This window comes from Lactuca virosa, chromosome 7, assembly GCF_052849685.1.
Source record: "Lactuca virosa cultivar CGN04683 chromosome 7, Lactuca_virosa_CGN04683_v6, whole genome shotgun sequence".
Classification (NCBI taxonomy): domain Eukaryota; kingdom Viridiplantae; phylum Streptophyta; class Magnoliopsida; order Asterales; family Asteraceae; genus Lactuca; species Lactuca virosa.
Genome location: NC_136432.1, coordinates 201,543,858 through 201,615,946, shown reverse-complemented (window position 1 = coordinate 201,615,946; position 72,089 = coordinate 201,543,858).

Genomic DNA, 72,089 nt, shown 5'->3' with positions numbered 1-72,089 from the left:
ACAATTTGTGTTTATGAATACTATTATTCATGTTTAATAATTTACTTTTAAAACTAGTGCCAACAACTGTTACATCAGACTATGGTTCTTGAACTACTTCAACTTCCGTGTGCCTCCCACTTGCTTTGTCATTAGAAGCTTGCTTTCTGCTAACTCATCTTTCAGAGGAATAAAGAAACTTATTCTTGTTGAGTTTGTATATAATAATCTAAATGCCCTTTTAGAATATTCTACAATTATGTAATTAGTTGGAGTTTGTATTCTAGATACAATTAATAGTGATTAAAGTATAATCCCAAAAAGGTTAAAGAATGACATTTCTACCGATTAGAAAGTAAACTATATCAAATAAAGTTTACTTCACCCTTTATCATCACCAAGGCTTTAGATGTTATTACTGGGTTGTATCTTGTGCTTAATCATATACATTCATTAGAAATGATGTCATACACCAAAGTGTATAGTTCCTTAATAATTATTTTCTCTACACTTTAGTGAAAATATCATTAGGAATCTCTTATATATAAATAAGATTCACATATTTCAAATAAACTATATTATTTGCCTTCAAAGATTCCTTTTCTTGAAGTTGCAATATGTGTATTTCATTTATATAATAATGATAACAATGTCATAAATAAGTTCGATTTAAAACAAGTTTAAGTCAAACGTGCCTTTTATATAGAACTTAATTTTATTTATTAAAATGTTGATATTTACTTTATAATTCTATTAAGAGATCTAGTCTCATAAATAGAAGTTAATCATTTCAGAATATGAATATTATCGTTATTAAAAACGATCAAGTAAATAATCAAACATTTAAATAAAATAAATGAGACATATATTTAGACATGGTAAATTTAAAACATACATTGTTCCAAAACAAATATTGTTTTTTCAATACAAGTATATTATGTTCCAATCATAAATCATAAACTAAACTTCGAGAGTGTAGTTCCAACTTGATTGTGCTCAGCTAGTTACTCTTCTGTAAATATCTGCAATCAACTTATAAATACTATATTAACATTTAAGTACCAAGTGCTTGAGTGTTATACGAAAAGTATGAGTTCTATCCAGTAGATACCTAAAGTACTAGTCTCTTCCAGACTTTCTTTCTAGATAAGAGGAGCAGTTCCTCTACCAGTGTCCAGTTTCTTCACAAAAGAAACAAGATCCATCTATGTGGGCCTTATTGGATTTCTTGGGCTTAAAGGTGTTCCAGTCCATAAAACATGGGCCTCTTAGATCACACAAGGTGACTCTTTTAGCATTGCACTATTCCAACAAAATATCACTATATTTATTGGAATATTGCTTTACCTGTTATATTATCAGATATATATATATATATATATATATATATATATATATATATATATATATATATATATGTATATATAAATTATCCAAAAATTCCTAGAAGTCATGAATAATTGTTCCTAGTATGATGTTAGAAGCATCTTGAGCATCACTGTGATGCATTTACTAGGTATCATATTCAAGTCTATTGCTCAAATCAATTTGTTTAGGAATAGGACCTTTAAGCGTACATAATTTCACATCTCTCACGAGATTGTCTCTTAAGACATGAACCCATTCATTGAAGTTGTATTTATTGAATGTTATTGTTTCATTAAGCTATTTAAAAAAATGACAATTTATGGTTGTGAGAGTGGATTATATATCGATAAAATTGTAACAAAATTTATTTAGTAATTTCAATATTTAATCTTTAATAATTTATCCTCTTTTAGTTTCTAAAAACATTAATTATCAAAGTCTAGGATTCAAGTTGCAAAACAAATAAATGGTTAGATATCCTTTATCTCATCCACTTGAATTCAACCCGGTAGATATCGATTATCAATTATATATCTTACCATATAATTCCTAGATTTATGGGATCGCTAATAACAAATTTAATTAGACATGTTTGATCCCATCTATGACTCGGAACTCTCTTGCTTAGGTATCCTTTATCACAAGAGATTTCCGATAAAATCATCCAATTTGAAAAACTTGCGTAATCGGCCTATAACTTAGTTATAGAAATCGCGAAAACACCCCGACCATCAAAAGATAACACTAAGCGGTTAGGTATCATTTATCCCACTAGTGCATAAAAGAGACGTGCGAGTGTTCTTTAAAAAGGATTGCATAGATTTAAGGTTTGTAAGGGGTCTTTGATGTTTTTATAATTCTAGTTTAAAAAACATATTATATCATGGTTATTACATGCATTCAGTAAACCATGATATACTTTAAAAAATCTTAATTCATGTAAAATCACATTTTTAACAATGTTCTATATATAAAACCCGGTTTTATATAATTGACGTGATTAAAGTTTTAAATTAATAACTAGTATTAAGTTATATCGTTTGAGCGCTTTAGAACATTTGGAAACCTTTTAATAAAACTTTATTTTATAAAATAAGGTTTGGAGTTTGATAAGTTTAAAAATCTCAATTTTAAACTTATATAATTTTAATCCCGAAATTTTACCGGTTAGTAGTTTTAACGATAAAGTTTGTTTTATTTTAAAACTATTTTTAGCATCTTATGTTAAAAAGATAAATTTTATTAAAACCAAACTCCTTGTGATGTTTATTTATGTTCAAAATATTATTTATCATTTAAAAACTATTTTATCAACCATAACATAATAATAACATAAATATAAAACAACACAAACATGGATAACAATTATAACATATGTGTATAAACCAAACCATATGTTAGTAATAATTTTGTGAGCCATAAAAAAGTTATCAAGTTCATTCCTAAATGGACATAAGAGACCTTTATCTTGTAAAGTCTTCATGTGCTCTCACTTGCTTCAACACCTTGTAGCAAGTTTATAAAAATAATTTTATAAATTTTGAGAAACTTTAACAAAATCAAGTTTATAAACTTTTGATCTTCAAAATGACCACCATCTTCATTCTTGTTACATTTTTATAAAAATAAACTATTTCTAAAACTAATCTATTAGTTACAAAAATTAACAAATGAAAACTATCTATTTAATTATTACATACCATATGAATAATTAAATAGTTACAACCATTTTAAATAAATCAACACATGCAAAAACAAAAAGGTTCATGGCAATTTTATGCACATCATACACATTTATATACTCAAAATTATATAAAACAACTCTTTGTTTTTCTAAGACAACTTTTATGACCAAAAAGATGCATGTAAACTTTTGGTCAAAAATAACAATTATAAACATTTTAAAGTTGTCATAGAAAATATGTATGAATTTTTCTTGCAAAGAGAAAATCATCCATGTTTTCCAAAAACAAAGATTTCATCAACTTAACAAATAATCTAACTAATCTTGCCAAAATGTATCTGATACCAATTGTTGGATTTTTATTCAAAAATCCGGTTTCACAAATGGTAAAAACGGCAACGGAAGCTTTAAAATTATTGAATAAAACTAAAACCATTTTAAACCACCAATGATCTTTTGCAAGACGTAGAAAGATAAAAACAACCATAAAAAGAAAATTGTTACAACCTTTGAAGACTTTGATTCTCATGGGAGATTGGAAGTTGATGAAGTATGACATGAAACTTCAAGGTAGAAGTTCTCTAGAGATATCCACCAACAATAAATCAACTTGATAAGATGCTAGTCTTCTTCTTGTAATAAAAGAATCTCTTAAGCTCTTAAGACAAAGAAACTAGTTTGTCTTCAAAGAGAGTATTCAAGTATCATCTTTATGTTCTTAACACTTTAAGAGACAAAAACTAGAGAGAATATGGATATAGGAAGCATAAAATTTCGTGGCATTTAGCTAGTAAAAGAAGAAATACATGCAAGCCTTTTAATCATCTTAATCCTAGTCCTTACCCATTGAGTCTTGATGCTTTAATACACCATGTATCTAGCAACAAAAGGCTACAAGTGTAAGAACATGGCTTTATGATTAAATAAATGCAAGCATGTCTTCTTTTCCCTTTATTGTCTCATTGAATATTTTATAAAAAGAAGAAACTAGTTTTTCTATAAAAACTCTTCTAATTTTTATAACTTATAAAACATATAAATCCATATAAGACAAAAACCACTTTTGGTCCAAAAAGATGTACATGACATAACCATACCTTATGATATATTTTGATACTTAACATTGAAAATTAATATTTCCATGAAATAAATAATTTCCAATTACTTACAAGATATATATTTATTTATCTAGAATCAAATTCTTATAAATAACATATTTTCATCAAGTTGTTGTTAGTGTGACCCTATAAGATCATATGTTATTAACAATATCATTATATAATGAGTCTTGGGCATACAAGATCTTTCAAATAAAAGTATTAAATAGTTGTTGAAAGTTATATGTGAATTATATGCTTACTGACTGTAATATGTGTTAGATGAATGTTTGAAGATATATGATGTGCGAACCATATATGGTTCTAGATGTGTTAAGATGTATATTATATGATAATATTAAAAATATTATTACTAAGAAAATAAAATATCTAATACTTTGTGTTAAATATATATACACTAAATTTGGATAGTGATGCCTAAACAAAGTTGGTATTCGAAGATGATGACAAGGATTGTAGTCTAGTCTAGTTTCTAAAATAAGACGTAAAAATTATGTTTACATTGAATTAAGTTGGATAATAGTATAGTCATACTCTATATTGGGACGATATCATGAATACTCTATTGACGATGAATAGTGAACCCGTCTAGTTGCAAATTAAGGTTTGTCAAAAGACATTTAGTTTGAGGTAAGTTGAAGAGATATAGACTTACCTTGTATTTTAAGGATAATACATATGCAAGAACTTTAGGATGATTATGGGTATCACAATCTTGTTTAGTTATACCCTAAAGACTTAAAATAGATACTTAGTTCAATTAAGTTTGGATATTGGGTAACATATTATCAAGGGTGTGTGTGAGATAGGAATGGAGAGTAGAAATTTGTTCGATGAAATTGATGATTTGGTGGGGTACGTACAAGATTACTATGTTAGTATTCCCCATCCTCTATAGACAACCATAAATGGAATGTCTATATCGCGCATCCGATAGGTATCTGGATGGCCGGTATGTATCAGACCAAAGGATGACCAGTCATCTGTCGAAGTGAGATGACGGCCACTGACTAAACCCAATCTTGTGGAATAAGCCAACATAATTATAAAATGTAAGTGTTAATGAATTATACTGATCCGAGATGTTTGGATCGTATGTTCATTTGATGCACTCCATCCCCCTCATAGTTGTCTTTACTAACTAACACCTGTTGCCCGCCCCGAAGCAGTATAGTCAACTCGTTGCTTACAGTGATCCATCAGGATAGATCCCATAAGATCACTGTATTAGGATCGGTATGTGAGGATCGGTGGGATGGGTAATTCAAGAAAACATCTTATATATGTTTATGATGTGATGATTGGATGGCAGGTGGTTTTGTAGGTTTATTGATTATGAATTATTATCATAATAATATTGTGGGACTGAAAACCCTATGTATCTTACCAGGTTTCCCAATCTAACCCACTCATTTTATATGCATCACAGGTAGCGGTGTTTAGACCGCTGAAAGACTTGAATAGAATATTGACTGATTGAGGAGAAGACCTGCAATAGTGTTTAGGACCGTTAGGTCTTTACGATGTAGCGTATGTTGTGTATCGATTATGACGTCCTTAGGGTTTTATTGTTTGATACAATCATTTGTACTCAAAAGATTTTAATATACTGAGATTTTCCACAAATAAACGATAATAAAATCCGTAAAGAATTTTTTTTTCGGTTATGAAAATAGAGGATGCCATATACATAAAGAACATATACATATTCAACCTATTTATGATTTATCCACTTTTAATTAAATATTAAATTTATTTATATTCATTGGTTAAAAATAAGAGAAATGATATATGAGGCTAATCTTAATAAGATTTTTTTTTTAAGATTTAGTTATATTCATTGGTTAAAAAGTGAAGGTTTATCTAAAAATATCCATAAATTTTGTATTTCTTATCTAAAATTGTCAGAGTACCTGTTAAATTCAAGACGACGTCGTTTTAAAGATCCCATGTAGATTTGACCTATAAAAACGCATGTTTTACCTGCAACTTTTCTTATGAATTTTCGTGTGGTAAAATCTTCTAATACATTTTCACGCCACAAAGAGCTTTAAGTGTAGTTTTGACTTGCAAAAAAACAAAAACTAAAAAAAAATTAGAGAATTTTGCACACATAACATGTGGAATTTTCTTACATGCAAAAATAAAAAAGAAAAACATTTTTTAAATTATTTTGTTAAAAATATTCAAATACCATTTCCACATAAAAAGAACTTTATATATAGTAATCTTGACCGAAAAATGCAAAATAAAAAAAAGAATTTTTTTTGTAAATTTGACCTAAGAAAATTATTAATTTCTCAAGTCTGGTCTAAAAGTAAAAAAAAAAATCAGGAACTTTTTTGTGGTAATAATCTTCAAATGCTATTTCCACATATAAAAAAGCTTTATATGTAGTTTTGACCTATAAAAATGCAAAAAATATAAATTCAGAGAATTTCATAGATACGACTTACAAAATTCTCAACAAAATATAAAAATCATAGGTTATTTAGTTGAAAAACATTTTTTTTTGTGATATGAATCTTCAAAGTCTATTTTTTTCATAGCAAAGAGAGGTTTAAATAGTATAAAAATATAATTTGATTTTTTTTATTTTTCAAAGGATTTTGTAGATACAATATGCAAAATCCTCAAGCCTATATGAAACCCCTTTTGTGTTCCTTCTTAAATAGATCTGTCAATTTCACACGTGGCTCAAGATTTTTACAAAGAATGTATCAATATTGTAGATGTCACCTGTAAAATTGATAAATTGATTATTAATTATTTAATTTCTACTTTAAATATTGAGAAATGGTAAATGAAATGCTAGAAAATCAAGGTGTTTCGATTGCTTAAATACACTAAAAGTCGTGATACACTTTCAAATTGAAATATATCGATTGTACAATTACAATTTCTACCGGATAAAACTTAATATTCTTGAATAGAAATAATGTGAATGATATGATCTTGTGTACCACATTCAAGAATGACTAAAAGTGAATGTTAACAACTATTTGAAAACCGCCAAAAACTGTCATAAGACAGTTTCCTAACCATCATTAATCACCGGGCAAGAGATCTGCTACTTGGACCCCGCGAGGGGTTGGCACCCCTTAGACCTCGCTACCAGGGGCATAACCCCCAGACCCCCATGGTTCAGGGGTTTCGCTCCTAAATAAAAATGTACTTAAATCTGAATAAATTCAAACGAATATTTACTTTGCATCCGCCTTACTTGTTCAATATTTATCGAAATTATATCCGTGAACAAGTTCATCCCATTACACTTAAATAAAATTGATGATTCAAATCACGAACATAAAATTAATATGATTTGTATTCTTGTTTAAGAATGAGATATAGTCCTATACACCCATTAATCAATTTTAGTCGAAATCTGACACTTTTAAACAAATTCCATTTTCTCATAAAGAAAAGAGAAATCGTTGCAAAAAGACCAAGAAAAAAAAAAAAAAAAAAAGCATCCTATGAGTATGCCCCATGACTTCCCTTTTGTTAACAGTTGTCACGACTTTATTAATACGGCTATCATTAAAAATTTGTAATTAAATGTATTTTAGTGTAGGTGGAATTATGTGGAGTTGGTAGAAAAATCAACTAATTTACATACCCAAGAAAATCTTGGGTGAACCATTTTGATGTTTAATTGTTTGCGGGTTAGTTACCATATTAAGATAAAGATATAGACCTTACTTATACGTAATATCTAAGATTTCTCTTTGTTTTAATATATATATTTTTTGTCTTATTTACATGATTTATCTAGAAGTTTGAAACCACGTGGTCAATTATAGTTTTTGTCATTTCGTTGGTCAATTTGGGTATATTTTAACGACACGAGAATAATCTTATAATCTTATCCTTGATGTATTGAACTGGATTCATATGTAAAATTGTTGAATTCAAATCCACTTTATGATTTTCATTGCGAATTGATTTGTACACAACAATTTTTCTCCATACACAATAATTGACGCTTTAAAATGTTGTATTGTACAACTTTATAATACATAAATTGTTGTGTATGGCAAAAAACTGTTGTGTACGAATCACTTTCCTTTTCGTAGTGGTCGTTTGACTTTTGCATAAATATTAACCCTAGAAGCGAACTATTTTCTTCTAAAGTTCTTCCAGGTTATATTTAATAAAATTAATTTTTAATTTATAATAACATAATTTCATATATATATTTTTATTAAAAATCAAAATATTATATTTGGTCATTTTAATTTTTAAATATCATATTTACTTTTTATAAAATTTTAAAATATCGTATATATCATTTTTAACATCAATATATATATATATATATATATATATATATATATATATATATTAAATATCAAAATATCATATACGCTTTTCTTAAAGATCAAAATATCAATGAGAATATCTAAAATATTATTTATCTACAACATGACAATATTCAACACTACATTTTCTTCAACTAGCTAGTAGATAATAATGCTATTAAAGTAGAAATAGTCATCATTTTTGAAACCATATCAAAGGTATACTCGTAATCCATACCATTTTTGTAGTAGCATTTCCTTGTATTGTTCAACTTACCTATGAGACTTGGTTTTGATATTGTAGACCCAACAATAACTGGTAATATACTTGCCGACGATGAAAGGAAATAAGCTCCTCATGCATAGCATCCTGCCAACAGGGATTAGAAAAAGCCTATTTGTAGGACTCACATTTGATAAACATGTATATTGGTAAAAAGCAAGCAAATTATGTTGAATAAAAAAATATGGAAAGTTCGAGAGCTTGGTTCTCTTACAAGTACAACTAGACTTACGAGGTGGCGGAGGATTCGGAGTTCCAACACGTGCAGGAACGGTCTCGGGCATAGACAAAGCAAGAATTGTGACTGGAGCTATGAAAGTATCATGAAACGGGGCATCAAAAGACGTATCATCACCGTTAATAATGAAAGGATCAATAACCCAAAGATCTAACTATGTCTTGTTATGCGACTGAGCATGATAGAGAAAGACAATATATTCTCCTAAAAGTGACATGTCGAGAGACATATAATTTCCAAATTATAGGATCAAAGCATCAATATCCTTTCTGACCAATCCGATATCCCAAAATACACATAAGGCCAACTTTGGAGACAACTTATTTCGCTCACCATGAGGTCGTAGGACAAAGTAGGCGCACCCAAACCCTCAAAAAGGAATAATAAGGTAATTGTCCATATACTTTTTCACATGGAGACATCCTAGAGTTATGATAAATGGGGATTTAGTTAATGACATATGAAACGGTAAGAAGAAACTTCTCCCTAAAAACACAAAAACCACAAGGAGTCTCGAAAGACAGTAACAAGGACCATGCAGTCTCTACAAGATGATGTTTCCTTTTTACAACACCATTTTTTTAGGTTTATTGATACATGATGACGAGTGTATATGGCCATAAAATGCTAGCAAACGAGTAAATTCAATGGAGGTATATTCTCCCCCAAATCATACCGAAAACACTTTATAACAGTTAAGTGTTGTGTCTTGACAAGGGCTCTGATATTGATATATATATATATATATATATATATATATATATATATATATATATATATATATATGAAGAAATCTGACTTGTGTTTCATGAGATAAAGTGATAAACCCAAGTATAGCTTGTATAATCATCGATAAATGAGACATAATAAGTTGAGCCTCATTTAGATGAGACTGGGGATAGTCCTAATACATCAGAATGCACAAGATCGAAGAGTGAAAAAGCACGAGTGGCATTTTATTAAATGGTAGAGCATAAAATTTTACAAGTAACCACATCACTTAAAAATATTATGACTGCTCAAAGGACCTATAACATCAGTATAGGCTAAAAGCTGTAAATGTGACTCTGCTATATGTCGTTACCGAGAATGCTAAAGATAAAAACAAAAGACGAATGATTCAAACGAAAGGAAGATAAATCAACAAAGGAGGCAACAACATCAAAAACTTTGAGCTGCTCCAAAACACAAAATTCTCCTAGCCTACGTCTGATCCTAATCACCCTATGATATCATGAACCACACAAACAACAAAGTGAATAAGAAAAGAAAAGCCAATGGCCAAATTTACATAGCTGAATGATCAAAGCAAGAATCAATGCAAGTTTAGGAATATAATAGACATTAATAAGATAATACATGAGGGGTAACAACATAACCAATACCCTCTACTGTCATTGATGTAGCACTAACAGGCATAATAAAAACTAATTGTTAGGAAGTATTGTGGATAAAACACGAAATCAAAAGCACACAAGACACCGTATTTACGTGGTTCGGTGAAGGTGACCTACATCCATGGGCAGGAGAGGAGTATTCTTTTCAAAGAGTTCTCAAACAGAGGTTACAAGTATGTTTTGATATGTCATCGGTTTAACTCCGTCTATCTGAGGGCGGGGATGAAGAGCATGTGTATTATAACACAAAAGATGAGACCGTCAGTCGTTGTCCAGGAGGTTGTCCCGGAACAAGGCTCCGACAATCAAGTCAGTGAGGGTCTGAGAGAGAGGGTTAAAAGCGTAATTAGAGTGTTGAAGGGTTAGAGATCTTTGCCCATTCCCTTGGGGGAGAAGGGTGCCTTCTATACCTGTGGATAGGGGGAACAGATCCCCGACAGTATCTTCTACATTTTCAGGTTTGGCAGGGGATGATGGCTTTTGATTGGAGGATCATGTTCCTTGAGTGGTTGTTAGCTAATGGTGCAGACTTTTCCAGAAGCGGCGTCTAGAGTACTATACATGTCGCCCTGGGGAACTCTTGGTACTGTTTTGTCTTCAATGTTAGCCTTGGCGCTTGGGCGCCAAGGAACGGATTCGGGGTCTCGAAGGCGAGGGCGAAGGCCCAGCGTTAGTCACGCGTTGCTCCTTGGCCGATCCGTCTGTTGACCTAGTGATTCTGTTATCTTTAACGGATTCCCGGTGGGATATGTCAACAAAGTACAATTTAACAAAGATTCGTCATACTCACTAAGGATACAAAAGAAACAAACAAATGACTAGCAGACATCCATATTTCTAGACTAGGGATCAGACCTAAAACCCAAATGGGCCAAGACTATCAATCTGTAAGCCCATGAAAGGTGTCAACCAATCATATTCTGCAATGCAGTAGCTTCTAGAACCTTCATCCTCGATATACATCGCATGAGCATCATCAACACACATGATGGGGCATCATGATCAATAGTGGCCCGTCATGATGCAACAGTGACACTTCAAGATCACCATGGCTCATCAACCATCATGGTGACACATCATGCTATATTCCTTGAGCATGTTCAAGTTCTAAGCATCCTTAGACAATATTGTGCATCATAGTGAACATCATAACATAAGTGGCTCATCAAGGGATATCATGGATTACCAGGGACACATGTGACACACCCTTCCACCAAGATATCACATCATCCTTGAGGATGGAACATCTTGTGTAACGCCCGCGTTTCTCACTAGGCATAGTTAGGAATCTGTATTCATATCATCTCACAATTAGAATCTTTTGTGAATAAATGAAAGAGAGTTATATATATATATATATATATATATATATATATATATATATATATATATATGTGTGTGTGTGTGTGTGTGTATGTGTGTTTATGTGATTTATATAGATATTATGTGTATATAATATTTGTGTAAAAACTTACATCAAAACTTAATAAATAAGGCTAAAACAAATATTAAAAATAAAAGATTATTTACGGTAAATAATCTAAAAAATGATAGTAATCGAAAAAAGCGAACTCGTGCATATAAAGAACGCCTAAATCTGACTTCTTATGTGGAAGTTATGGTTTTTCGAAGTTTCAGCGTAATAGTGTGCGACACAAGAATGAAATAAAAATCGGTTGATTGTTAGCTGAAATAATATAAATGAGAGCTGAAGATCTCGTAAATACCTATCCGACGATATAAAGACAGTCGATAACGGATAACGTGTGAGAGGGTTATGATTTATATACGGACTTTTACAATCTAAGCCTATAAAAATATAACTTTAAAAAGAAATTGAGAATTAGCCGACAGAGTCTAAATGAAAGTTGTAGTATTCGCCGATAACTGCGCGTGGATATAAAGAACGTCAAAAACGGAGTTTGAACGAGAAAGATATGAATTTCTAAAAAATATTAAAAATTCGCTCGCGCGGACGGTAGGCGCGACGCGTAAATGGTGAGACGCGACCCACCCAAAATTGACATGTGGCAGCCTCTGAACGGAACCACGTCAACTGTACTCACACAAGGCGCGACGCGCACTAAACAACCGACACAACGTGCCCCTCTTTCTATCATATATATACTCGCGTTTGCTACTCATTTTCTTACCCACTTTCACCCAAATCCTATGGGAATCCTTTCCACCCCCTAGTCCCTTTACTCCCTAGTTCCCGACTATTTTAGCGAGACCCTGTGGCATCAGAGATCCGGATAAATAGAAGTTCCTGGGTCAGAGTTCTGCCCGCGTAATTACCGGTTCTTGTTAGAAAACTTCGTAAGTTAAGTTGCACTTATTATACTTTAAATAACTTGTATTTATAATTAAGAAGGGCACATGCAACCTAAAAGGATTTATGTCTTTCATTTTGAAGGAAACATACTTTGAATAACAAAACTAACATAAACCGTAGAAATTTCGAAATTAAGAAATAAAGGTTAAGGGTTTACATACCTTTGATTTGTTGTAGCAAAAAAATCACTTCAATCATTCTATTGAAGAGCTTGGAAAGCTAGCACCAAAAGAATGATGCTTCTAATGGCTCACACCCACACCCTAGAACTAGAAGACAATTGAGGTGAGATGAGGAGAGGTATATTTTCGTTCACCACCTTTAGGGAAGTGAGAACCACAAATTTAAAGTCCCAAGGGGTTATATTTATAGCTAGGGATCATAAGGATAAACCCTGATTTGTATAATAAAATATTCAGATTTTTTCTATTCAAAGCAGTTATCTTTATCAGCTTCAGGAGGGTTCCAGAAACCCTAACCCCCCCCCCCCCCCACACACACACACACAAACCGTTCACCCTATAGAACCCTCTAGAGTTGTCTTTCCTTGCTTAACTATGAACAATTACAATTCACCCCTTGCACCTTTAATTAATCCCAAATTAATTACAGATTAATTATGATTAATAATTAACTAATTATAATTGATGTCATATTAATTTATTAATCATATAAATTAACAAATCAATTATTTAACAATTGATCTCATATTAATTTATTAATCACATAATAAACTAACAAATCTACTATCCAATTAATATATTAATCATATAATATATTAACAAATCATTTTCTCATAATTTCCAATAAGTTTATTAATATATAACAATCTAATAAATCATCATCTCTATACAAATGTCATTCTAATCAAGTTCTAGTTACGAGGGAAACCCAAAAAGGACTTTGTTTCTAATTATAAGTATGTACCAATTTAGTTATGAGCTTAGACACCTTAATCCAACAGTCTCCCACTTGGATAAGTCTATAACTACAATTGCAAGTATAACCTTGAACCAAACATTAAAGTGTGCTTCCCAAGTCACTGCCGAACTCTGATTCAAATTAAACGTTGACTCTAAGATAAGTGATCAATTATTCATTCGTTCTTAAAGATATCATATGAACATAGTCAGGACTTAAATGATCAATCTCTTGTTTATTTAGTGTTGCAGAAATCATCCTTGGCGGCCGACTAATTAGCGAGTAATCTCTTGACGGCCTTGAACCGATTACGATTAGGGTGTTTGACGGAAATTTGTCAAAATCGGTCAAACTCGGGCTTCGCGGTCATCGGCGGGAAATATAAAAAAAATTTAAAATTGTGAATTATCAAATATTACACCAAATTTTCAAAATTTCAAAATTTTAAGTTTTCAAAATTTAAAATATTATACTAAAATTTAAAATTTTCAAGTACTTATTTTTTTAGAATATATTAGTTTTTAAAATAATTTAGAGTCCCCGATTAATCGCTTAACGCCAGTCGACCACTGAGCTACCACTGAACAATTTTCACAACCTTGTGTTCATTTATTATGTTTCCCGATTTCTCGATTTGTGATCAATTTAGTCTACAAAATTGAACACATCAATTTAGTCCAGACCAGTCGCCTCGTTTTTCATAGATAAACTCAAATCACCGAGGGTCACAAGGATACCGCTTTTCCTGTTAAGGCAAAATGAACGAATAAACTTTAACTACATAATTGTAACCTTACTCACCAAATCATACATGACACTATGTTTTATAACATCATGTTACTGATGCGTTTTCATAATCCCAATGCACAACCGACCTGTAAATTACAACTTATGTATCTCCATTCGAAGAATAAAAGATATTATTGTCTTAGAATTACTCGTGATTAAAAACCATAAAGAAATTTCTAAGCGTGGGTTTATCCAATACTCAAAATCTCTATTTTCAAAGTACTTATGAATATTGTAGCAATCCTATGTAATGCCCAATCTCTATGGAATATCTACAATCGATTCGTGACAGTCTTAATTCACTACTTACTTTCAAAAGTATGAACGACTGTTGAATTTTGAATAATATTTAAATTACTCAGGGAAGTAAAACATGCAAAGTGAAACATAATAATAAATTAATTTATTATGGTATCATACCCATTGAATATAAATAAATCCCTATTATTTAATCATCATATCAATTATGAATTTATTCACTGTAGAATGTTTTGATTAATCAACTAATCAACTGAATTAATAATATCAGTCATTCCATGTTATGAACGACATACTATGCCTTTCGATGGTCCTTCCTTTTTGAACATATCGACTGGACATAACTACAATGATGCTCATTTCACAATTCCAAATTCTTATCCTTATCTTAAGATGTATTGGAATTTCATATTCACATGCACTTACCTTCTGGGATGTCGAGCTTCTAAGGTCACAAAGACTGAGCCTCCGATATTACAGAATGTTCCACTGGAACTTGTTGCTTGAAACAACTCCATGGTTATGAAGTCTCGAATTCAAGGTACACTCATTGAACACTTCTCTTACATTAAAGTTTACAACTCACATGTAGATTTTACAAACATCTCCCATTATGGAAACATTTCCATTGTAACAGCCCAAAAAACAGGATAACATTTTTCATTTTTAAATAAGAAATACAGTCATTATATTGTTCCAAAACCCATTACATAATAACAATGTCAAATCATCAGAGTAATAATATCAATAAGTGCGGAAATGGTGAGGGGAGAATGCTGTGCCATCACGCCGGGCCCTTCCCCTTAGTACCGGAAGTACCTGAAAACATAAATACAAAATGTAAGCAACAACTTAGTGAGTTTCCCTAAAATACCATATACCAATCATAAATATGAGAGTTTTATGGGCCAACCCATAGTCTTCCAAGCAATTTCTTACCGATGGCCAAATCCCGGTCTTACAGACAGTTGCCAGGGGCCAAATCCTGGTCTTTCATACAATTATCAGGGGCCAGATCCTGGTCTTTCATATAGTTGCCAGGGGCCAAATTCTGGTCTTTCATACAATTTCCAGGGGTTGGTCTTTCATGCACATATCTCAAATATAAATAACAACCTATATCACAAATAATGGGCCGGCCTTGGTGCCTTCGACCCATTGATACAGTAACAAAATCACCTCACAGGCAGATGGAAAGCTGAACTGACACGCTTCTCTGAAACTCACACTACCGATCACCTCCACAAGGTAGAAAAGGGGGACTAAATGTTGGAATCAAAGCCTTGAGTGCAACACCACCACTTTAATGTTCTCCCTTCTACCCCAAGAGCTCCAAAAATGCACCAAAATGGCCCCAACAAGCTGAAATCTAGGTGTTACATCCATATTCCATATGACTAACAATTTTGACCAAGCGTCATCTTCATCCAAAGCGTGTCACTATGGTCCTTCCCAAATAATATCATACTTCTAACTGTTCACAAGCAACCAGTCTTTGGTAAACCCCCGAATATTCTTGACAATTGTTTAACATCTTTTAGTCACATGAAATTGTAATTTTTTTTCACACAATGCTAAAATCATTTGAAAAATGGAATAATCGAATAGTATAGCATGTGTAATCGATCCTATATACGAAGCATATGGGACTCGATTCATTATGTCCTCGATAAGGATTTGATATATGTTAAATCACTTGCTAATATATTCCATATAGAATATCCAATGTTGAAACATTTCAACATGCTATTTATATATGTCTATGACTAAGTTCTATTAAACTATACATGAATCTAAACCTTTAGACTTGAAACAAAGTATGAGTGCCCTCTCCCTTAAGTCCACTGTAGCGAAACATTTTCCGAACTTTGAAATTTTCAAAAACAGAGAAATTGTTTCCTACGAACAGTATTGCATCATGCAATACTAGCATAACATTTATGATCCCGCTAGATTTGACATGTACCCAGAAATAAATTGGACTTCTAGAAATCAATACTCTTTGACTTTCTTATAGAAGTGCGGATTTCTGTTGTGCGATGCTTCGTTAAGTCTCCAACTAGACTTCTTAAGCTTAGACACCTTAGTTGGATAATGTGTGTGTGTGTTTAAACCTTCTCAAGGCTGATAAATATATCTCTTAAAAGTTCAAACAATTTCTTGCCATTCTTCACAATTAGAAATATGAAGAGGGATGCCTTAATCATATTGTGAATTTGAGAATGGAATTAACACAACCAATATCCATATTGATCTTTATCATATCTTTAAAATCTATCAACGAAAGTATTTCCTCATAATCATTTTCATGAATTAGAGTGAAACCTTTGCTACTTAGATTTTGAAGGTGCATACGTTCCTATCCATGTGGATCTTTCATTACCAACCAAATTTAAATTCATTTTTCCTTCATGGATTGAACTTTTCTATTTTAAATTTCTTGACTTCTGGGAGCTCTAGGGCCCACCAGTGTTTCCATGTTGTTAACAGCTCACCTATATTGATCAGTGTACTTTCACTGACCAACCAACTTTGATTTTGCAGTTAAATGAAGAACACAGAACTCATAATCATTTCCAACTCAACTGGAAGTTCACATAAATATGATTATGTCAATTAAACACAACAAATTTTCAACATCAAGTCACGTGCTAGTGATAACTAAAAAGATCATTTTTAGTTGATTCTTGCAAGATCAAGATCAACATGACCCCCACTAACTTCCTGACATATGTGTTTTCTCTTAAGGAACATTCCTTGAAGACTAAAACAAATATTCAAAAGTTTATGCATATTTACGACATGAAAACACTTCAGAGAATAGGACTCAGTTTATCTTTTGTTTCTCGATCAACAAAAAGATCATAACTCAAATTCTAAATGTGCTAGAGTAAGAAAGCATTATTACTCCATATATTATGAGGTGTTATCAACTTTCTTAGTTTGAAATGATTTTAAAGATATGATTTATAGTTACTAGAACACAACTCTAAAACTTGATTGGGAACAAAGTATGACTCATCTTATGATCGAATCATTTCCGACAATGTTTGATTCCTCTTCTTAGTCATAATTGTACTTAGATGTTCTAGGAGGATTAATTGTGATAAAATTCCATAATTACTAACATGATACTAAAGCACTCTCCTTTCTTTTCATATTGGAGAATCTTTTATCTTTCTACCTAATAGATTCTTCCATTCGTTCTGCTACTCATGAACTTTGCAAAAGTATTAGAATTCTGTTAAATCTTATAAACAAACCATATTTATAGAAACGTCAGTAAATCATGAAGAATAGAGTAGTAGATCCATATCAACATGTATTAGAATTCTTTTATCTTTCTACCCTTGTGGCGGATTTGACTATTCCATATCAACATGTACTAGATCCATTAGTCCTTGACTTGCATCACATAAACATGTAAACAATGAATTAGTCATAATTTTCTAATGAACAATGTTCTCATATATTATACAATTCGAATTGTACGACTCCAAGTATCTGGCTAGTTGGCGATGAGATTTCTTTTCACTTGGTCAATTATGACAGTACAACAAACGATATCATAAGAATCAAATTCACAATTAATATTGCTATTATTAGAAACATAACCAACACTTTCATTAATTCCATTGCAAGGAATAAGATAAGGCAACTACGTAAACCAAAACTTCACTTTTATTGAAATAAAATGAATATTGGAACTTGTCCTTACAATGCATGAAATGAAAAACTATATTTATAAACTTTTCTAAAGAGTAATAGCATATTAAATTATCCTAACTCCCTAGTAGTAGCTCCAAATTCTGACCAACGAACCATGTGACCAAAGTCCATCTCTCATGATCAGATTTAGATCACTTTGCTTAAGCTTTTAGATCCTTCAATACCATCAAATGTGATTATCACATTATGTATTAAGAGTCTAAGAATAGAAACTTATGGAGTTAGATAATAGATATACCTGAAATAGAGTCATACGAATTAAATTTACCATCTTCAAGATCCTTCAGGTATGCTGGGAAGCTTCGTTTCCAATGCCCATTCAATTGGAAGTAGAAACAAATGGACTCATTGGGGTCAACATGTGTAACGATCTTAGAACGATCCTTTCTCTTTACCATATGATCAAATGGTTTGATCTTGGCTGATCCCTTTCAATTGGGAAGAGGAATCTTTTCTAGATCATCAACATTTTCTCCTTCAATATCAAAGGAATTCTTGGGATTAGACCTCTCAAGAATTTCTTCTTAAGCACTTATGCTTTAGCAACCTTTAACATTTAGGTCAGAGCAATTAGGGTCAGATCGAGATTCCTTATATGAAAGTTCTCAACGAACTGACCATATGACTGATGAAGCAAAAGAAATACCAACTCATTGGCTTGCTCCTTTGGGAATACGATACCCATCCTTTCCAACTTGTTAATGTACCAAATCATTTTCAGAATTTGAGCACACACATAATTTATATTTTCATGTTTACTTGCCAATAGGGCTTGATTAGTTTTATGTCTTTCAACTTGACGAAATGTGACGTTTGTAGAGTCACAGGAGGATGAGGTGGAAGAGTTGAAGAGAGATGATGCCCGGTTCCATTAATTCCTAAGGAAGGGGAAACAATTTCACCTTGACTTGAAATTGGAAGACCATCTCCAGAAAATTGAGGAAAAACATTTCCATAAGAATGAGAAAGACCATACCTATTTTCATAAGACATCTAAAAGTGGAAAAAGAGAGAATTCAAGTTAGTTGATTTGAATCCTTAATTATTAACCCAAAATTTAAATTAAGGCTAGGATCTATATTTTCATTTTGTAATATGAAGATGGATGACGTAGTCATATCAAGATACTATTCTATGTAGGTAGAAACATTTCACCAATTTCAATCACATGAAAATCATAGATCTTTTGAGATTCAATTAATCTTATCAATGACATGTTTAATCTCGATTGTGCTCTTACTAATTGTGACTGGGATGCCGAGGATCATAATTAAGATGTGAATAACCATGCAAAGCCACTCAAACACCCTCGATCGATTTATAATCTCCCATTGTTGTGAATGTTAACCACACACGCTCCATAAACAATTACAAACACGAGTTGTTTCATAATTTCATCTTTATAGTCACACATTAGTGTGTCGGTTAACCACGCCCGCTCCACTAACGAATCTTAAAGAAATGATGTGCGTTTTCATGAATTAGCATACAATTTCACATTTTTTTCTAAAGTAACTAGAGTAGGATTTTAAAAGGTTCTATTAGTTTATATCATTATACTTTTAATGAGATTATATCATATTGAACTCGTTCTGTAACACTTGGTTTAGGTATTGGTCAGTTTTCAACATTTTAGAGTTTTTGGCTGGGACTTGACGAGTTGGGGAGCTCTAACTCGTCGAGTAGAGATCATTTTGGACGCGGGATGAAGGATCTACTTGACGAGTTGGAAGGCCCCAACTCGACGAGTAGACACTGGGAAGGAAAACCAAAATTTTCATGGTTTGTACCCTATTTAAAGGCCTTAAGCCTCTCTTGTAGCCTCTCTTATCACCCATTTGTCCAGAGAAACTCTAAATCGTGTCTCATCTCCCATTTTGTGTGTATGTGAGCTTGGAAAGTGATTCTTGGTGCTCTTTTGGAAGGAACTTGAAGCTTGAAGAGGTTGGATTGAGTGGAAGGCAGTAGATCCGGGATTTCCTCTAGTGTGGCAACCATTTTAAGGTATAAATTCGAAACCTTGACCTTCCATTGCTTAGATTTCCTTCTATGAAAGTTTATGGCCATTATTAGCCTAGTTTGGTACCAGTCTTGGATTTGAGCATGATATGAAGATATGGATTTAGATCTGGACATCTCAAGGCCTTTGGGGACTTAAAGTTACCAGCTTTATCAAGTCTTGGCCCTCCTTCATGCTCTAAGTCTCTTTACAAGCTTTGATTAAGTGTTTTTTAGCCTTTAATGACTTGCATGGATGTAAAGTTAGCAATTTTACATGGTATCTCAACCCTAGGGGGTTGGATCTGAAGTTTGGGACCTTGGATCCCACTGGAAAGGAATGAACACAAAAAGGACTGAAGGAACTCGTGGAGTCCCTTAGTCGACTCGACGAGTTGGGTAGGGTTTACCCGTTTTAGAGATTATGGATGAATGCAATGAAGGATTAGAGTTTTGGTCTGCATGAGTTTGCGGGCTTCTGGACATTAAGGAACTCGACGAGTTACAAAGGTAACTCGGCGAGTTGACGAGTTACTCAGGTGACTCAACGAGTTGCTGGATGCACTCGACGAGTTGAGGTCAACATTGACTGTTGACTTTGACTTTGACCAGGAGTTGACTAGGGCTGCCCATTCAGTATTTAGGCATTTTTGGTATTGGGCCTTTGCGGATTAGGCCCATTGATGGATTTATGGATATTATACTGTTGGGCTTTTGTTTGGTCTTAGGCCTCAGTCTTGGATCATACTGGGCCAAGGGTAGAATGGTCATTTTACCCCATGTATGGATTAAGGATTATAGTATGGAACCTAATTTGCTAATTGGGTGTACTGATTGGTATTGATAGCTCGGGAAGTCGATAGGGCAGCAGCTAAGGATGTCATTCAGGAAGCTTCTGCATTCGAGGTGAGTCTCCTTACCATACCAATGGGTCTAAGGCACCAAGGGCGGCCCATTTTATGATATATTGTACACTAGCTAAACTTGTATTATGTGGCATGTTAGATGGTTATGTGCTAGGAAGTATGCTAGTGGTATATGTGGTATGCTTGTATGGAAGACCATGGGAGAGCCCATGGCACTTGGATGTAAGACCATGGGAGTGCCCATGGCTTTCTTATTATGTTGTAGTGTTTATTGTAGATTCACTACTGATATGTCTGGTATGCATGTATATGTGGTATGCTAGTGATTATGTGGTATGCTAGTTGACTATGAGGTATGTAGTATGCTACTTGTCTTTGTGATACTTGCATGGAAGACCATGGGGGAGCCTATGGCACTTGGATGTAAGACCATGTGGAAAGCCCATGGCTTTCCTATTAAAGAGCATGGGAGAGCCCATGACACTTGGATGTAATACCATGTGGAGAGCCCATGGCTTTCCTATTAAATACCATGGGGGAGCCCATGGCACTTAGGTGTAAGACCATGTGGGGAGCCCATGGTATCCTGGAGTAAGACCCTGGGGACGAGCCACGACATCCCTATATGTTGTATGCATGGCTTATGTGGTTTATGTAGCTTTTATAACTAATATGATTATGTGGTTATGTGTATTGTGTGGGGTATGGTTTGGGGAACTCACTAAGCTTCGTGCTTACAGTTTTGTTTATTGTTTCAGGTATCATCAGTTTGGAAAGGAAGGGCCCGACTTGATCGCAGCGCACACACCCATGTTTTCCGCAATGAATGGTTTTGGGATGAAATCTGATAAATGTTTTAATTAGCGATGTTTTGGAATGGTTGGAATAAATGATATCTATGTTTTGGCTATATTAAAAATGAAAATTTTACCCTTGATTTTTGGGTCGTTACACGTTCGGCTAACGACCCTCCACCACACAAGAGAGCGGTGGGTGAAAAGGACACCCATTTAACGGTCATTTTATAAGCTGTTTCCTTATACCCTCTTTATAACATGGTTTCGTGCATGAAGCCTACTATTGATTCAATTGACTTTTCTTGTACATATAGTAATTAAACTTTTAATAATATATATAAGGTGTATTTTAAAACTTTTCAAAATAGAAGGTTAAAATTAATCGATTATTTAATTAATCATTTAAACATTTAAATTTAGTTATTTAATCAATTAATTAATTTATCATTTAAACCAATTATGGATTTAATATTTATCTTTTAATTAAACATTTAATTAAATTAATTATTATATCCATAAGGATAATATTAATTAATGTTATAATTAATCATTATCTTGTCTAAGATTATCTCCTAATATTTAAGGTTTTTATTTAATCATCTAAGATAAGCAAAAATCGAATTTTAGCAGATATCAAAACAGATAATTACCAAATAACAACCACATAAATGAAATTAGACAGGAAACCCAAAAAATCTGGATCTACACTGAGTTCTCGTCGTGATAGGGCTTGTGTCACATCATGATCACAGTTTAACAGAAAAAAAAATTGTTCGATTCAGCTAATGTGCTTTCAATGTTAGACACATCAAGTAGCTTTGATACCACTGATAGGGTTATTAAGTTACAACAATATGCACAATATGGAAAAACACTTAACAATTAAGAAGGGCACATGAAACCTAAAAGGATCTATGTCTTTCACTTTGAAGGCAACATACTTTGAATAACAAAACTAACATAAACCCTAGAAGTTTTGAAATTAAGAAATCAATGTAAAGGGTTTGCATAATTTTGATTTGTTGTAGCAAAAAAATCACCTCAATCTTTCCTTTGAAGAGATTGGAAAGCTAGCACCAAAAGAATGATGCCTATTAGGACTCCCTAGCTGTATGGCCAAACAGTTGATCAAACGATTCATCGGGTAAGGTGATTATTCCAGATGATCGTTGATTTAGGATTCGTGAGAATCGGTTGGGTTGGGCAAATTGTCTTATGGATATTTGTTGGATTAGGTATCTAAGCCCATAACTATAATTGATATGTACTTGAATTGATAGCAGCACAGTCCTTTTGGGTTGCCCTCAAACCTAGCAACTGGACAAGGAAATTATGAAAGGAGAGATATTAATTTATTATAAGATTAATAAATTAATATGAATGGTTTATTAATATGTTAAAAGATTAATATATTAATTAGAAATCATTATGTTTAATTAATAGTTAGCCAGAAATTAATCAGAATTAATTTTGGGGTTAAAAGTATTAATTATAAAGTGCGGGGACTAGTTTGCAATTATCAAATAGTTGAGTGGAAGGCTCCAGAATCTCCTTGGAAGGAGGTGGACAAAATTCATAGGGGAAACCCTAATGATTTCGTCCAAGGGGCTTGGATAAGGCCTTTGGATTAGCTTAGGCCCTAAGCAAAGGAGTATTAGGGTTTTCCCTAAACCCTAGATCCCTCAACTATATAAGGAGCCTCCTGACTCCTAATATTGGCCACTCTTATTTTAGTGAAACCCTAGAGCCGAAATTGCATACCCTACTCTCTCTCTCTCTCTCTCTCTCTCTCTCTCTCTCTTTCTCTCTCTCCTTCTAATTTCCTTCTTGCTAGTTCTTGGGTGTGATTCCATTAGAGGCATTACATTTGTGGTGCTAGGCTTCCAAGAAGATCAAGTTCAAGAGGATTAACAATTGTTTGGTATAAAGTCAGAACCTTGACCTTCCATTGCTTAGATCTCCTTCTATGAAAGTTTATGGCCATTATTAGCCTAGTTTGGTACCATTCTTGGTTTTGAGCATGATATGAAGATATGGATTTAGATCTGTACATATCAAGGCCTTTGGGGACTTAAAGTTGCCAACTTTATCAAGTCTTGGCCCTCCTTCATGCTCTAAGTCCCTTGACAAGCTTTGATTAAGTGTTTTTAGCCTTTAATGCCTTTCATGGATGTAAAGTTAACAACTTTACGTGGTATCTCAACGCTAGGGGGTTGGATCTGAAGTTTAGGACCTTGGATCCCAATGGAAAGGAATAAACACAAAAAGGACTGAAGGAGCTCGTCGAGTCCCTTAGTCGTCTCGACGATTCGGGTAGGGTTTACCCGTTTTCGAGATTATGGATGAGTGTAATGAAGGATTAGAGTTTTGGTCTGCATGATTTTGCAGTCTTCTCCACATTAAGGAACTCGACGAGTTACATAGGTAACTCGACGATTTGAGGAGTTACTGAGGTGACTCGACGAGTTACTGGATGCACTTAACGAGTTGAGGTCAACATTGACTGTTAACTTTGACTTTGACCAGAAGTTGAATAGGGTTGACCATTCAGTATTTTAGGCCTGGTATTAGGCCCATTGATGGATTTATGGACAATATAGTGTTGGGCTTTTGTTTGGGCTTGGGCCTCAGTCTTGGGTCATACTAGACCAAGGGTAGAATGGTCATTTTACCCCATGTATGGATTAGGGATTATAGTATGGAACCCAATTTGCTAATTGGGTGTATTGATTGGTATTGATAGCTCGGGAAGTCGACAGAACAGCAACTAAGGATGTCATTCGGGAAGCTTCTGCATTCGAGGTGAGTCTCCTCACCATACCAATGGGTCTAAGGCACCAAGGGAGGCCCATTTTATGATATGTGGTACACTAGCTGAAGTTGTATTATGTGGCATGTTAGTTGGTTATGTGCTAAGAAGTATGCTGGTGGTATATGTGGTATGCTTGTATGGAAGACCATGAGAGAGCCCATGACACCTGGATTTAAGACCATGGGAGATCCCATGGCTTTCTTATTATGTTGTAGTGTTTATTGTAGATTCACTACTGATATGTATGGTATGCATGTATATGTGGTATGCTAGTGATTATGTGGTATGCTAGTTGAGTATGAGGTATGTGGTATGCTACTTGTCTTTGTGATACTTGCATGGAAGACCATGGGGGAGCCTATGGCACCTGGATGTAAGACCATGTGGAAATCCCATGGCTTTCCTATTAAAGAGCATGGGAGAGCCCATGGCACTTGGATGTAAGACCATGTGGAGAGCCCATGGCTTTCCTATTAAATACCATGGAGGAGCCCATGACACTTAGGTGTAAGACCATGTGGGGAGCCCATGGCATCCTGGAGTAAGACCCTGGGGACGAGTCCAAGACATACCTATATGTTGTATGCATGGCTTATGTGGTTTATGTAGATTTTATAGCTAATATGATTATGTGGTTATGTGGATTGTGTGGGGTATGGTCTGGGGAACTCACTAAGCTTCGTGGTTAAAGTTTTGTTTATTGTTTCAGGTATCATCAGTTTGTAATGGAAGGGCCCGAATTGATTGCAGCGCACACTCCCATGTTTTCCGCAATGAATGACTTTTGGATGAACTCTGATAAATGTTTTAATTAGCGATGTTTTGGAATGGTTGGAATAAATGACATCTATGTTTTGGCTATATTAAAAATGAAATTTTTACTCTTGATTTTTGGGTCGTTACAAGTTGGTATCAGAACCTTGGTTTGAGGGATTCAGACATACTTTCGAGTGTGTCTGAACTCAAGCTGAGGATCTGTAAAGTTTTCAAAGGAAAAATGTTTTTAAGGAAAGAATTTCTAAGACAAGAAAGGGTGTGGTGCTTGCAATCAGCCGAGCTCAAGTAAGTTTCCTAGAATATCCATATATGTTATCTTCTATGACTTGATTTATGAATCCGAAAATCGCATGCTAGTTAGGGCTAGGAGAAATGCCTTTACATGTTATATGATCTAGTAGACTTGCATGTTAGTGCAGAGTAGTCAGCGGTAGATTGGCCTGATATGTGATGCTTGTAGCCTTGGGGATACTGGACGCCATGCTAGAATGAGAATGACTATTGGTATTGATAACTGCTAAGTGTATGTTTTGAAAATTGTATACAGTTTGGATCTTATTGCCTTTGAGTAGCTGATTTGCCTTGTTTCCTGTTCTGTGTACAATTTGCATGCATAATGCAACCGACAGTGAGAGTGGATGTGAGAGCATGGGTAGTGGTACGAGGACTGAATGTCCGATGATAGTTTCACAGGTTGGAGAGTACCCTAGGGAAAGCCTAGGATGAGATTAGTGACAGGTGTTATCTGCTGGCAGATTCTATGTATTGATAGACTGGTTTGTCTAGTGTATGTTGGTTAGATTTACCGTTACCTGAATGTTGATTGCTCTGTGCTTTGTGGGATTCCTAGTGATGTGGATCAACTACTAAGTGAATATGTTAAGTCACATGCAGTACAAGTTAAATAATATAAGAGTGATGGATTTGATCCTATTGCACAGTTCTCGTCTGAGTCCAAACGTTCTAGTGTTGAATCTTTTACTCGAAAGATTATATGATCTCTATTGTATGTGACTATATTCATGAGGTAGTTGGTCGACATTGGTGGGAATCTTTTAGCGGTTGTGGGCAGGGTGAGGTTGGGAAGCTAGGAAAGCCTATGATATGCTCCAGTGAGCTAGTGGGGCGGTTCGGTGAAGTTGGGAACCTAGGGGGAGCCTAGAAGGTGCTTCGGTAGATATCGTGTTGCTGTTTAGCAGGAATTTAGTACATCAGTGGAGTAAGTGACTTAGAGGATTCAGGAGGAATGGTGAGGAAAGTATGGATATGTGTGGAAGGTAGTATTGGGCCGTACTACTGAAAGCACAAGATCCATACTCGAATAAGTGAGAGTCTTGGAGAATCTGAGAAGCTTAGGGGAAAGGAATTCTTGATTATGCTCCCATCATGAGGATATTTATCTTGTGGGTTGAGGATGGGCACGCATAAGGAAGAATCAGAGTTTGGTCCCAGCTCCGGTGGTGAGCCAGTTAGCAAAAGGACTGCCAGGATTTTGAGTTCGCCTTGGATCTCTTGTATCAGGCGGAAAGGATTGTTTGTGCAATTTATTGTGCTTTGGGACTGGAGACTATGTCTTGGGAGTAATTTATAGCCGGTTTAGAGCAGAGGTTGCTCCAGCTATTGCAGTTCAGCCGTTGACGATTGAGGTGGTAAGTGTGTCAGCGTGCGAGACCCGGAATGATATGGATCCTAGAACCGAGGGTGGAAGATTGATTAGGAGTACCTCGATGAGAGAGGTTCAGGTCAGGTGAGTTTAGTGGAGGATCTCGGGCGGAGACCCAAGAGTTCGGATCAAGTTTTGAGAGGCCAGCAGGACGAATGCAGTGTAACGCTTGCGGAAACTGCACGATGGAGTTTCGTTCCAAGGGTTTGGATTTTCATTGGGATCGGAATGAAGTGTTACATCATGTCCTCAGGGTGGTCGAGGTAACACAGGAGGAGGTGGTCAGGATTCCTTCAGATGTTTGCGGATATGCTATCTTCTGTCACTTCCGGTGGATATCGGGAATTTGCATCGCTTTGGAATTATGATAAATTAGATCTCGGGTCGGTTCTCTGCTATTGTCTAAGTTAGCAAGGATTGTCAGATGCCTTTCAGCATGCCGAGGAGTCTTTCATAAATCTCCAGATGGACGTATCTTGCGGAGTGGGCCCCGTGTGTACCGTTATTGTTCCGAGTCCTTGTCGGAAACTGTTCTGGGGGCAAGCCCGTTATATTATTCATGTGATCAGGTGGGCGACAAGGAGGTCGGCTGTCTGATGATCAGGGAGGATCGGTGAGTGCACCTGCTCTAGTTATTTTTGATGGGTTTTTGAGCATTCTAACACTTCCTAAGTGTACATGCAACCCTAATAACCTTGAATCTATGTTTTCTCTATATACATGCAAATTTCTTTTTCAAGGTTATTTCCTAACTAGCATGGCATGGGGATTACATAAAACATAAAAACTAGTAGAAATACATACCTTGTTGTTGCTTGGATTCCTTCAAGACTTTGTGAGCCTAGCACCCCAAATGTTGTGCCTCAAATGCTTCACACAACACCACAAGACTTGGAATAACTTGAGAGAATACTTCTAGCACTCAAAATCGGTTATGCCCTCTCTAGTAACACTAGTTCACGATTTTGCTAGCCATAGGGTTCCTTTTATAGTGTTGTCACAATTAGGGTTTACACATGAATGCCCTTAATTGTCATGACTCTTGATTTCTCATGACCCATGGGTTTGTAACTCCCATGGACTATCCATGGAGCTCCATATGGTTATAACCAAACCCATAAACCATGGATCATTAATCCACCATAAAAGAATTAATGATTGTCATAATCAACCCTATATATTTAATTAGTCTCACTTTGATCACCAAATTAATACTAGATTAATACTTGATCAATACTAATTAAATAATACTATTATTAATATATTAGAACTTATAATATATTAACAATCATAAGTGCCTAATTCTCTCATTTAGTCTATCCAAGTATTGCAATGCCATGCAACCCAAATGGACCATGCCGGGTCGGGTCAAGTACATACCAAATAAAGTTATGGACTTAGACACTATATCCAACAGTCTCCCACTTGGATAAGTCTAATAACTATATTTGCAAATATGACTTCAAAATCCGACTAGCAATCGTAGCTCTTTCAAAGTCTCTCGGAACTGAGATGATGATGATACGTCATTTAAGATAAGTGATCATATAATCCTCTGTTCTCATGATATCAGCCGGACAAACACATGGAACATGGTCTTACTTATTGTCCAGCATTTGTTTCTCGATCTCTGATTTGTTTCGACATAGAACTAAATTGAACACATCAATTAGGTTCTGACCGGGCCCGGTACATAGGTCAAAACCAAATCATCGAGGGGCCCAGATATCGCTTCTATTTCTAGAAGGAACAGATAAACTTCGACTGATATGCTTGTACTAACTACTTGTTGAATTATTCACAAAGGCACGTTTTATGACATCGAGTTACCAATGCGTTTTCGTGCAATCAATGAATAACCAACTCATAGTCAACAACTCATATCTCTAGGTTTGAAGATTTATATGATATTACCGTCTCACGATCACTCGAGATAAATTCCATGAAGTGATGCAAGTGAGCGTGGGTTGGATCCAATACTCAGCCCTTATGAGTACTCATGAATGTTGTAGCAACCATTGCATTGTCCAAAGCACTTTTAGACAAATCATACAAGCCAAATTCATGACAGTCTTAAATCAATACTTACTTCCAAAGTTTGACTGACTGTGGATGGTTTGAATAACATAATTATTCTGGAAGTAAAAACATGCAAAATTGAAACATAGTAAACAATCAACACAAGATAGTAACACCTTACTCATAAATAAATAACAACTTTTATTTATCATCAAATGTCAATTACATTTTACAAGTTTCAGGAATCTAATTATTGAAACTAATATCATCCTTCAGCCCAATGCGCCTCGCATGCTGTAAATGCTTAACCCTGCTCAGTCCCTTTGTGAGGGGATCTGCCGGGTTCTCATCTGATGATACCCTCTTAGCCACGAGGAGTCCTTCTTCTATTCGATGTCTGATGAAATGGTATTTTCTATCAATGTGCCTATATCTCCCGTGATCTCTCGGTTCCTTAGCCAAAGCAACCGCACTTTCATTGTCACAGAAAATTTCTATTGGCTCCTTTATAGCTGGTACAACTCCAAGGTCTCCGATGAAGTTCTTTAGCCATATCGCCTCTTTAGCTGCTTCACTTGCTGCTATGTACTCTGTTTCACAAGTAGAATCAGCTACTGTCTCCTGCTTGGAACTTTTCCAAGTAATTGCCCCTCCATTTAGGATAAAGACCCAGCCTGACTGAGAGCGGAAATTATCCCTATCAGTCTGGAAGCTAGCATCGCTATATCCTTCCACTCTCAAGTCATCACTGCCTCCGAGGGTAAGGACCCAATCCTTAATCCTCCGCAAATACTTGAGAATGTTCTTTACCGCTGTCCAGTGTGCCTTGCCAGGGTTCCCTTGATATCTACTGACCATGCTCAAAGCAAAGGCCACATCAGGGCGAGTACAAGTCATAGCATACATGATCGAGCCCACAGCGGAAGCATATGGTATATGACTCATCTCAGCTATCTCAGCCTCTGTACTCGGACTCTGAGTCTTACTCAGCTTGGCATTACCCTGGATGGGTAATTCCCCTTTCTTGGATTCTTGCATGCTGAACCTCTTCAGCACCTTATCCAAGTAAGTACTTTGACTAAGTCCAACTAGTCTCTTACTCCTATCTCTCAATATCCTTATCCCTAGGATATAGGCAGCTTCCCTAAGGTCCTTCATAGCGAAACACTTCCCAAGCCAGGACTTAACCTCCTGCAAGGTTGGGACGTCGTTTCCTATGAGAAGTATGTCATCCACATACAACACCAAGAAGCTAACTATGCTCCCACTAGCCCTGACATACACACAAGACTCATCCTCACTCCTAGAAAAGCCAAACTCTTTGACTTTCTCATCAAAGCAAAGATTCCATCTGCGAGATGCTTGTTTCAATCCATAAATGGATTTATCAAGCTTACACACTCTATTAGGGTATCTTGTATCGACAAAACCCTCTGGTTGAGCCATGTAAACATCCTCAGCCAACTTTCCATTAAGAAAAGCGGTTTTGACATCCATTTGCCATATTTCATAATCATGAAATGCAGCTATGGCTAACAATACTCTAATAGACTTAATCTTAGCTACTGGTGAGAAGGTCTCATCATAGTCAACTCCCGGAGTTTGAGTAAAGCCCTTCGCAACCAGTCGTGCTTTGTAAGTATGTACCTTCCCATCCATGTCGGTCTTCTTCTTGAAGATCCATTTGCACCCAACTGTCTTACGACCTGGTACATTGTCAACCAAGTTCCAAACTTGATTGTCATACATGGACTGAATCTCGCTGTTCATAGCCTCCTTCCATTCAGCAGACTCAGGGCCTGCCATGGCTTCCCTGTAATTATTAGGTTCATCCAAATCTATTAGTGTACTATCACTAATAAATGTATCACCTTCAGTGGTGATGTGATAACCATAATAAAAATCAGGTGTGTTCCTCACCCTAGTGGAACGTCTTGGAGGTACAGACTCACCTATCGGATCAACAGGAGTTTCCTCCTCAGGTTGGTCGATAGCATTTGAGGTTCCTTCACCACTTGACTCTTGAAGCTCTTCAAGGTCAATTTGCCTCCCACTGTCCCCTTGGCTTATGAATTCTCTCTCACGAAAGACTCCTCTTCTTGCTACAAAAACCACATTATCACTGGGTCTGTAGAAGAGGTAACCAAAGGATCTCTGTGGGTAGCCGATGAAAATACACCTCTCACTTCGAGGTTCAAGCTTATCATGAGTCTCACGCCTCACGAAAGCTTCACAACCCCAAATCTTGATGTGGTCCAAATTGGGAACTTTCCCAGTCCACATCTCGTGAGGTGTTTTGGCAACCTTTTTAGTAGGGACTAGATTAAGGATATGGGCGGCAGTCTCTAAGGCATACCCCCAGAAAGAGATTGGTAACGAAGCTCGACTCATCATGGAACGCACCATATCCAACAAGGTTCGATTGCGCCTCTCAGCTACACCATTCAACTGTGGTGTTCTGGGAGGTGTCAATTGTGAGACAATCCCACATTCCTTAAGATAGTCAAGGAACTCAATGCTAAGATACTCTCCTCCCCGATCGGATTGGGTATCCTTCAATTTTCATGTGCCAAGCGGACGTAGCTGAATCTAAGTGGGGGAGAACCGCCCAGGTATCAATGATAGAAGCAAGGGTGAAACTAGGATGCATTTCACATCCCCATCGAAAAAGAGAAGGCGGTCGTAGTGGCTGTCTGAATGTAGGATTCTGTGGGTGGGGAGTTCGGGAAACTCCCCAGCATCTGGATTGCGTCTTCTTATCGGCATTTAACAGGCTTTGAGGGAAGGAACCAAGTTGGGTTCCAGTCAGTACTTGATTTCAGTTAGAAGGTTAGACCACATGAGTGCACAACATTGAGATGTGTTCGGATTGGTAAATAAGTGATAAGATCATGGGCGCCGGTTGGATTAGTTGGAAGTGTTGTAAGTCTGCGGGTGTAGCCGTAGAATTCAAAAGGTTGTTAGATAGTGTTGGAAGTGTTGTAAGTCTGCGGGTGTAGCCGCAACATTCACAAGGTTTTCAGATAGTTTTGGAATTGTTGTAAGTCTATGGGTGTAGCCGTAGCATTCACAAGGTTGTCAGATAGTGTTGGAAGTGTTGTAAGTCTGCGGGTGTAGCCGTAGCATTCACAAGGTTGTCGGATAGTGTTGGAAGTGTTGTAAGTCTGCGGGTTGTGGGTAGGCCGCAACTTAATTAGAATCAGGATCGGAAGGATTGTTCGATCAGTTATCCTTGGCGAGCCCGGATGGTAATGGGAATTTAGGATGGAACCGGTGGAGACTGTTGAGCCAAGGGTTGGATCTTGAGTTGCAGGATCATCTGGATGAGTAGTGTATGTCACAGTAGGGCTACGGCTAGGTAGTCCTGATATTTGATCTCTTGGGAACCTGGTGGTTGGACCGGGTGCGAGACTGGTAGTCTCGAGGAGCGGCTAAGGGTATTTATTAATCGGACAAGTAAGGGATGTCAGAAGTTATGGTGCATTATGAAAATGCAGATTCATGGATCTCGAGGTAGGAGCGGAGTATCGATTCGTTTTGGGAAAGATCCCGAATCAGAGTTCGCGAGTGTGCAATATAGGATTTTGTTTCAGTAAGATGAGATTTGGAAGCATCTATATGCCTAGGAGATCAAATGCAGGATTCCAGGGTAATGAATGGGTTTGGTTCGATGGTAGCTTAAGCCATCGTGATGTGTTTCGGACTGATTCTATCTATAATAGAGCCACGACATGTTGGAATCAGGAAACGACAGATTGAAGGATATCGAGAATGAGGTAAGACTACCGTTATTCAGGTAGCGCACACGTTTGCATTGGACTCAGTGGCAACAGGTTGTCAGGTTATGATGATTGGATGTGTCAGAAAGATTGATGGAACCATGAGTGGCGGTATAGCTAGGATAATTATTTCTAGACGAGGTCTCTTTCGGAGGTTGCGTGGGGTGAGTGAAAGGTTGCTAGTCGGCTCAGCAACCGGTCAGGAATCCATTATTCCGAATATAGGCGTTCGACATACGGTTAGGGTAAGTGAATCCAGTCAGTTGGTAACGCCGAGATAATCAGGATCGGAGAGAGCCTGGTGTGGTTGGGTCCTGTTACCTTATTGAACGGTCATGGAATGATCGGGGTGACGGCTGTGTCCCTCGGGATGTCAGGTGTCGGTATTTATTGGGTTCAGAACGGTTTGCCGTTTATTGGTAAGAGTTGGATACTCAAGTTTCATCATTGAAGTGCTGTCAATGCTTCACTATAAAGGAGTGACACCCGATACATGAAGCAAGGTTGAAGGCCAAGTATAGTGAGTCAGTCATAATTTGACCTTGATAGGGCAAGGGGTGCATCATGAAAGATTGCGGAGGAAGCATTATACAGACTTTTGCATCATCAGACTTCGAGGACGAAGTCCAGTTCAAGTGGGGGAGATTTGTAATGCTTGGTTTAGGTATTGGTCAGTTTTCAACATTTTCGAGTTTTGGGTTGGGACTCGAAGAGTTGGGGAGATCCAACTCATCGGGTAGAGATCATTTTGGACGTGGGATGAAGGATCTACTCGACGAGTTGGAAGGCCCCGACTCGACAAGTATACACTGGGAAGGAAAACCCTAATTTGCAGGGTTTGTACCCTATTTAAAGGCCTTAAGCCTCACTTGTTTCCTCCCTTATCACCCCCTTTGTCCAGAGAAACCCTAAATCGTGTCTTATCTCCCATTTTGTGTGTATGTGAGCTTGGAAACTGATTATTGGTGCTCTTTTGGAAGGAACTTGAAGCTTGAAGAGGTTGGATGGAGTGGAAGGCAGTAGATCCGGGATTTCCTCCAGTGTGGCAACCATTTTAAGGTATAAATTCGAAACCTTGACCTTCCATTGCTTAGATCTCCTTCTATGAAAGTTTATGGCCATTATTAGCCTAGTTTGGTACCAGTCTTGGATTTGAGCATGATATGAAGATATGGATTTAGATCTGGACATCTCAAGGCCTTTGGGGACTTAAAGTTACCAGCTTTATCAAGTCTTGGCCCTCCTTCATACTCTAAGTCCCTTTACAAGCTTTGATTAAGTGTTTTTTAGCCTTTAATGACTTGCATGGATGTAAAGTTAGCAATTTTACATGGTATCTCAACCCTAGGGGGTTGGATCTGAAGTTTGGGACCTTGGATCCCACTTGAAAGGAATGAACACAAAAAGGACTGAAGGAACTCGTCGAGTCCCTTAGTCGACTCGACGAGTTGGGTAGGGTTTACCCGTTTTAGAGATTATGGATGAATGCAATGAAGGATTAGAGTTTTGGTCTGCATGAGTTTGCGGCCTTCTGGACATTAAGGAACTCAACGAGTTACAAAGGTAACTCGGCGAGTTGACGAGTTACTCAGGTGACTCAACGAGTTGCTGGATGCACTCGACGAGTTGAGGTCAACATTGACTGTTGACTTTGACTTTGACCAGGAGTTGACTAGGGCTGCCCATTCAGTATTTAGGCATTTTTGGTATTGGGCCTTTGCAGATTAGGCCCATTGATGGATTTATGGATATTATACTGTTGGGCTTTTGTTTGGTCTTGGGCCTCAGTCTTGGATCATACTGGGCCAAGGGTAGAATGGTCATTTTACCCCATGTATGGATTAGGGATTATAGTATGGAACCTAATTTGCTAATTGGGTGTACTGATTGGTATTGATAGCTCGGGAAGTCGATAGGGCAGCAGCTAAGGATGTCATTCAGGAAGCTTCTGCATTCGAGGTGAGTCTCCTCACCATACCAATGGGTCTAAGGCACCAAGGGCGGCCCATTTTATGATATATTGTACACTAGCTAAAGTTGTATTATATGGCATGTTAGATGGTTATGTGCCAGGAAGTATGCTAGTGGTATATGTGGTATGCTTGTATGGAAGACCATGGGAGAGCCCATGGCACTTGGATGTAAGACCATGGGAGTGCCCATGGCTTTCTTATTATGTTGTAGTGTTTATTGTAGATTCACTACTGATATGTCTGGTATGCATGTATATGTGGTATGCTAGTGATTATGTGGTATGCTAGTTGACTATGAGGTATGTGGTATGCTACTTGTCTTTGTGATACTTGCATGGAAGACCATGGGGGAGCCTATGGTACTTGGATGTAAGACCATGTGGAAAGCCCATGGCTTTCCTATTAAAGAGCATGGGAGAGCCCATGACACTTGGATGTAATACCATGTGGAGAGCCCATGGCTTTCCTATTAAATACCATGGGGGAGCCCATGACACTTAGGTGTAAGACCATGTGGGGAGCCCATGGTATCCTGGAGTAAGACCCTGGGGACGAGCCACGACATCCCTATATGTTGTATGCATGGCTTATGTGGTTTATGTAGCTTTTATAACTAATATGATTATGTGGTTATGTGTATTGTGTGGGGTATGGTTTGGGGAACTCACTAAGCTTCGTGCTTACAGTTTTGTTTATTGTTTCAGGTATCATCAGTTTGGAAAGGAAGGGCCCGACTTGATCGCAGCGCACACACCCATGTTTTCCGCAATGAATGGTTTTGGGATGAATCTGATAAATGTTTTAATTAGCGATGTTTTGGAATGGTTGGAATAAATGATATCTATGTTTTGGCTATATTAAAAATGAAAATTTTACCCTTGATTTTTGGGTCGTTACACGTTCGGCTAACGACCCTCCACCACACAGGAGAGCGGTGGGTGAAAAGGACACCCATTTAACGGTCATTTTATAAGCCGTTTCCTTATACCCTCTTTATAACATGGTTTCGTGCATGAGGCCTACTATTGATTCAATTGACTTTTCTTGTACATATAGTAATTAAACTTTTAATAATATATATAAGGTGTATTTTAAAAGTTTTCAAAATAGAAGGTTAAAATTAATCGATTATTTAATTAATCATTTAAACATTTAAATTTAGTTATTTAATCAATTAATTAATTTATCATTTAAACCAATTATGGATTTAATATTTATCTTTAATTAAACATTTAATTAAATTAAACATTATATCCATAAGGATAATATTAATTAATGTTATGATTAATCATTATCTTGTCTAAGATTATCTCATAATATTTAAGGTTTTTATTTAATCATCTAAGATAAGCAAAAATCGAATTTTAGCAGATATCAAAACAGATAATTACCAAATAACAACCACATAAATGAAATTAGACAGGAAACCCAAAAAATCTGGATCTACAATGAGTTCTCGTCGTGATAGGGTTTGTGTCACGTCATGATCACAGTTTAACAGAAAAAAAAATTGTTCGATTCAGCTAATGTGCTTTCAATGTTAGACACATCAAGTAGCTTTGATACCACTGATAGGGTTATTAAGTTACAACAATATGCACAATATGGAAAAACACTTAACAATTAAGAAGGGCACATGAAACCTAAAAGGATCTATGTCTTTCACTTTGAAGGCAACATACTTTGAATAACAAAACTAACATAAACCCTAGAAGTTTTGAAATTAAGAAATCTATGTAAAGGGTTTGCATAATTTTGATTTGTTGTAGCAAAAAAATCACCTCAATCTTTCCTTTGAAGAGATTGGAAAGCTAGCACCAAAAGAATGATGCCTATAAGGACTCCCTAGCTGTATGGCCAAACAGTTGATCAAACGATTCATCGGGTAAGGTGATTATTCCAGATGATCGTTGATTTAGGATTCGTGAGAATCGGTTGGGTTGGGAAAATTGTCTTATGGATATTTGTTGGATTAGGTATCTAAGCCCATAACTATAATTGGTATGTACTTGAATTGATAGCAGCACAGTCCTTTTGGGTTGCCCTCAAACCTAGCAACTGGACAAGGAAATTATGAAAGGAGAGCTATTAATTTATTATAAGATTAATAAATTAATATGAATGGTTTATTAATATGTTAAAAGATTAATATATTAATTAGAAATCATTATGTTTAATTAATAGTTAGCCAGAAATTAACCCGAATTAATTTTGGGGTTAAAAGTATTAATTATAAAGTGCGGGGACTAGTTTGCAATTATCAAATAGTTGAGTGGAAGGCTCCAGAATCTCCTTGGAAGGAGGTGGACGAAATTCATAGGGGAAACCCTAATGATTTCGTCCAAGGGGCTTGGATAAGGCCTTTGGATTAGCTTAGGCCCCAAGCAAAGGAGTATTAGGGTTTTCCCTAAACCCTAGATCCCTCAACTATATAAGGAGCCTCCTGACTCCTAATATTGGCCACTCTTATTTTAGTGAAACCCTAGAGCCGAAATTGCATACCCTAATCTCTCTCTCTCTCTCTCTCTCTCTCCTTCTAATTTCCTTCTTGTTAGTTCTTGGGTGTGATTCCATTAGAGGCATTACATTTGTGGTGCTAGGCTTCCAAGAAGATCAAGTTCAAGAGGATTAACAATTGTTTGCTATAACAATTGAAAGGTATGTAACTCTTAAACCCTAATTAGTTATTTTCGAAAATATCCTCCTCCTCTAGGGTTCTTGTTTTTCAATTCAAAGTTATATGTTCAATAGTTAAAACATAGATCCAAAGTAGGTTGCATGTGAACTTAGGAATTGTTTTCTAGTTTATTTGTTTTACCTAAAACCCATCAGTGGTATCAGAGCCATTGTTTGTTTTAAATTGAATTGCTATAATGGTTGAATTGCAAATTAGGGTTTATAGCTATTAAACCCCAAAGGCCAAAAATTTTCGATTTTTAGGGTTTTGGATCAAAGGGTTTTCGAAAAACCCTAGCCTCCATGAACCCTAATCGAAATTAGGGTTAGGGTTTTGAAAAACCCTAGCCTCCTCCCTTGATTTTCGAAATTTACATGGTAATTTAGGGTTTCTTGTTTTTGGATAATTGTTGCCTTATTAGATAATTGAGAATAATAAGGAAATTATCCTATCCCCATATTTTCGAAATCTAGAAGGGATATGGATTAGGACAAATTAATTGTTTAATTTAATTAGATAATCCTTACAAGATTTAATAAATTAATTAAAAGTTAATTAATAGATAAATATTAAATCTGGTTATTTGGTTTATTTCTAAATTTAAAATTAATGGCTTAATTTTCGAAATTTATATATAAACCTTAAAGTTTTAGAAAGTTTAAAACACATCTTATATATGTATTATAATTAAAAGTTAAATATTATATATGTATAAGAATATGCTCAGTCAAATCGCTAGTATGCCTCATTCACGAAGCTAGTCTATAAGGGGGTATAAGGAAACTGCCTATAAAATGGTAGTTGAATTGGTGTCCACTGTAACGCCCGTAGATCCGGGCTAGTCAATTTAGAGACGATAAGCATCAAAAACGACTTTTTGATGGAAGATTATTTAGAAGGATTAATCTTAACTAAGTTGTAGTATATGTCTCAAGGTTTCCGGATATATAAAGAATGCCGAAATCCGAGTTATAACGAAGAAGTTATGACCTGTCGAAGTTTCGCGACAAACCGGCACGGTGCCGAATGTCGTAAAAAGTGAGTTTTTGATAAACTACTTTTTAGCCTTATTAATCTAAACGAAACTCGTAGTATTCGTTAAACCGAGAAGTTCGATAAAAAGAACGCCCAAATCTGACTTCGTATGAGGAAGTTATGATTTTTCAAAGTTTCAACTTAGCAGTAGACAGCTAAAAACTCGAATTTTAGATCGAGTGATTTTTAGCCGACACGACCTAAACGAGAATCGAAGGTCTCGTCATTAGTAGCACAACGGTAAAAAGTCTGACGAAAACGGACGTTGGATGAAGAAGTTATGAATTTTTAACGGATTTCCTGTCCCGGTCTGTTAAAAATAATAATATAAAAATTCAAGTCAAAATTAGCCGACGAAGTCTAAACGAAAGTTGTAGAGCGTAATTTTACCTACGCGTGCATATAAAGAACGTCAAAAACGGAGCTCGTATGCGAAAGTTATGGATTTTAGAAGTTTTGGCGCGAAAATCGAGGAATAATGCCAAAACCGGGAATTTTCGCACACGTGGACTTCGGCCACGTGTCCTCGCTTCGCATCCGACGCGTGTCCGGAACCTGCTGAGTCACCAAAGCCACCTGGAGAGCCGTGTCATGTTCTTCGCGAGTCCGAGGTTCGGTCCAATAGGAGGCTGCCCCGTGTCCGATCTCGGTGTGTCATCAGCAACGTGTCCGAACCGAGGTGATGTCCGAAGCGGTCCAATCAGAAGCCTCCAGCGAGGCCCTCGCATGCGCAGCCATGTGCGAGCCCACGTGCGAGCCTTCCCTGCGAGCCCTCGGATCTGCGACGCGTGGCTTCTTCTCAGCCGTTGGATCAGGAGCTTCGGCCCCTATAAATAGGAGGGTGCGAGACCTCCCGGGTATACTTTGAAAATTTGTCATTTTTAGCCCTTTTTCAATATTTCTTTCATTTCAACTTCCCTCGAAGCCCCGGTATCAATTATAACCCCCGAAATACGCCACGAAGTGCCCGAGAAGCCCGGAAAATTTATCTTTTCAGTTTCGAAGCCCGACCTTTCGCAGAGCCCGGTTTCTCAATAAAACTCTCGGTTTGATTAGAAATGATCGTTTTAGGAAACGAATTGCTGCCCGATTTTCATTAAATCAGGTGAGTGTGTAGTCACTTTCATCTTACACATAGATATGAAGTATTTTATATAAAATACGTGATATGTGTATATATATGTTGTTTGTTTATTTGAGATGGATGTTGAATGAATGTTTTATACATGTTTAAAATGATTTAAAATGTATATATATTTTATCTTCAAATATGTTGGGTAAAACATGGGTAGATAAAGTATGAGGGATAGAAGTACAGTATAGATGTACGTTGGTAGCTATGAATTTAGTACAGTATAGATGTACGTTGGTAGCTATGAATTTAGTACAATATAGATGTACGTTGGTAGCTACGGATTTAGTATGTTGGCAGCTATGGACTTAGTGCCTGTTGTATAAACTTTGGCGACGATGTGACTTCGTGCCTATTAGATAAACCCTGGCGACTATGAGACGTCGTGCCTATTAGATAAACCCTGGCGACTATGAGACGTAGTGCCTATTAGATAAACCCTGGCGACGATGTGACTTCGTGCCTATTGTATAAACCCTGGCGACTATGAGACGTAGTGCCTATTGTATAAACCCTAGCGACTATGTGACGTAGTGCCTGTTGTATAAACCTTGGCGACGATGTGAATTCGTGCCTATTTGACATAAATTGCTGAGGGAAAGCAATGTTGTCACCCAGGTGTTTGTTTTATTTGACATAAATTGCTGAAGGAAAGCAATGTTGTCACCCCGATGTTTGTTTTATTTGACATAAATTGCTGAGGAAAAGCAATGTTGTCACCCTTTTGACATAAATTGCTGAGAGAAAAGCAATGTTGTCACCTCGATGTTTGTTTGACATAAATTGCTGAGGAAAGCAATGTTTTCACCATTTTGGTTGTCTTATTTGACATAAATTGCTGAAGGAAAGCAATGTTGTCACCTTATTGGTTGTTTTATGTTAGGTTGTTTTGTTTGAGATAAATTGCTGAGGGAAAGCAATGTTGTCACCCTGATGTTTGTCTTGTTTGACATAATTTGATGAGGAAAGCAAAGTTGTCACCTTATTGGTTGTCTTGTTTGACATAAATTGTTGAGGAAAACAATGTTGTCACCCCTAATGAAAATCCTTAGGCTAGGTCCCTTGTGATAGTTGTTTTAGGGACGTAAGGTGAGGATAACGAGAATGGGTAATTAGGGTTGTTTTTGGTTGATGAAATTAATAAATTAATTGTTGATTGATAAACTTAAAGATTTTATTATTTATTGTGGGTTGAAAACCCTATATGCTCACCAGGCTTCCAAGCCTGACCCACTCAGCTTTTTATATTACAGGTAGTGGACCCCGAGCATAGTCGGATGATGACAATGAGTGATTTTTGGATTATAGGCCAGTAGTTATAAATAACTGTTGTAAGGCTTATAATGTCTTGTTTATGCTTTTGATCTGTATCGGAACATGACATTCCGAGGTTTTGATATAAAAGGAAATTATATATTTTCTTAAAGAAAGGTTTTGACAAACTTTTATCATGTTGGGGACCAATTCCGCAACATCTTTTAAAAAGATTTCTCTGATTTTATTTTAAAAAGCATAAACGAAATCGGTCTTTTCTGGCCGTGAAATTGGGGATGTCACATCCACTCTCACCCACCGCTTCCTTGATTAGTGGAGGGTCGTTAGCAGAACGGGTTTGATAGGACAACTACATCTCATTAAAAGTATAATGTTATTAAAGAAAGTACTAGAACATTATTTTACAAAATCCCAACTCTAGTTACTTTAGGAAAAATGTGAAAAGTATGCTAATCCATGAAATTGCACATTCTGCTTTATTGGTCGTTAGTGGAGCGTGTGTGGTTAACCAGCACACTAATAGGTACTAATAAAGAGTAGTAATGGGTATCTCATAATTTTCATTTTGATGGAGCGTGTGTGGTTTACCGGCACATCAATAGGTAATGATAAAGACAATGAGGTTTCCAAGCACATTTGCATGGTTATTCACATCTTGTTTGTGATCCTCGGCATCCCAGTCACAAATAGAAGAGCATAATTCGAGATTAAAACATGCCATTGAATAGTTTCAATGTAGCTCAAAAGAATTAGGAATTTCACTTCGTTTATTTCGTCTAATGGTGGAATTGGTGAATCGTCATTCACCTACCTTTATGAATTTTACACTTGGATCTCGGCATCCAATTTCTAAGTTGTGAATCTTCATAGTTGGATCCTAACCTTAATATTGTATCTTTGGGTTATTATATTGAGGTATCTTGAAATCTAACTAAAAATTTCTTTCTTTTCAGATGTATACTCCTGGAAACACTTCTGCTTCATCATCCTCCAACCACAACTTCTCTTTGCTCAACATTTGCTCCAAAGTCGTTATGGATGGCTCAAACTATAACGATTGGATGCGCAACATCAAAATGGCGCTTCATTTTGAGGACAAAGAGTATGTCCTTGAAAAGGAGCTCAAATAAATTGATGAATCTAAAGCTACTCCTGAAGAATATGATGCCTACAAGAAGCATTATGAAGATGCCACCAAGGTGGCATGCATCATGGTCGCAACTATGTCCCCAGAACTGCAGAGGTACTATGAGGACTACTGGCCCTTTGGGATGAACAAGGACCTTATGGAGAAATACCATAAGCGAGCTCGTCAAGAAAAGTTTGAGGTAGTCAAGTCACTCATGGCTTGCAAGATGAAGGAATGGGAGTCGGTTGTTAGTCATGTGCAAAGAATGCAACGCTACATAGAGCGTTTGGTCAAGCTCAACATTCAATTCGATGAGGAATTGGCCATTGACATGGTCTTGAACTCGTTACCCGATTGTTATGGTCAGTTTATCCTAACTTACCATCTGAACAACACTGAGCAGACACTGGCCCAATTGCACAATTTGTTGCAGACAGCTGAAGCAGGGATGAAGGGTAAAAGTATAGCCTCCACTCCTGCAAGTGCCCCTGTCTTGGCTATTGGTCAGTGAAAGGGGAAAAAGAGGAAAGGTCCTCCTAAGCAAAACTGGAAGAACAAAGCTCAAGCTGGGTCATCTAGTAATGGCCTAAAGGCTAAGCCCAATGCTACCATTCCCCATGTTTCTGATCCAAAGGATGTTGATTGCTTTTATTGCAATGACAAAGGGAACTGGAAGAGAAGCTGCCCAAAATATCTGCAGGATATCAAAGATGGAAAAGTGAAGCCATCTTCAGTAGGTATTTACACTATTTCTTCTAATAACTCATTATCTTCTCGTTCATGGGTCCTTGATACAGGATGTGGTTTTCACATCTGTTCTGATTTGCAGGGACTAAAAGAAAGTGAGGAGGTGGAGCGAGGGAGGATAAACTTGATCATGGGAAACAGAAAGTCTCCACCAGTGACCAAGATCGGAGTTTATCAACTTTTGCTTAGTAATGATGTTAGATTAGATTTATTGAATTGTTGCTATTCGTCTGAGATGACGAGAAACATTATTTCATTTCATGCATTGTTCAGACAAGGTTTTAAGTATTCTTTTAATGATTTGAATGGTTCAATTTCTGTTTATAAGAATGGTGTTTTTGTGTTTGAAGCTTTGCCTTGTGATGGTGTGTATGAAACAGTGACTTGTGTTGATAGCTTAGGAAATAGTGTATTTAATATTGACTTGTCTAATAGTGTAGACAAGGCATGCTTGTGGCATTGTCGTCTTGGACACGTTAACAAGAAACGCATAGCCCAACTCCAAAAGGATGGAGTGTTGGAATCATTTGACCTAAAATCAGATGATATATGTGAATCTTGTCTTTTGGGAAAGATGACGAAATCACCATTCACAGGGTCTTGTGAAAGAGGTGAAGGTCTGTTGGATCTCATACATACATATGTATGTGGGCCCTTCAGATCAACTACAAGGGATGCTAATCGATTCTATGTGACTTTCACTGATGATTATAGCAGATATGGCTATATCTACTTAATCAAACATAAGTCAGAAACCTTTGAAAAGTTCAAAGAGTTTAAGCATGAAGTCGAAAATCAATTGGGCAGGAAGATAAAGGTACTTAGATCCGATAGAGGCTGGGAGTGTCTTAGTATCGAGTTCAACGACTATCTAAAAGAATGTGGGATAGTCTCACAATTAACTCCTCCTAGGACACCACAGTTAAATGGTGTAGCTGAGAGGCGTAATCGAACATTGTTAGACATGGTTCATTCTATGATGAGTCATGCTTCGCTTCCTATTCACTTCTGGGGGTATACCTTAGAGACAGCCGCCCACATCCTCAATCTTGTCCCTACAAAGAAGGTTGCCAAAACACCTCACGAAATGTGGACAGGGAAAGTTCCCTCGTTAGCACATATTAATGTCTGGGGTTGTGAAGCTTTCGTAAGATGAGAGACTCATGACAAGCTAGCAGCTAGGAGTGAGAAATGTGTTTTCATTGGTTACCCAAAACAGTCTATTGGATATTTGTTCTACAGACCTAGTGAAAACGTGGTCTTTGTAGCACGAAGAGGAGTCTTTCTAGAAAGAGAGTTCATATTCAAAGAGGACAGTGGGAGCACCATTGACCTTGAAGAAATTCAAGAGTTAGCCAATGAAGGAACCTCAGATGACACTAGCACTCAACTAGAGGAAACAATTCCTGTTGAACCAGTTGATAACTCATTACCTCTTCGAAGATCCACTAGGGTGAGTGTGCCACCTGAGTTGTATGGTTTTCATATTACTTCATATTGTGACACATTCATCAGTGATAGGACACTGGTAAATTTAGATGAACCAGTTACTTATAAGGAAGCAATGGCAGGCCCAGAGGCTTCCAAGTGGAAAGAGGCAATGGACAGCGAGATTAAGTCCATGTATGACAACCAAGTTTGGAATTTGGTTGATAGTGCACCAGGCCATAAGATAGTTGGATGCAAATGGATCTTCAAGAAGAAGACATACATGGATTGTAATGTGCACACATTCAAGGCTAGACTGGTTGCAAAAGGTTTCACTCAAACCCCAGGGGTTGACTATGATGAGACCTTCTCGCCAGTAGCCAAGATTAAATCTATTAGGATATTGCTCGCCATAGCTGCCTTTCATGACTATGAAATATGGCAGATGGATGTCAAGACTGCTTTCCTTAATGGGAAGTTGGCTGAGGATGTTTACATGAATCAGCCAGAGGGTTTTGTTGATGCAAAGTTTCCCAATGGAGTGTGCAAGCTTGAGAAATCCATTTATGGATTGAAACAAGCATCTCGCAGCTGGAATCTTTGTTTCCATGAGAAACTCAAAGAGTGTGGGTTCTCTAGAAGTGAAGATGAGTTTTGTGTGTATATCAAGGCTAGTGGGAGTATAGTAACTTTTCTGGTGTTATATGTCGATGACATATTACTCATTGGTAAGGACGTTCGAACCTTGATAGATGTTAAGTCTTGGCTTGGAAAGTGTTTTGCCACGAAAGACCTTGGAGAAGCTGCCTATATTCTTGGGATTAGAATATTGAGAGATAGAAAGAAGAGACTAATTGGACTTAGTCAGAGCACATACTTGGATAAGGTACTAAAGAGGTTTAGTATGGAAAACTCCAAGAAGGGAGAGCTACTTATCCAGAGCAATACCAAATTGAGTAAGACTCAATGCCCGAGTACAGATGAGGAAATAGATGACATGAGTCGTGTACCTTATGCTTCCGTTGTCGGATCGATCATGTACGCTATGACATGTACTCGCATTGATGTGGCATTTGCTTTGAGCATGGTCAGTCGTTATCAGGGAAACCTGGGTAGAGCTCATTGGATAGCAGTTAAGAATATACTCAAGTATTTGTGGAGGACAAAGGACTGGGTCCTTGTGCTTGGTGGCAATGATACTTTGAGAATAGATGGTTACAATGATGCCAGCTTTCAAACGGATAGAGATAACTTCCGTTCTCAATCAGGCTGGGTATTTTTACTGAATGGTGGAGCAGTTACTTGGAAACGTTCCAAGCAAGATATGGTGGCTCATTCTACTTGTGAATCAGAGTACATAGCAGCGAGTGAAGCGTCGAAAGAAGCAGCTTGGTTGAGGAACTTCATCAGAGATCTCGGAGTTGTTCCAACCATCCAGGCGCCTATGGAACTGTTCTGCGATAATGAGGGAGCGGTTGCCTTAACTAAGGAACCCAGAGATCATGGTAAAACCAGACATATCGACAGAAAGTACCATTTCATAAGACATAGAGTAGAAGAAGGCCATCTTGTTGTAAAGAGGGTATCATCTGAAGACAACCCAACAGACCCCTCATAAAGGGTCTGAGTAGGGTTAAGCATATTCAGCATGCTCGGAGCATTGGACTGAGAGATGATATTAGTTTTAGTAGTTAGATTAGTTTTGTTCTGAAACTTGTAACAAAGTAAATGTAGTTGACTTTTGGTGATTAAATAATAAAGTATTATTTATAAGTTTGGTTACTGCCTTTTGTCAATTGTTTATTATTGTGTTTCATATTTTGCATGTTTTACTTCCCGAATAATATAATTATTCATACTCCACAGTCGCTCGTACTTTTAGAAGTAAGTAGTGAATTAAGACTGTCATGAATTGGATTGCAAATTGTCTAAGGGAGTTAGACATAGCAACAGAATTGCTGCAATGTTCATGAGTACTTAGAAATAGAGATTTGAGTATTGGATAAACCCTTGCTCAGAGTATTACTTCATGGAATTCATCACGAGTAATACTGAGACGATAATATCCAATAATCTTGAAGCGGAGAAATATGAGTTTTAATTTACGAGTCGGTCATACATTGGTGATACGAAAACGCATCAGTAACTTGGTGTTATAAAACGTATTGTCATGTATAATTTGATGAGTAAAAGATACAAGCATATGAGTCAAAGTTTATTCGTTCCTTTTGCCCTAACGGGAAAAGCGATATATGTGGGCCCCTCGATGATTTGGTGTTGACTTATGTGATGGGCCCGGCCAGGACTAAATTGATGTGTTCAATTAGAAGTCCTACATCATCACAAATCAGAAATCGGGAAACATAGATTCTGGACAAAGAGATTGATTACATTTCATGTCTTATGTCTGGGGATATCTTGCAGAACGAAGGATTATATGATCACTTATCTTAGGACATGTAACTGAATGGGTCAGAGTTCAGCGGCGGCTTTTGGAAGCTACAATTTGCTGGTCAAATTTAGAAGTCATACTAGCAATTATAGTTACAGACTTATCCAAGTGGGAGACTGTTGGATTAGGTGTCTAAGCCCATAATTATAATTGGTATGTACTTGAATTGATAGCAGCACAGTCCTTTTGAGTTGCCCTCAAACCTAGCAACTGGACAAGGAAATTATGAAAGGAGAGATATTAATTTATTATAAGATTAATAAATTAATATAAATGGTTTATTAATATGTTAAAGTATTAATATATTAATTAGAAATCATTATGTTTAATTAATAGTTAGCCAGAAATTAATCAGAATTAATTTTGGGGTTAAAAGTATTAATTATAAAGTGCAGGGACTAGTTTGCAATTATCAAATAGTTGAGTGGAAGTCTCCAGAACCTCCTTGGAAGGAGGTGGACAAAATTTATAGGGGAAACCCTAATGATTTCGTCCAAGGGGCTTGGATAAGACCTTTGGATTAGCTTAGGCCCCAAGCAAAGGAGTATTAGGGTTTTCCCTAAACCCTAGATCCATCAGCTATATAAGGAGCCTCCTGGCTCCCAATATTGGCCACTCTTATTTTAATGAAAAACTAGGGCCGAAATTGCATACCCTAATCTCTCTCTCTCTCCTTCTAGTTTCCTTCTTGCTAGTTCTTGGGTGTGATTCCATTAGAGGCATTACATTTGTGGTGCTAGGCTTCCAAGAAGATCAAGTTCAAGAGGATTAACAATTGTTTGCTATAACAATTGAAAGGTATGTAACTCTTAAACCCTAATTAGTTATTTTCGAAAATATCCTCCTCCTCTAGGGTTCTTGTTTTGCAATTCAAAGTTATATGTTCAATAGTTAAAACATAGATCCAAAGTAGGTTGCATGTGAACTTAGGAATTGTTTTCTAGTTTATTTGTTTTACCTGAAATCCATCAAAATTTACATCAGATTTTCTATATAGTTATATTATCTAGTAATGGTTGTAAAGGTCTTGGGCTTTAAGTGAATGAGGTTTAGACCTTATTGGATGATGACAATGTTGGATAAGTGACTAATGTCAAGGGGTAAATGGGAAAAATGATGTTTTAGACTTCTTTCATAAATTATGGTTTTTAGTTCGACATGTGTTAAGCCAAAATTAACTAGATAGAAGTGTGGGTCTCGTTAATACCTTTCGTGGATACAAAGATCGCTGAGAATGGAGTTGAAACGAAGAAGTTATGATTGTTTTAAGTTGGAGTGAAATTGGGTGGAAACTCGTTCTCACGAGGTGAGAATATATTCTCACGACATGAGAAATGTGCAGCCCAAAGCCCACAACTTTTTGAGGGTTTTCAAGGTATTTAAGGGTATGGATTCATGTTTTAGTGTATTTTCTTAGCCTACATTATATCTAGAACCTCTTGGGAAAAACCCTAGCCTCCATTTTCAAGATTTGTGCCTCCCCTCACCTCTCATCCATTTTTGGAGTTTTTGGTGGTTTTGGAGCAATGTCTTCATGCAATATTGATCCTTGAAGCTTGGAAATTGGAGATCTCAACTCAAATCTACCTTCTAGACCTTTGTAAGTTATAAAGTTCCATGCTTTATTGCATATTCATCTTGGATCTAAGTATATTTGGTGTTTTGGTCCATTTTAATGAGTTTTTAGTGAGAGTTGGGAATAAAGTTTGCAACTTTATTACTCTCCAAGGTCCCAAGAGCATTGTATGTTTCATATATGGACTCCAACACCCTTATGATCAGTTTAGAATGCTTTCTTGGACCTCTTGGATTTGGAAAGTTTTGATATTTTGCCTTCCCTTTCAGCCATGCAAGTTATCTTGGTCATTTAGGTTATTTTGGGGTAATAAAGTTTAGCTCTTGAAAGCTTGAGACATTATTATGGATAAAGTTGGAAACTTTATCCATCTGTTCGTCATGTTGATTCAGATCTGAAGGTTAGAGACTTGGACTTACCGAATTAAGTTGAGAAAGATGCATTTTAGGGTCCCTTCGAGACTTAAAGTCTAGATCTTGGTTGTTCGGATCATCCTAATGGATAAAGTTGGAAACTTTATCCATTATGGAGCTATTAAGAACCATAAAAATGTGATATTGGTCCTTATTATCCCTTCTGTGCAAGAGTTATGATGTCTTAATGGATTATTAAGTTAGAGTTTTATCTTTTGGACCTTTTCTAGCCATGGAAAGTCATAAAGGTGGAAATTTTATGACTTAAGTTGATGTTTTGAGTCTAGATCTGAGCTCTATACGAAAGGCCTTAATGGATAAAGTGCTTAATGGATGAGTAAGAGCAGGTCGCGTACGTTGGGTATACGTTGAGTACATTGGGCGTACTCAGCAGCCTTGGACTTTGACTTTTATTGAATTTTGTTTACCATTGACTTTTTGACCAAGTCTGACTTTGGGTCAAACTTGAGGATTTTGGGCTATTAATTAAGATTCTATCTAGTTCTGGTGTTAATGGATTCGTGGGTGCAAGCATTGCTGAAAAGGAATCGTATCACAGTGTTTCAGAGTTCTTCGATTCTGGTGAGTTTTTCATCACTGTACTTGTGGGTTGAAGGCACCAATGTTGGCACACTAGGTTATGTATCCTGGTATATACAATGTTGTTATACTGTAGTGATATGTTAGATCTGTATCCTGGTATATAGGATGTTGTTATGCGGTAGTGATTTGTAGATCTATTTGTTTGTCTGCTGGCTGGTTATATGTTTATTTGATGCATATGTTGACATAGTGTGGTTGGGTTGAGACTGTACTGCTTTGTGCTGCCAGTCAACAAACCCATGGCAATCCAACCAGGAGGTTAATGGGCCAGGGGTAATAAAATTAGGAGGTTGTGGACCCAGTATGTAGTATGTATGGAAATCAAACTGGGAGGTTGTAGTCCAGGGTAATCCAACCGAGAGGTTGTGGACCCAATATGTAGTATGTATGGCAATCCAACCAAGAAGTTGTGGGACAGGTTAATCCAACCAGGAGGTTGTGGACCCGGTATGTAGTATGTATGGCAGTCCAACTGGGAGGTTGTGGACCCATTATGTAGTATGTATGGCAATCCAACTAGGATGTTGTGGGCTAAGGTAATCAAACCGGGAGGTTGTGGACCCAAGGGTATTCCAGTCTGATAACTGATTAGACCTAGCAGACATGATTGTATATGTTATATGTTTGTGTGGTGGTACTTTGGGGAAACTCACTAAGCTTCATGCTTACAGTTTGGTTTCATGTTTTTAGGTACTCTAGATGATCGGGGCAAGCCAAAGGCTTGATTATGCACATCCTTCAGTTTTAATGAGATTTGATTTTGGGATATGTTAACGTATAACACTAAGAATACGTCAAATGTAACAGAGCTCACGCCTGATAAACGTGGCGGTCAAGGATCAGTGTACGCCTAGCACCGAGACCACGCCCTCGCCCTTACAATCTCATGATTATTCCTTGGCGCCCCAATACTGAAGCCCACTCGGAGACAAAACATTACCATTCATCTCCCAGAGCGACATGTTGTAGTGAATTATAAGCTTTTAATTTGACATGCGGAATTGTAAGAACATAATGAACATGGTGATTTGGGTGCTAAAAGATATATTCGATCATAGTAATGAGTACAAAAAGGGATCTAGATCTAGTTCTACATAAATATCCCAATCACTAATAACAATGAACTACATCTCTCAAGCACACTCTACAAGTGGTATGTAACCCACTATATATAGAGGAGAGGTGCTAACAAGTCTCTCTCTCTCTCTCTCACATACACACACACACACACACACACACTCTCTCTCTCTCTCTCTCATGTCACAAGGCTTCAATCCCATATGCAAGTGGGTCTTCTCAATTCAATCCGTTAAAAATTCCATCCATGTATAATTTTTCACCCTAACATTCTCCCCCTCAAAGTTAGGAAGGAACGACTCGGCTTCAGTCTTCCAAAAAGAGCAACTTCACAAACAAAACCTCAAGTGTGACAAATGTAGAAATGAGCATCAACTCTTCAATTCTTCAATGATCTTCCAATCCGGGTTCTAGAGTGTGAGACATTACAATCCGAGCATCAAAAAGTAAGTTGGAGTATCCAAATCTTCACAAATCAATTACCCAAATTTGAGCATAAAAACATACCCCAAAAATCTTCATTATGTCCAAACCCTTCATGAACCGGGAAAAATCAAATCACTTTAGAATTTCAAATCGAATCACCTCATAAACTTCTCTTTCTCAAGGTCACATCGGTCTTCAAATTCGTGTAATATGAAAAATCCAAAACTTTCGAATTCTCAAATTCAAATCTCTCCCCCTTTTTATAATTGAAAAATGATTATAAAACCGAAAAGGGAATGAGAAAGCACTCAATTTGGAATTTACCATACAAAACTCCCCCTTGACACGTGGTATAATCGTTTTGCACAAATCCGGAAAATCCAAAAATATCACAATTTTCGAATTCTTCACTTCCGGAACTGACTTTGACTCGAAACTCGAAAAACCAGATAGAAACTAACAATTTCAAAAATATGCAGGGACCCGTTGCGCCAAAAGAGTTTCAAATGCAAAACTTTACCCCAAAATGTGAAACTGTGCATAAAGTGTCAATTTGCATCAACTGCAGGGACTGAATTCGAAAAATCTTCCCATTTCTCAGAATTATACCCTAATGGCGAAACTGGGCAGAATCTGTTAAAACTATGAAACTTCAAGGATTCGAAATGAATTTTTTTTATGTTTCAAAGAAAAGTGTCCCCATATTGAAATTGATTAGCTTCTATCAACTTGTTGAAAGACGAGGGATTCGAAGCGAAAATTTTCCTTTCTTCCCCAATTTTGTTTGCAGATGCGAATGTTAATCGAGTTGAGTTCGATGTCGATTCCACATAACCATGTTCGATCCCAAGACGTTCGATCCCAAGACGTTCGACCCCAAGACACCATCTGATTTTGACATATGGAATATCGACGTCTCTGACATTTGACGATACCGTCGAAAATGGTTTCATCTCCAATCAATTTCGAACGTACTCCAATTAACACGATACCGTCGACTATATGGCTTTAGTTCGAGTTCGTTCCCAGATACAAACATCCTCAACGGAATTTCGTTCGACTCCTAACCCAAGTAATGTATTTCGACTCCAAATGCTTTCGACTCAACCAAAGCAGTCTTCAGTTGAATATGATCCTTAATCCCATCAGTCGAAAAACTAGTTTGACTCCAATGCGTTTAACCCTTACGCCTTGTTCCCCAGTTTTTTTGTAAATTCATTAAAGGAAAGGGAAGGAAAATTTTGACAGAAAGAAAGGGAGGTGAAGGAAAATATTCATTATTCCGTGTTCCCGAGTTCGAAGGAAATGAAAAGAAATGAAAGGAAAATTTTAAGTTTTTGTGTTCCCGAGTTAGGAGGAAAAAGAAAATAAAACTAAAAATTTTCCTTCCCCTCACTTTCTTCCCAAATCCGTCCAATTTGGGAGGAAAATTTGGAAGGAAAATATGACTCCAAAATCCTTCCCCTCCCCTCACTTTCCTTCCATTAATGAAACCCGGGAACACGATTTTCCTTCGACACCCCTCACTTTCCCTCCGTATCCTCCCATTTCTCTCCTTAAGTGGAACTCGGGAACAAGGCGTTAAACACAAATCCACTCGAGTACCCATCTGCATTTGATTTATGTGAGAATCGACTACCAATTTCGACTATACCAGTCGAAAGTAATGTCGACTTCAATCAACCCATTCGATTTCACTATCACCAAATTCAATTCACTTCGACTCAACTAGACAATAGCTGTCGAACTCAATTTTGATCATCACCATCGAAATTGATTTCAATTCCAACCCAATGGCTCTAATCTGTGATTTCGACTCCTATGTTTGACCTTTCGATATCAATTGCCGACAAACACCAAATCGATCTTATGCAAACCACTTTTCAGATCAAATACAAATTCATCATCATCTGTTCTTTATCGTTCTTCCTTTAAAATCACAATCTCACTTTGTTTCCATTCCATAGTTCATCACTTTCATTAACAATCATCAATTTCATATTCAATCAAACTAATATGATTGATTCAATCGATTTGAACATAAGATATGTAAAATCAAGATCGATAATTGATTAAATCGATAAATTTTTTTATCAAGACCGATTGAACAACAACACTAAGTGAAGAGATTAAGAATCCCTACAATGAACATGAAAATCAATCGACTAATTAGATCAGGAAACTCAATAACGAATGTTGATCCGATAGACAGTCAAGAACAAATAGATGAAGTGTTCGAACATAACTCAAAGATCAGATAGATCGATTTTGGCTTCTAAAAAACCTTCATGAACAGTAACAGAAAATCGATATGGGATCTAGACGGAATGAATTGTGGGCTGAAAACAATCATGAACATTAACTGATTCAATTCATTTTGGGCTAGATTTTGATTCAATTAAACAGTTGCAGTTGAGAATTGAATCAAAAATAAGAAAATTTGACCGGATTGGGCTTGATAAATGAATTTTTTTTATTAGATTATAACAATTGGGTTTTGAAAAAAATAATTTGATCCAATGAGTCAAAATGATCAAAAAATCAATAACGTAAGCACGATTTTAAAAGATTCTGAGAAATTAAGAGAGAGATCATCAAGACACTCACCAAAAATTGTTCACATTGTGTTGAATGTAGCCAAATCGGGAACCGTTTCTTCAAAGATTGCTTCGATCTTCAAAGACCCGCTCTAATACCAAATGTAATGAATTATGAGCATTTGATTTGACATGCGGAATTGTAAGAACAGAATGAACATGGTGATTTGGGTGCTAAAAAATGTATTCGATCATAGTAATGAGTACAAAAAGGGATCTAGATCTAGTTCTACATAAATATCCCAATCACTAATCACAATAAACTACATCTCTCAAGCACACTCTACAAGTGGTATGCAACCCACTATATATAGAGGTGCTAACAAGTATCTCTCTCTCTCTCTCTCATGTCACAAGGCTTCAATCCCATATGCAAGTGGGTATTCTCAAGTCAATCCATTTCTAACTTTGCACCCTAACACATGTGTAATGCTCAAGGCCACGCCTCCTGAGAATTATGCATCAACGACATCTAATCAGTAGTTGGGTACGATCCACCAATAGGACGCTAGCACGTCCTGTCGGCCCAGCAAGGACCAAAAGGTATTGTTAGGATCTTGTCCCCGCCATGACAGGTATAAATAGAGCCCCTCTCTTTCAGGAGAGGGGATCACCACTCACTCTCTCTTCAACTAAACCCATACTCTCTCGACCAGTCACTAACTTGACCATCAGAGCTTCGTTTCGGGAGCCCATCCTGGACTACGACTGATGGTATTTTTCTCCGTGCTGTGATTTTCAGGCTTGATTACAACGAGACAACGAAAGACAATGTTAATTCCAAGGAAGACATCACAATATCTGGTGCCATCCGGGCGTGTACTCGGAGCTACACAACCTGTAAAACGACCTTAATCTATCGGAAATGGCAGACAAACGACCCGTGCTGACGGAAGGTGGAGAAGCCAGTCCGATCAGAACAATGCTGTCCCTTGACAGAATTGGTTCATTTGCACCGGGAGGGAAAATGCCCACACAAACACCAGGGTGCAGGTAGACAGCTCAGCAGCAAAAGCCATAGCTAGCCTATGGCGTCCACCGCCCATCGCAGCAGAACACCTGGTTAAAATGACCAACACAGCACCAAAAACGGTACCCACTCGCCAGTCACAGCTAGTTGATAACATAACGCAACCACCACCACGACGAGCGGAGACAAACACCTGGTCTCCAAGCACAATCATACTACCTCCCTAGCAAAAAGCGGCGACCCACCAATTTTCTCCTATGGCAAACATGGTAGACATTCCGCTCTTCGCACAACAACCAATGTTCAACCCCTACTTCCATCGCTTTCAAGGAGTCCCCCCTCAAGCACCATAGTCGTAAGGCCAAAATACCAATACAACACTAGAGCATGGGGAAAACTCACGCACGCTAGGGCAGCGGGACTCTAACTCACTATCCCAACAGTTTACATACACAAGCACGACGCAACCATCATATGTTCCACAAACGGTGTGGTACAATCAAGGGTACAACTATGGATATGACCAAGGATACAACAGTCCGTACTACGCCGAACAGACCATGTAATACGCTGGTTTCCCCTCTATGGATGGACCAGTGCGAAGCGCCGGCTCTACATTCTGCCCGGAGCTCTTGCAGTACGAGATACCCCACTCAGCAATGATCCCAAATAAACCCAAATACTATGGCACGACGGACCCGGACGTACACATAGATACTTACGAATGGAAGATGGCGTCGCTCCGAATGGACAAGAGGTTCATCTGTACATATTTTCCAATCACGTAATGGGCGAACGCGTGCATATGTTTTAAAGAGCTCCGTCTGGGAAGTATGTCAAGATTTGAACAGTTACAATACCTCTTTCTCAACAACTTTATGCAACTCCAGAAAGGGAAGGGGGACGCGAGCTCCATTGTGGCATGCAAGAAAAGGAAGGGGAGTCGATATGGGAGTACTATGACAAGTTCACTCTTGCGACACTCAGTGTGCTGGGACATGAAGAATTCCTTGTTACAGGCGCTTTCGCCCAAGGACTTCTCCCCGGACCCCTGTCAAAAAAAATGCAGGGGACAATGCCAAAAACAAGAGACAAACTCAAATATAGGGTGGAGAAGTACCTGCTGAAATTAGAAGTAGAAGAGCGGAAGGAAGAAAACATCAAAGTAATGGAAAAATCATATATCAAACAAGAGGAAGTAGACGCTCATCCCAGCTCCCACCATCAGGAGCGCCACAAAGGGCGCCACGATAAGAACAGTCGACACTCGAGAAACTCGTCTCGAAGGTTTCTCCCATTCGGGGGATACGAGCCTCGAGAAAACAGATCGAAAGTATATGACGTTGAAAAAACACCAGTAAAAGCAGAAAAGGAAAAAGAGAAGTACTGCGAGTACCACAAAAGCAAGACCCCAGACACCGGCAAATGTACAATGCTAAAAAATAAGTAGAAGAAAAGCGACTGACTGGTAACCTTGTGGATATAGAAAAGGACATGAGGTCCAAATTCGAAGTCAATCCCAAGGAAACGTGATCCAAGAAAGAACTGGAAAGCGCCCAGTGAAGAAGGAAGAAATCCTGGGCATCACGAGGCTTCGAGGAAGAAGTGACTCCCAAGAATCAAATTGCGACATCGAGGTAGTACGAAAAAACACTCTCAACATCAACTTCTCTTCGGAAGACCCCAAAATACCTAGGTGGACCCACAGGGACCCGCTCGTAATAACTTCCTATGTACGCTAATTTCAAATTCATCAAGTACTGATCGATAATGGTAGTAGCTCATATGTTCTCTATGAGCATTGCTTCTGCGAGCATCCGACCCCTTGGAAAGAAGGATTGAAACAACCAACCAAAGGGCCGCTAGTGGGATTCACAGGTCACCAGTTACAAACAATAGGCACCATAAGTCTCCCCTCACCCTGGTCATTCACGATGGGAAGGAGAGAATCACGAGTGTAATAGAATTCTCAGTAATAAACCACATATCTGATACAGACATGCTCCTCGGACGGCCAACGCTCTTCCAGTTCTAGGCCATACTGTCAACGATTCATGGCATAGTAAAATTTAGCACCAGGTTAGGATCGGCCACAGTCATTGTCTACAACCCTGAAACGCAACGTTGTGAGGCTATTACCACATTAGAGGCTGCATACGTCCCGAGAAAGCAAAGGAAAAACTGGCATGGACTGAAGAATCCAGTTCAAGTAACCGTTAAGGAAAACCAAGAAAGTAAAGGAGACAACCTCCAAATGGAAGATTATCAGGGGGAGGAAGGAGGCGGCCACAACAACAGAGCTAGGTCGGGACCTATAGAGGCGGATGACACGAACACCCACGCGGGTTCAGTCACCTCAAACTTCCTCGGAAATCACCCCTTGACAAGAAACGACGATGGATGGCGAAGAAAGCACAAAAAGCGGCTTACCCCGGGGGAGGAGGCATCACCCCACAGACACCTCTCCCGCAAAGCTAAAAAAGGAACACGAACACATCGGGGTACCGAGCGAAGATCACCAAACACATGGATTAATAGAAAGGCCAAGCGAGCTCCCAAAAAATAAATCAGCTTGGGACAGAACAACAAAACAACACAGTCCTTCATCCAAATCAAACTTCACTTGAACCACATCTCGAATGAAATCCTGCCAAACAAACCCCCAAACAGCAGTAATCGTGGAGGCATGGAGGCTGTGGCGAAGAAAATACAAAAGAACCAGGTAGAAGGCACCAAGAGACGAGAGGATCCAAAGATCATCCCCAGGAGGGTATCTCACCCGGAAATACCAAAATCTCGCACCAACGAGGACACAGCCATACCCTGGGAAGACACACTTGGGCGATACCAGAGCTACAAGAGCACAGACATCACCAGGCCACTCCCTAGCGGAAGCGTACCACACAGCCAGGAGAGGGATATGAAAATAGCGTCATTGCTTAAGGTAACGCTCAAATTGTCGCGAACGCCGAACTCTGACACAAGGACCAACGAAGTGAAGTAACACGTAAGTGAGAGCAGGTCCACCAAGGAACGTGCAAGAATGATTGTAAGAACAAATCAAGAGGGTACGCGGCACAGGAGTCCCAAACGGGGGCATATCTCCCGAAATTTGACGTGCACACGGACCACGTCACCATCCCTGAGCAAAGGAGAGGCTAAAATGAAGCAGGCTCAGAGAAGGGGCAATGTGATCAAACTCCAAAACAGATAATCACACCCCAGAAAAACAATACAAGGGCCAAGAATTGACTTACACAACAAGTCATCCCCTCTTTCTTATTCAACAAAACGTAGACCTCCCTAGAGAGGAAAACTTTATTAATGAAATTATGACAGTTACCTTTTCATAAAAAATATAAACATATATCGCTAAAATATTTGTACTCGAGCTCGACACCACCCATAAGAGGTTTCACACATTTACAAAACGACACAAGGACTGATCATCTACATTATTTGAGCGAAACCGTTGTAAGAATGCAACCATAGGCTTCAAAGGCTCATAGTCTTTCCCTAAAAATACGTCAATAAAATCGAAAGAGCCACAACTCCTGACCATGAAAAGTAGAGGCCTAAAAGGATCATAACCTTTCCCTTGAAATATACAATACCTAAACCCCCAGGACTCGAGGTGACGATCTCGGCCTGGTTTAGATTACTAGGTTCGGAGTACAATCCTCCTTGACTCTAGACTTAGAACAAAGTCCCAAAAGGGTAGCGAGAAAAACCTTTAGCTAAAAAAGGGGTTCCCTAACAAAACGAACTAGCCAGAGTTCATAACCAAAGGCCAACCAAGGCCTTGATCCTACAAGGATAAACCAAGAACACTAAAAAGGGATGAACACCAACCCCACTAGAGCGAGCTCCTGGGCCAAATCCAGGAAACGTGCTCCAGGCTCAGTAAACCTACCAAAAAAAATGGGAATCATAACCGAAGCCCCTCCAATGTGAAACCAAAAAGCACGGCTGCCCCAAAGGCCAACATCAACCTCCGAGACGAATCCAAACCTAGGGTGGCCAACACAAACCACCAGGGACGACAAGAGGACGTGATAAACTAAGGAGAGCTATAACATTTAAAAGTACAGAAGTTAAAATTGTCTACCGGGCAGCTCCCTGACTTAGAAATGCCACACAGGGCCCAACACGAATACAATTACCATCTAATAACATTGTCTCACAAACACCAGGAAAAGCTAAACAATGCTCCAAACAATAAACAACTGAGAAGAGGATAAAAGTCATACAATGAGGAGTGGAAGAAGGTCGAGCCCCAGAAGTTATGGCCTCAATATGTTCCCCTTCAGTGTCTGAATCGTTGCACAGCTGACGGAGACCCTCTATGTCAAGCTCACCAAGATGGAGGTAGGAGACAAAGTCAGTCTCTAGGAAAGACTTCACCTCCGCATGCATCGCCTGAGTGTGCTCCTAAAGGGTGCTCGGCTCACCAGGCACGAACTTCCCGGTGGAAATCTGCTCCTTAACCACCTGATTACCACCCTCAACCCCAACAGCCATGCAGGCTGCCTTCATACGTCTTACACCCAGGAAAAAGTCGGGGCTCTCAACCACCTTGTCTACCACCCGAATGATACCCTTCTGAAGAAACCACTTTAGATCATCCTTCACAACCTTCCTCCTCATGCTCTCCTACTCCAGTTGCCTACTAATATACTCCAATTGACCCCATAGCACATTCTTCTCCTCCACCAAGACTTCTATTCACTAAGAAAAATATTCCATCGACCCATCCAAAGTTACCATCTTCTCCTCCAAAGATGTTTTCTCCCCAGCCAAGAGGTTGTAGCGCTCCTTAAACCTGCGTTTCTCCTCCTCTAAACCCAGCAGATTCGCCCTCAGCTCATCCTGATTGGCCCTTACGGAGGCGAGATCTCCGGAGTCTGAAGCAACCTGGCGCAAGCGTCGAGCAGCAGCAACCATGTAGGGACAACATGAGTAGCTGCGTATTGCAGGCAGTTAAACATATGGGAGTTGGAAAGGAGTTCCAGAGCTTTGATTGTAGCGGGGGGAAGGTATGACAGCTCCATTCGTATGCAACATAATGCTTCGTCATGAGAGAATCTCGTTTAAGCCCCCACTCCGACACATAGATGGCAGAAATCGCCGGAGGAGGAAATGAAGAACCTACAACAACACCGTCCCCACCGGGACTGGAGCTGGATGGGGAGGAAGTTTGGACATGTCATCTGAATCCTGCCTAAAGACCCCCTCCCAAGGGTCGCAACATCCTTGGGCTCATTCTCAGGTTCACGAGACTGTTTTGTCGCCTCTTTGCTCACTCCCTCCGACAGTTTCGATGGGTCATCATCGGGAATGTCCACAACAACGTCGGACTCCCTCAAAAGGAAGTCCTCATTTCTTCTCTTACGAAGATGCCGAATAGAGGAACCAACCCCGACGTCCTCCACAAGAGGGAATCCAACCAAGCCAACCGTCGCTTGGAAGCCGAGCGCCTCTCCCTCGTCACCAACTCAGTCAACAACTCCTCCTCATGATCCGAGGGAAAAGGATCGTCGCAGAAGGCTCTCCTAATAGGTGCATCAACCAACGATCGATTGATAGAGGATCGGATCCCGACGGAGAAGCGACGTGAGAACCAGCAAGAGCCAGGACACGTCCGGCACAGACCGGTGGAGGAAGCGTCTCGACCAAGGGCACCTCCCGGTATTGACAGGTGCCCTGAAAGCGGCCCCTCAGCACCATCTCGAAGGGAATGACCCTCTCACGACCTGCAAAAAAACCAAGCCAACACAGTTAGGGACATGAGCAGAATTACTAGTCGCAAAACGCACAAACAAGTGCATGAAGACGAGGACAAAAAATGGGAGGGCGAAGGAGAGGTACTTACCATCCTACTTAACGTAGAACTGAGACATCATTCCCCACGCCCTCCAAGTAGCACACATACCGACGACAGCCAACATACAGTCCTCCCTATTGAAAGAAATGGTTCTCAACTCCCTGGCCACGTTTTCACTGCCCCCCCCCCCCAGAGAGCGGGAATTCGATCAGTGAAGTTGGTCTGATGAGGATAACCTAAGCCGACCAAATCGCAGTTCGCCCACAACCACTTGTCCTACCAAATTTTCTTCGGGGCCTTCTGATTAATGATGAATGCGTGGACTCCCCTCCGCTGAGAAAACGTATGCACCCCAGATTGAGTCAACGAGTTGAAAAAATATTTAAAGACCAAGAACTGGGGGAGCACACCCAAAGCCCTGCACGCCATTTCGAAGCCAATGATCTTGTTGACATCGTTGGGAGTCAGATCGTCGATAGAAAAAGCCATATTAAAGCATTATGTCATCGAAAAAAATCGAACGTGGGTAGTCGGAGCCCCAAAGATCGGTATGGGACCCCGACCTTCCCCTTCGGTAGAAGAGAAAGGATGGCCCATTTCCGAGGGTATTCCACACTGTGCTAGGGAAGAAAACTGAACTGTTCTTGAAGATCGGCAAACTCACTTGCAGAGGGCACAATTCCGTTGTTTTGGGTAGCCATTGTTCGTCGACAAGAAAAGACGAGAACGAAGCAGAAAATGAAAAAAGTAGAAAGAAAAAAGGAGTAGCAGAAGCTGGAAGAAGCGAAGAAAAAGAAACCGAAACAAATAATGGAAGTTTTAAATGCAGGCAGGAAGCTCAAGCGATTGTAATGATGAAAACCGTCAACACATACGCCTCCGTCACGTCAGCGGCCATCAAGAGCCATCTCAACCGAACGCGTGTCCACATCTATGCTAAAAAAACTTAGATACCCTAAGCAAACGGTGACGTCTACTAGCCTAGGGGAGTTGTTAATGTATCCCACTAATAATACGTCAAATGTAATTGAGCTCACGTCTGATAAACGTGCAAGGATCGTGTATGCCTAGCGCCGAGACCACACCCTCGCCCTCGCAATCTCATGATTATTCCTTGGCGCCCAAGAACTGAAGCCCACTCAGAGACAAAAAAAGTACCATTCGTCTCCCAGAGTGCAAGTGTAATGCTCAGGGCAATGCCTTGTAACGCCCCAATTCTCAGGTATCGAGTTTATATAAGAATTTTCTTATTTTCAAGGTCTACTTGATGAGTTGGTTGCCCTACTCGTCGAGTAGCATCGGGTTGGGTCGCGAGTTTTAGTGACCTACTCGCTGAGTCCAGTAAGGGACTCGACGAGTAGGAGCTGGAGGATGAAACCCTAAATCTCGGGGTATTGCACCCTATTTAAAGGATCATTGGCCTCCCCCAGCCTCCCCTTCACTGCTTCTTGTCCCTCTCAAACCCTAATACGTGTGTGTGTGTGCTCCATTGTGTGTTTCAAGCCTTAGGAAGAAGATTCTTAGAAGAGGGAGCTTGAAGATCAAGTAGCTAGCAGCAAGGAGTTTGGGTGGACCTGAAATCTACCTCAAATAGCACCACTTGAAGGTATCAAGTTGTTACCTTGACCTTCTTTCCTTCTAGATCTCCTTTGGGTTGAAGTTTAGGGCTTTTCATCATGTTATGAAGCTATTCTTGGGTATGAGCTACGATCTGAAGTTGCAACTTCAGATCTGAACTCTCATTGGTCTTTAGGTCCATAATGCTTACAGCTTTAGCAAGTATGAACCCTCCCTTTTGAGTTAAACCCCATTTCAAGTTTATATTTGGCATTATGGGTCATTAGAGCCTTGCATGCACGTAAAGTTTGCAACTTTACATGATAAACATGCCTTGGGAAGCTGGATCTACAATATGGAGCCTTTTCATGGCTTAAAAAACGTCTGTACGAATGATGGATTGAAGGGACTCGGCGAGTCGCAAGGTGGACTCGGCGAGCCATATGAAGATGGTCATGAACTCGTCGAGTTGATGAACAACTCGGCGAGTCCGATGAAGATTGCCTTGGGCTCGGCGAGTCGGCTAGGGTTTTCTCAGTCTTTGGACACATATGAACTCGGTGAGTTAAAGGAAAACTCAACGAGTCAACCAAGGATTTCACGACTTCTCGAGTTCAGGAAGGACTCGACGAGTCGATGAACTACACTCGACGAGTCGAGTCAACATGGACTGTTGACTTTGATTGTGGACTTTGACTTTGACCAAGAGTTGATCAGTTGACTTTTAAGGGTATTTTTGTAATTTGGAAACTTATGAAAAAGGGTTTTTATGGTAGCTATAGGTGGGGGAGTTCGTGTTGGTGATCCGGGAGTCGAGCTTTCTAGTTTCAGACGAAAGTTGCAAGGTGAGTTATCCTCACTATACTAAGGGGTCTAAGGTACCAAGGCCGGCCCATTGGATATGTTATCCTAGCAGTGTTAGATGTTGAGTATGAGTTAGTGCTGCATGCTAGTGGTTATGCCAGTTAGGTAGACCTGTAGGACTACCTGTGATGTTATATGATTATTGCATGCTCAGTGGTTATGTTGTATGTTATATGTTATGAGGGATGGGTTGAGGTTGTACCGCTCCGTGCAGTAGCCAACAAACCCTAGGAGCAATCCAGTTACGGGATATGGGAGACTCGTACTGTGGGCTCGGGAGCAATCCAGTTACGGGCTAAGGGAGACTTGTACTGTGGGCTCGAAGGCAAGCCAGATGCGAGCTGTAGGCCCGTAAGGCAATCCAGACTCACACTGTGGGCCCAGGGGGTAATCCAGTCTGTAAAGTTGTGGACCCAGTACATGCTGTTGTTATATAGATGTGTTATGTGCAGTGTATCAGTATTTTAGGGGAACTCACTGAGCTCTCGGGCTTATAGTTTCAGTTTATTGTTTCAGGTACATCAGGGGATAACGGCAAGGCGAAGGCGTGATCGTACAGCTCCTCATGTTTTGTCTATGTTTCTGGGAAAACTCTGATATATTACATTTTGAAAACAAAGCTGTAATGATTTTAATGGTTTGAAATGTTTTAAAAGTTTAAATTTGGCTGGAATTTTTGGGTGTTAGAAGTTGGTATCAGAGCCTTAGTCTGAGTGAATTGGAGGAACACTCGTGTAACTCCAGTCTCAAATCAAGGAAAGGATTTTCAAAATGATTTTTCAAAAAGGCTTTCAAAATAAGTAAAGGAGGATGCAGGGTGTACGATCAGCCGAAGCCAGTAAGTAGACCCCAAAATACCATGCAGGTTATTTCATTATGAGATATGTTAGAATAGCATGTTAGTACTAGGCTAGGGATCTTCAGGAATTGCATGATAGAATTGTCTGATTACATGATGCCTGCTAGCCTAGGGTTTCCTTTATATGAAATTGACATCATTACTGTAGTTGCTTCGTGTATGCATCACGGTTATACATAATTAAGATCTTATAGCCTGAGAATGTTTGATTTGGCCTTATGTTCTGTTCTTGTTTGATTGGAAGCTTAGGGTAGGATTGGATATTCGAAAGTCTATAGGGTCCAGCGTTATGTATGGCTAGCATACACTAGTACTGCAGGGTTGGTGGAAGTTTCATGGATGGGTGGGTTGTGTGAGGTCGGGAGGCCAGTTATGAGATATTTAGCATTCCTCTAGGAGTGAGGATTGAGCGCTCGCCATGTTGTGTATTCAGTTAGGGCATTGTGGTAATGCTTGAGACAAATATGGGTAGGTGTGGAAGGTAGTATGGGCCCATACTACTGAAAGCACAGGACCCATACGCGTGTCAAGTAAGTCACAATCCCTAGGGTTAGTAGGGAGTTGATTCCCAGTTATTTTTATGGATTATCTGATAGCTTGTGGTATGTTTCAGAATGGTGATGACGAGGCCAGGAGGGGCCTACAGCACCTGAGCCGGTGGTGTAGATGGGTACAGAGGAGTTGGATGCTAGGATTCGAGAGATCCTGCATGATGAGGTTGCTGCTACGTTCCGGGAACAGTTGCCGGAGATGTTCGGGTCGATTAAGACCGCCATGGTGGAGTACTTTGATGAGCGTTATGCAGCCCTTGCAGAGACAGCTGCATCAGCTGTATCAGCCGCAGGGGGAGGAGTTGGTAGGGGTTTTCAGTACAGGGACTTCGATAACACGAAGCCCCCTACTTTTGATGGGACGCAGGATCCCATCAAGGCTATGAGGTGGATTTCAGATGTGGAGGGGTGTTTCTTCACCTGCTCGTGTCCTACTGAACAGAAGGTCAGGTGTGCTCTGAACCTGCTTAGCTCCGGGGCCAAGGACTGGTGGAGACTTGCGACTTGGTCGTACACTGATGATCAAAGAGCTGTTGTTACTTGGGAGCAGTTCAGGGACATGTTCCGCGCCCGTTACATTCTGCGGGTTGAGCGGGAACGTTTGGCACAGGAGTTTCTGAGTTTGAGACAAGATGGGGAGTCGGTGACGGAGATCACCCGTATGTTCACTGAGAGGGCGATGTTTTGCCCAAAGTTTGCTTCAGAGCAGGCTCAGATGACCCGTTATCTGAGCATGCTCAAGATGGATATCCGTCAGTTTGTGTCTACCCAGCGATGTGATACTCTTCTAGAGTTGCAGGAGGCCGCCAAACGGTGTGAGTTGGAGATTGATCTGCAGTTGAGAGAGCAGCGGCAGGCCCCGGCACAGTCTCAGCCGGCGTCGAAGCGGTCTAAGACCGCTGATACTAGGACCGGGGGTCAGCAGAGCCGTACTTGTGGGAAGTGTGGCAAGGGTCATTCTGGTGTGTGTCGAGCTGGTAGTGGGTGCCACAGGTGTGGAAAGGAGGGGAATTACACGAAGGACTGTCTCCAGGCAGTCCCAATTTAGGGTATGAGGTTATGTTATCACTACGATCAGGTTGGCCACGTTAAGGCCAACTGTCCGTTGCTAACCGCCACGCCAGCGCATGCTCCAACACCGACTACCTTGAGGATCACGGATGGGAGACCAGTCAGGGCAGAGCCTCCAAAGGCTCAGGGTCGTGCCTTCCAGCTTACAGCCGAGGAGGCCAGGGCAGCACCAGATGTGGTTGCTGGTATGTTTCTATCCTTACTCCTATTGGTTATATCTGTTGTATACTTATCCGTTATACTTGTGATTAGATACGTTCCTAGTGAACTCCTTACCTGCTTTGGTTTTATTTGACTCGGGGGCGAGTCGGTCTTTTGTATCTCAGACATTTAGTAGGGAGTTCAGAGTGCCAGTAGGCGAGATAGAGTGTCCGTTGCGAGTTTCTATCGCCAACGAACACGGGGTTTCTGCTTCTTTGATCTACCGAGGGTGCGAGATGGAGATCTTCGGAGTACCTTTTCCGATAGACTTGATTCTGATCCCCATGGGGGATGTGTGCGTGATTATGGGAATGGACTGGCTCAGTCGTTTCGGTGTCATGATTGACTGCGAGGGTCAGCGGGTAGTGGTTCAAACCCCAAGTGGGGGAGAGTTTATTGTATATGACGTGGGCACCAGAGTGGGATCAGGATTTTGTTCAGCCGCCAGGGCTCGACGGTATATTCAGCACGGGGGTGCGGGTTACCTAGCGTATGTATTGGATACGCGAGCTAGGGATCAGATTTCGGTTTCCGATGTTCCGGTGGTCAGGGCGTTTGCAGATGTGTTTCCGGAGGAGTTGCCAGGGATATCTCCGAAGAGGCAGGTTGAGTTCAGGATCGACCTGGTGCTAGGTGTGGCCCCTATCGCTAAGGCGTCGTATCAATTGGTACCGCCAGAGATGCAGGAGCTGTCGTCACAGCTACAGGAACTGTTGGGCAAGCAGTTCATTCGACCTAGCAGTTCTCCATGGGGAGCACCGATTCTTTTTGTCCAGAAGAAGGACGGTTCACACCGGATGTGCATTGACTACCAGGAGTTGAACAAGTTAACGGTGAAGAACCGTTACCCACTCCCGAGGATAGACGATCTCTTCGATCAGTTGCAGGGCGCATCTTGGTTTTCCAAGATAGACTTGAGGTCTGGGTATCATCAGGTCAGGGTCACAGAGGAGGACGTGGAGAAAGACCGTGTTCCGAACTCATTACGGACATTACGAGTTCGCGGTGATGCCGTTTGGTCTCACCAACGCACCAGCAGTGTTTATGGACCTGATGAATCAGGTCTGCAGATCGATGCTCGATCGCTCGGTCATAGTGTTTATAGATGATATCTTGGTGTACTCCAAGACCCGAGAGCAGCATGAGGAACATCTACGGGAGTTATTGGGAGTTCTGAGACGAGAACGGTTGTACGCCAAGTTCTCGAAGTGTGAGTTTTGGCTACGAGAGGTTCAGTTCCTTGGACATCTCGTTAATCAGGTGGGGATTTTGGTCGATCCGGCCAAAATCGAGGCGGTTATGCAGTGGGAGGTTCCGAAATCTCCCTCGGACATCAGGAGCTTTTTGGGATTGGCATGGTACTACTAGAGATTCATACGAGATTTCTCCAAGATTGTGGTACCCTTCACTCGTCTGAAGAGGAAGGGGGTGGATTTCCGGTGGGGCCCTGAGTAGCAGAGGGCGTTTGAGACCCTCCGACAGTGGTTGTGTGAGGCCCCAGTCTTGACACTCCTGGAGGGAGTTGAGGATTTTTGTGGTGTTCTGTGATGCATCCATCACAGGTTTAGGGGCGGTCCTCATGCAGAAAGGACGTGTGATAGCCTACGCATCGCGGCAGCTGAAGCCGCACGAGACGCGATACCCTACGCATGATTTGGAGCTGGGGGAGGTGGTGTTCGCCCTCAAGATATGGAGACATTACCTTTATGGGGTTCGTTGTACCATTTACACGGATCACAAGAGCTTGAGACATGTCATGGATCAGCCGAACCTGAACATGAGGCAGCGCAGGTGGCTAGATGTAGTCAAAGACTACGATTGCGAGATCCTTTACCACCCTGGTAAAGCAAATGTGGTTGCGGATGCTTTGAGCCACAACTCAGCCGGGTCTTCCACCCCCGCGGTATGTATGAGGATAGCGGTGGATTCTCCACTTGTGAGTTTGATCAGAGATGCCCAGGTTGAGGGCATGCGACTGGAGAATCGGAAGCTGGAGAGGATCAAGGGTGAGAATACCCGGTTTGTGCAGGATAGTCGGGGATTATTGACCTGATGTGGTCGGGTCTGGGTTCCGATGTCTGGTGGGGTCAGGCAGACGGTCATGGAGGAGGCTTATCAGTCTCATTTTTCTATTCACCTGGGGGCCACCAAGATGTATCGAGACCTGAGTTTGAGTTACTGGTGGCCGTGTATGAAGCGAGAAATCGCTTGGTATGTCGAGAGGTGCTTGACCTGCAGGATGGTCAAGGCCGAACACCAGAGGCTGCATGGTAAGCTGCAACCTCTAGAGATTCCCATGTTGAAGTGGGAACAGATCACGATGGATTTCATTACCAAGCTGCCGAGGACGGCGAAGGGATTTGATGCTATATGGGTCATCGTGGATCGATTGACCAAGAGCGCCCATTTCTTGGCGATTCGCGTGAGTTCGTCGGCCGAGAAGTTGGCCGACGTGTACGTTCGCGAGATCGTGTCTCGCCATGGGGTTCCCGTTTCCATTATCTATGATCGGGATGTCAGGTTTACCTCCCGTTTCTGGCAGAAATTCCACGAGGAGTTGGGCACGCGGTTGCACTTCAGCACAGCATTCCATCTGCAGACTGACGGTCAGAGCGAGCGGACCATTCAGACCCTCGAGGATATGTTGAGGGCGTGTGTCATTGATTTCGGTGGGAGCTTGGATTCCCACCTACCGCTTGCAGAGTTCGCATACAACAACAACTATCATTCCAGCATTGGCGCCCCGCCTTTCGAGTTGTTGTACGGGCGGAGATGTCGCACCCCGGTTTGTTGGGGTGAGGTTGGTCACAGGGTGATGGGTCGGACGGAGGTGGTCTTGCAGACTACCGAGAAGATTCAGCGGATTAGGCAGCGGCTGCAGACCGCTCAGAGTCGGCAGAAGAGTTACGCTAACCGGCACCAATCCGAGCTAGAGTTTCAGGTCGGTGACATGGTACTCCTAAAGGTCTCGCCGTGGAAAGGCGTGATCCGCTTCAGGAAGAGGGGAAAATTGGATCCCTGATATATTGGGCCTTTCAGGATCGTTGCCAGGGTTGGCAAGGTGGCTTACAAGCTAGAGCTGCCGGCGGAGCTTAGTCGGATCCACAGCACTTTCCACGTTTCGCAACTGCGAAAGTGCATCATGGATCAGGAGGCGGTGGTGTCGCTGGATGATATTCAGGTCGATGAGCGCCTGAATTACGTGGAGAGGCCTGTGGCCATACTGGAGAGAAAGATGAGGATTCTGAGGAACAAGGAGATACCTTTGGTGAAGGTACAGTGGGAACAAGGAGTGGATGTCGGAGCCAGAGGCGGAGATGCGGGGGCATTATCCAGAACTGTTCGCCGAAGCAGACTTCGAGGACGAAGTCTAGTTCAAGTGGGGGAGAATTGTAATGCCCCGATTCTCAGGTATCGAGTTTATATACGAATTTTCTTATTTTCAAGTTCTACTCGACGAGTCGGTTGCCCTACTCGTTGAGTAGCAGCGGGTTGGGTCGCGAGTTTTAGTGACCTACTCGCCGAGTCCAGTAAGGGACTCGACGAGTAGGAGCTGGAGGATGAAACCCTAAATCTCAGGGTATTGCACCCTATTTAAAGGATCATTGGCCTCCCCCAGCCTCCCCTTCACTGCTTCTTGTCCCTCTCAAACCCTAATACGTGTGTGTGTGTGCTCCATTGTGTGTTTCAAGCCTTGGGAAGAAGATTCTTAGAAGAGGGAGCTTGAAGATCAAGTAGCTAGCAGCAAGGAGCTTGGGTGGACCTGAAATCTACCTCAGATAACACCACTTGAAGGTATCAAGTTGTTACCTTGACCTTCTTTCCTTCTAGATCTCCTTTGGGTTGAAGTTTAGGGCTTTTCATCATGTTATGAAGCTATTCTTGGGTATGAGCTAAGATCTGAAGTTGCAACTTCAGATCTGAACTCTCATTGGTCTTTAGGTCCATAAAGCTTACAGCTTTAGCCAGTATGAACCCTCCCTTTTGAGTTAAACCCCATTTCAAGTTTAGATTTAGCATTATGGGTCATTAGAGCCTTGCATGCACGTAAAGTTTGCAACTTTACGTGATAAACATGCCTTGGGAAGCTGGATCTATAATATGGAGCCTTGGCATGGCTTAAAAAGCGTCTGTATGAATGATGGATTGAAGGGACTCGGCGAGTCGCAAGGTGGACTCGGCGAGCCATATGAAGATGGTCATGAACTCGTTGAGTTGATGAACAACTCGGCGAGTCCGATGAAGATTGCCTTGGGCTCGGCGAGTTGGTCGAATGACTCGGCGAGTCGGCTAGGGTTTTCTCAGTCTTTGCACACGTATGAACTCGGCGAGTTAAAGGAAAAATCAACGAGTCAACCAAGGATTTCACGACTTCTCGAGTTCAGGAAGGACTCGACGAGTCGGTGAACTACACTCGACGAGTCGAGTCAACATGGACTATTGACTTTGACTGTGGACTTTGACTTTGACCAAGAGTTGATCTGTTGACTTCTGAGGGTATTTTGGTAATTTGGAAACTTATGAAAAAGGGTTTTTATGGTAGCTATAGGTGGGGGAGTTCGTGTTGGTGATCCGGGAGTCGAGCTTTCTAGTTTCAGACGAAAGTTGCAAGGTGAGTTATCCTCACTATACTAAGGGGTCTAAGGCACCAAGGCCGGCCCATTGGATATGTTATCCTAGCAGTGTTAGATGTTGAGTATGAGTTAGTGCTACATGCTAGTGGTTATGCCAGTTAGGTAGACCTGTAGGACTACCTGTGATGTTATATGATTATTTCATGCTCAGTGGTTATGTTGTATGTTATATGTTATGAGGGATGGGTTGAGGTTGTACCGCTCCATGCAATAGCCAACAAACCCTAGGAGCAATCCAGTTACGAGCTAAGGGAGACTCGTACTGTGGGCTTGGGAGCAATCCAGTTACGGGCGAAGGGAGACAAGTACTGTGGGCTCGAAGGCAAGCCATATGTGAGTTGTGGGCCCGTAAGGCAATCCAGACTCACACTGTGGGCCCAGGGGGTAATGCAATCTGTAAAGCTCTGGACCCAGTACATGCTGTTGTTATATAGATGTGTTATGTGCAGTGTATTGGTATTTTGGGGGAATTCACTAAGCTCTCGGGCTTACAGTTTCAGTTTATTGTTTCCGGTATATCAGGGGATCGCGGCAAGACGAAGGTGTGATCGTACAACTCCTCATGTTTTATCTATGTTTCTGGGAAAACTCTGATATATTACATTTTGAAAACAAAGTTGTAATGATTTTAATGGTTTGAAATGTTTTAAAAGTTTAAATTTGGCTGGAATTTTTGGGTGTTACATGCCTCCTGACATTTCTGCACCAACAACACCTAATCAGTAGTGGGGCACGATCCGCCAATAAGACACCACCACGTCCTGTCATCCCAACAGGGACAAAAAGGAATTGTCAGGATCTTATCCCCGCCATGACATGTGTAAATAGAACCCCTTTCTTTCAGGAGAGGGGATCGCCACTCACTCTCTCTTCAACTAAACCCATACTCTCTCGACCAGTTACTAACTTGACCGTTGGAGCTTCGTTCTGGGAACCCATCCCGGACGACAACTGACGGTCTTGTTATCTGTGCTATGATTCTCAGGCTTGACTACATTGAGCCGACGAAAGGAAACGTTAAGTCCAGGGAAGATATCATAATAGGATACTCTGATTCGTGACTATTGACACTTTCGAAACTATGTTTGTAAACATTTATGGTTTTGGATTGTTTTTGAAAATGAAAATTTTACCGTGATTTTTGGGATGTTACACAGTGATCAGGATTGGATCCCTGGGGTCCTAGTTTGGTGGCCTTGGGTCATCAATCAAAATTTTGATATTTAGTATGTTACCAGATGATACCTAGGTGTCATCTTTTGCTTTGTGGGGCTCGCTTCTCTGGCGTGGCCTGGAGATGGTGAAGATGACGCTCTTTTTCTCTGGGCGCTTGCCTGCGTCTTTCTAAGCTCGAGCATTCTTCTGATCGGCATCGAACTTGGATCTCGGGTCCTTTGATATGTCACAAAGGTCTCCCTTTAGCGGCTTTTCATCAATATCTTTCTTCAGCACCGTGCACTAGCTGGTATCGTGAGCTTTGCTCTTGTGATACTCACAGTACTTTCCCTTTTCTTTTTCTATCTTCAAAGGAGTTTTCTCGATGGCGTGGACATCGATTTATGGCCCCGGTGTTCATATTTTCCAAATGGACGGTATCTCCGGGATGGGTGTCGTGAGTGTCGATTATGCTTGTCGTGGCCCCCGTCCTGACGCTCTCGATGACGAGTGTTGGGACGAGAGACTGCGTCTTCCTACTTTATGTACGCATTGGCAACAACCTTTAGGTTGGCTTCTTTTCTTTCTTCACCTTCGATCTGTCTAACATATTTCTCGACTCTAAACTTGAGCTCGTCTCTTGACTGAGGTATCGGCCCCTGCATCTTCTTCGACAGAGGGAGTGGGAGTAGACCTTGGGCGAAGGCACCAATTATAAGGAATTCCTCATGGCCTGGGACGTTGAGCGTCAC